At 40.2% G+C, this 72,089-nt stretch overlaps 4 protein-coding genes across 4 annotated transcripts; 3 read left to right on the plus strand and 1 right to left on the minus strand.

Moving 5' to 3' along the window:
• The first annotated feature begins 24,682 nt into the window (after positions 1–24,682).
• LOC110913386 lies at positions 24,683–25,662 on the plus strand. The gene is made up of 2 exons (XM_022158221.1): positions 24,683–25,062; positions 25,194–25,662. The coding sequence occupies exons 1-2, from the start codon at positions 24,683–24,685 to the stop codon at positions 25,660–25,662; spliced, it is 849 nt and encodes a 282-aa protein (XP_022013913.1).
• Positions 25,663–31,418: 5,756 nt separating this feature from the next.
• Positions 31,419–31,988, minus strand: LOC110913385. Its single transcript, XM_022158220.1, has one exon. It carries the CDS (start codon positions 31,986–31,988, stop codon positions 31,419–31,421), a length of 570 nt encoding a protein of 189 aa, XP_022013912.1.
• A 7,588-nt stretch (positions 31,989–39,576) lies between these two features.
• LOC110913384 (probable cyclin-dependent serine/threonine-protein kinase DDB_G0292550) lies at positions 39,577–40,581 on the plus strand. The gene has a single exon (XM_022158219.1). It carries the CDS (start codon positions 39,577–39,579, stop codon positions 40,579–40,581), a length of 1,005 nt encoding a protein of 334 aa, XP_022013911.1.
• Positions 40,582–40,584: 3 nt separating this feature from the next.
• Positions 40,585–45,099, plus strand: LOC110913383. Its single transcript, XM_022158218.1, has 4 exons — positions 40,585–41,860; positions 41,969–42,057; positions 42,106–42,852; positions 44,863–45,099. The coding sequence occupies exons 1-4, from the start codon at positions 40,585–40,587 to the stop codon at positions 45,097–45,099; spliced, it is 2,349 nt and encodes a 782-aa protein (XP_022013910.1).
• The last annotated feature ends 26,990 nt before the right edge of the window (positions 45,100–72,089 follow it).

Consider the following 72,089-nt stretch of genomic DNA (forward strand, 5'->3'; position numbering starts at 1 on the left):
ACGTGTGCAGTATTCCCGTTTAATCAGCTCTTTGAAATCATTCCAAGGGGTGGCGTTAGCAGCTGCCAGCCCTAATATCTGAACTTGTGCATTCCACCAAGTCAGCGCGATTCCTTCCAGTGTGCCAGTGGCGTACTTCACCCTGCGAGCCTCAGGGCATTCACACATCTCAAACACAGACTCGAGCTTTTCAAACCAATGGAGGAGTCCCACTGCTCCCTCCGTGCCACTGAATGTGCTAGGACGACAGTCCATGAAATTCTTGAAAGTGCAAACAGGTGGCTGAGCGTGTTGACCTGTTGTGTTATAAGAACAGGACAAGGTTAAACACAAGAGTTGGTTTAGGAGTGTAGGATCTAGAGATCCTAGTGTGAGTTACGACTGCAGGGTATACCTCCTGCTTGTGCGGCTGCAAGTGCCGCAGCAACTTGTTCGTTAATGAGAGCCGTCAACTGGGCTTGTGTAATGTTAATGCGTCCAGCCATGATCTTCATAGCAAAGGTAACATATGTGAGAGAGCGTTCGCGAATAGTGCGATGACAGAAGAGAGTAAGCACACATGTGTTCTCAAGCAATAACGAATAGTAGGCAATGTAATCTAAGCATACCACGAGCAAAGTTCTATGTAATTCTAGCAAGTAGGCAAAGTAAGCATGAATAGTAGTACCTATGGTGTTGAGCCTTGCACGTGGAGCGAAGCGTCGTTGTGGATCGTTGAGCACTGTACTGGTTATAGTCTGGTTTTAATAAAATCGTTTTCCCATATTAAAACCAAGTTCTCTATAACCAATGGCTCTGATACCAATCTGTCACACCCCCAAAATCCACACGCGGAGTATCACCGCTTGGAAGCGTGACTGACCAGGATCAAGCCACCAATCATATTGAACAATATATATATATAAATGTAATTCAACCAAACCAATATGAAAGGTGTTCAAAACATAAGTATAATCTCAACGTTTAGCGGAAGCATAAAAGTAAACCCAACACAAGTATAAGTATGTAATGTCATAAATGTTTAACAAAGCATTCACGATCCTTGTCCGCAACGACCGCGCCTCCCAGTGCAAGCTCCAAGTGTACCTAACGACCTGCAAGGCATGTAACAGAGGGTCAACAACTAGTTGAGCGAGTTCGCAGTGGGTTGTTTAGTAATAGTGTTCATTTTGTAAAACGTTGTTTGTTTAGTAACCCATGTATCGTTATAATTACATCGCGGCCCTCCAGGCATGTTTGCGAAGATTAGTGGGGGTTTCCCATGTATTGTAGACTAGTTTTATTTGTATCGCGGCCCTCCAGACATGTGTGCGAAGTTTAGTATCAGTATCGCGGCCATTCCAGGCATGTGTGCGAAGATCAGTATCAGTATCGCGGCCATTACAGGCATGTGTGCGAAGTGTAGTGGGGGCTTCCCCATGTATCACTAGTCTAGCAGTATCTATAAGTGACCTTTCCCCAAATGAGGTCAGTAGTACGTAATTCCCATAACCATGTAAGTACAATCAATCAATCAATCCCATTCCCTACCCGGGAATCCCATGCCTTAGTAAGGGTGTGAACTCACCTTGGTTTGCGCGGTATGCTAAGTATGTGCTCACAAACAATCAGTCAAGTCCTAGAGTACGCACGTATACTTAATCAGTTTATATTTACGAAGTTTACGTAGGCATATACAATCACTATGGTATCAATAAGCAATCACGGATAATACAAGGCACTTAATCAAGTTCGTACAAGTCATGTTTAACTTCTAACAGCAGTTAGTTAATCCAGTTAATACTTAACAGAGTTAAATCGAGTTACTGTGCAAAATACCCATTCGGCGAAACACCCCCTGTTTCGCCGTGCACCCTCTCCGACGAAACACTTCTGTTTCGTCAAGGCTTGTTTCGTCGTGATGGTCTCGGCGAAACACTTTGTGTTTCGTCTGATTCGTTTCGTCAAAAATGGTTTCGACGAAGCACTTTGTTTCGCCGTCACCTTTGTTTCGCCAAGAAGCCAGTTACGTCACAAGTCAGTTATGTACAGAAACCCTAATTGCCGCCATACAGAATCATATAGTCATTCAACAAATCATCGATATCATGGATTTCCAATCATAACATATTCATCCGTTAACCTTAAGCAATCTAGCATAGGAATATCATATCACAATTTCATCATTCATTAGCTTGCTCGTATCATTCATGAACATGGCATAGACAGTTGAAGTCATAAACATAAACCCTAATCTATATACTGATTCAACAACAAACAATCTATTCTGTACATACAAATCCGTAATCCAAAATTCCTAGATCATATTATAACCAACACATCATCTAATCATGAACATAAACCCTGTCTAATAATCATTTAAGTCCGATTTCCAACACACAAATAACAACGATTCAATCAACAACGATTTACACTAACCGAGATAGGAGAAATAACGGGTTGATTGCTAAGAATGACTTCGGGGACTTCAAACTGCCGTCACACAGAAGAGAGAGCTCTAGGGTTTCTTGTTTTCTAAAAGTGGTGACAAATGAACCCGTAGAACTAAATAACTATTCGGCGTAACGTACTGGGCCGTTACTGGGCCTCGGCGAATCGTGGGCCGGCGAAACACACTGTTTCGTTGAACAAAGGATGGCGAAACAAATCTGTTTCGTCATGGTGTTCTATGGCGAAACTCATCAGTGTTTCGTCGGGTTGTTTGATGGCGAAACACTCTTGTTTCGTCGGGTTGGTTCAAGGTGTAAAAGTTTAATGTTTTTAGCTTTTGAACGGACTAATAAACAGATCATCAGCTTGAATCACATAACACAATGCTCACAATACATTTAGCATGACACTAACGTGTAAGGTTACAAAGCAAACAAATCATATAAACCATCAACTTTACAATTAACGTGCATTTAATGCGAAAACGGAATCTTGGAAACTCGAGTTGTCACAATAGACCTTGAAAAAACTTGACATTTCTTTGTTAATTTGTGGTATGAATCCTAAATTTTCTTATTTCGCTTAAGACTGAGTAAAACCTATTATATGTCTCCATTAAGGTCTCATATGGCAGGTGCCGAAAAGATTTATATTCATATATGACCTTTGAACACATCTTCTCTTCACCATCAAAGAGATTTGCCAAACTGTCCCATATTTCCTTAGCAGGTTCACATGAATCTACCTGGGAAAATATGTCATTTTGTAATGCCATGATCAGGAGGGATTTAGCTTTCTCATCTTTATCCATCAGGGCTAGATCATGTTCATTCCAGCATGATCTGTCTTTTGAACTCGACTTACTAGGACTTTTGGGGTAGAGTCGGTCGCTACAATACTTGGTACATCTATCCTCAAAATATAAGGGTCATTTTTCATAGACCTGATGGTGTGTGTAAGATGTGATATGTTTTTATTGATATTTTAAGCCCATTTTACACAATTGTCTAAACACACACTTGGGCAAGTGCACCCACCGTGAGCGTAGTATAGCGTTGGTAAGATACCCGAGGTCGTCCAATGACACAAGAGCTTTTAGTACTGGTTTATCCTCAACGTCTAATCAATCTAAATTAAATTTCGTTTGAGAAGAGGTTTAAAACATGAAAAACTAAAATAGCATAAATAAGAAAAAAATAAAAACATATATACAAGATGAATCACTTGGATCCGACTCGCCTTTAATGTACCCTTTGATGATTTTCGCACTTTCGGACTTTTTAAAAGATTATCTTAGTTATTGTAGTAGGCCTCTCTTTTGAAGGTGACGTTACCCTCAACCAAGTGGTTTGAGTCAGCAAGGATACAATCCCAAAGGGTCGGAATATTATAAGATAATTAATTAAGTTATTAATGCGAAAAGTGGTAGGCCCCTCTTTTGAAGGTGACATTACCCTCGGCTAAGTGGTTTGAGTCAGCAGGGATACAATCCCAAGTAGCCGGTTTAACGTATTTATAGTAGTTTACATATGAGGGGATCAAGCTATTCGCACCCCCGCCATCCAATACTAATGGGTATTGAAGGAGGTCCTAGTAAGCTTGACCCAGGTCCTTGCAGGATCTATACACTGAAAAAGGCAAGAACCTTACTAAACCATTCCCTTAACCCCCGACCAGGTAGCCAACATATCTCTATATATATCGTAGAGACATGAATTGTGTAAATCTTTTACTTTATATAGACAGTAAAGTAATGCCAAGACACCACGGACAAATGATAAAGAAAATTCACCTTCAACATAAGAAACTAGTTATTAAAATCATTAATACAAAACCAAATAAAAGTGCCGAAATATTAAAAATCAAAAGTAATACATAAAAGACTTGTCTTCACCAAGTGATGTAAGAGGCTTAGCCAAACATGGCCTTTGATTGGCAAGAACTCTTACGATTAACCTTGGACCCTGAGACTACTACACACTCTAAAGATGGATAATGGATGATGGTGGTGGGTGTTGGTGGTGTAGTGGTGGTGGAGTGGTGGCAAAGTGGGAGAGTAGTGGTTTGCCTAGGGATGCCTTTGAAGTGAGCCAAGCACCTCTATTTATAGCCTGAACAGAACCCTGGCCACGGCCCCGTGTCCAGCGGGCACGCCCCCGTGGCCAGCCTTTTCACTTCCTTCATTAAATGCATGTGTCAGCAGAAGGCTCCACACGGCCCGTGTCCAGCGAGCACGGCCCCGTGGGAAGAAGCGTATCTGTACTATCAAGTATTTGCAAGATTCTGCGCATCATATCGTTGACCACGCCCCGTGCTAAACTGGGCACGCCTCCTTGGTGGGTGTAGAAGCTTCCACAGCTTTTTCTTTTCTGCAGACACCTGACCACGCCCCCGTGTCCAGTGGGCACGACCCCGTGGTCAGTCTTTTGTTTCTTTGTTTTTGCTTTGGGGATGCTGCCGAGGGGTCGGGCATGTCACGTTTATTCCTTTTCTTTGTATTTATGTTGGTTTTGGCTGTATATTTGTTCCTTTTGCTCGTTTAAGCTCATTTGGTCCTGTAAATTCAAAAGGAAGACAAAAACACACTTTTTCCAACATTAGTACTAAAAAAGGGTTAGTTTTATGCATCATTTGATGTAATTTATATGTTACATTTTGCACACATCAAATACCCCCACACTTGAAACCTTTGCTTGTCCTCAAGCAAAACTCTTTAATATATGGCTTACACACCTAAATGGAATAGGTAGAAGAGAAGTTTTGGGCTTGTCTTGAGTGTCGGGAATCCAAGAACTTTATTGGGTTTTATTTTTATTTTATTTACAATCCTATTCGTTATGATTTATTTAGAACATTTCATAAGAAAAATTACTTATATGGGCATAACATGCCTCTTTAAAATTACATTTATATACAAGTTCACATTCCTCACGGGAGATCACTCAACACTCGGCCGAAGATGTATTTTTGTGAAACACTCGAGACCGGCATGGAACTTACTTCTACCATATGCTTGCCAAGCAATCAAACCTCCTCCTTTTTAACTATAAAACTTTGTAAATATCAAGAGGACTTTGGGAAAGGGTTAGGCTTGGGCTAAGGGTAGGTGGTTTTGGTTAGCGGTTAGTAAAAATGGCTAAAAGCGTAAAAAGCATCGGTCGTCGTAAAACTTTTTGTTTTTGGGACTTTTATTCAACTAAGCATATTCAAACAAAGTATCTTTGAGGAACTTGTTTGTTTATTGCTAGTCTTTCATTTTTTTTTCATAAGAGACGTCACAAGATAACCGAGCTTTTTACTAAAACAAAGGGGTTGAAAAGAAAAAGGTTTTGGTGGGTAAAGGGTGTTTTTTTGTGGGTTTTGAAATGAAAAGGTTTAGGCTCAAAGGAGTTAATATAGGGGGATTTTGAGTAGGTGATAAAAAAATTGAAAAATAATGGTGTTGAAAGGAAAACGGGTTAGTCCTAATGCCTCCATCATTTACTTACTTGGGTTTAAGTTGGTAAGGACCGGGAATGTATGGTCGTGGCAAGTTCTAGAGTCATAAGAACCAAGCGGCAATTCACAAAATAAATGAAAAATGAGCACTTAATTTAAAGATATATGTTTGTATGCTCAATAAAGGCTCAAAACTCACTTGTTGTGGGAATGGGTTTATAATGTCATCAGATATATATAATCAAATTTTAATTAGATTTGTCATGCCTTTTCATAATTTTCTTATGTTGGTTTGTTGTATCACGACGCTATCGGTTGTAAATTTGTAAAAATATAACCTTTTTTAAAACTTGTTATTCCCAAATTAAACCAAGACAAGCAAAAAAATGAAATTTTTTGAAAAAAAATTGGGGTGCTTAGCGGTTCCAATAGAGTTTTGTGTAAGGCTTGTTATTAGGACTTGCAAAATTCAAGGTTTTAGCATCCCCCCCCCCACACTTAAATCACACATTGTCCTCAATGTGTCCCAAAACAAGTTTTTAGGTTGATTGAATGTGTAAAAAGGTGTTGAAAAACAAAATTTTGTGTTACTGGGGGTCTGGCCACGGTCCCGTGTTAGTCCGGGCACGGCCCCGTGGTCATATTGTCAGTACCAAAATTTAACAGATGGCTGGGCACGGGGCGTGTTCAGTGAGCACGGCCCCGTGTCCAGTTACCTGAACTAGGCAATATTTCTATAGAGCCTGGGCACGGGGCGTGTTGGGCTGAGCACGGCCCCGTGCTGAACTTGCTGTAATGCTATAAAATTATCAGGAGGCTCTGTTTACGTGCATGGGGTGTGGTTTTAACGTTCCCTTGGTAACCTCCACCTTTTCGAGTGTGTTCAATCATTATAACATCATCCAAACACCATTCAATAATTAAACCATCATTCATTAGAAAGTGCGAAGTACATAGATCCTAAAAACTAAAAATAAGTTGCTAAAAACGAAAAACTACAAAGATCCTAAGATAGATAGGTCATAAAATGCAGGAAATCTAAATTACTAAGGAGTTATACCCTAGATGTTGTCTAATATAAGAATGACAAAACCCCGGGAATGACTTTCCGATGCTTAAGGGCTTTGTACAACTCAAAACCAGAGGATGCCCTTCAAATGTCGTTGAGTCATTCCTCTATCTCACTAGGGAGAAAGAAGGCAGGAGCATTCTCCACAATGTCTTGTGGGGGAGGCGCAACGGCTACTGGAACCCCGTGTAGTATGTCTAGAGGAGGTTCCAGAGGCATAACATTCCACCCTCCTTGTGTGACGATTGGCACCATAGGAGGTGAATCAAGAATATTCAACCTTTGGTGCAAAAGGTTGACTTCTTGGAGGCAACCCTCTAATCCCACCGACAAATGGTTAATACAGTCAATTAAGGCTTCCTCCACTGATGCCATTTCATCAATGACTTCTCGCAAGACGTACACATAATTGACCAAGGAGTCTTCCACTGATGTTCTTCTTCCCCTTCGATCGTTTCTTGAGTGAGCTGAAGATGTTCCGCTGTTCCGGCTTGACATTCTAAGAATACAAATCGAAAAGTTCAAAGTAATGGAACAGTAACTCCGGCCACGGCCCCGTGTTCGCTGAGCACGGCCCCGTGGCCACCATTCTGCAGATTTTTGAAACAAGGAATCTTAGTGTTTTAAATTATTTTTCTGACTTTTGAGACAGTTCTGAGCATAAATAACTTAAAACAGTGTTATAAAACTGATTTTTAATAAGATTCCTTGGTTAAAAACCTAGCAAATATCACAATAAAGCTTGAAGACATGGAAGTTTCAAGCTTTAATGGAGGTTTGAGGAGTTTTTGGAGAAGAAGGCAAGAGACAAGAGTGGTAAAGACAAGACGGTTGTTAAGAACCTTCTTTGGAATATACCTTGTAGGGTATATGTGAAGATCCCAGCAGATCTTGGTCTTTGGAATGGGTCTAAATGTGCAAGAATCATGCTGACTTTATAGAAAATGACAGCACGCTGACCATGGCCCCGTGGTTAGACAAGACTCTAACACATTTTGTCCGTATTCTGAACATGGGGCGTGTTGGCCTGGACACGACCCCGTGGTTAATTTTTAGGTGGGCATGGGGCGTGTTGACCTGGACACGGCCCCGTGGCTAGAGAGTTTTATGAAGTTTTTGTCTTATTTTAAGCAATTTGTCCGGATCGGGCGGTTCCTTATTAGAGGGAACAACACCGAAGTGCCTGAGGTACCTTAATTGCTCTTGATTCAAACAAGAATGCAAGAGGTTATCGGAAAGGGTAAAACCTAAGCTAAATACCGGTGGGCGAAACCGACCTTTATTCCCCTTATTCGGGCTCTCGTTAAAGAAGGTGTATGTCGAATCGCTCAGGTCTATGAACGCATCGGCGGATACCAATGGAGAATCCTTCACAGCATAATCGACACAGGGACGACTATCGCTCAAGTTCTCACAAGAGTTGGAGGTGCTTTCGGTACAGTCGATGTTGTTAGAATCCGAATGCGACCCCAATAACTCTCCTTGATTGTTGTCATGTGATGAATAACTAGTTTTCATCTCAAGCTCTTTTAATATTTGGAGAATTATTTCTTCGAGCTGACATAATTCTTCGAAGGTTATGTCATCTGAAAGAATTGGTTGAGGGCATTCGGGGGAGAGATAGGGATCGTTTTTACTTTTGCCCATCTTAAGGTTACAAGAAAACGATAGGTCTAAATAGTGGAGAGTGTAATTTAGAAAGTAGCATTCTAAATCTTTATGAAATCCACCACATATTTGACACCATTCACCATAAGAGGAGCGAAAGTGAAAATAATCAATATCGCTCATATTTTTGTCAGAAATTACCAACCGACGGGATCTTACGGTTCTGTTTTCAGTAACTGGAGTTTGGACACGGGGGCGTGTTCAGTTGCCACGATCCCGTGCTCAGCTGCTGTCTGACTTAAAACAGGATTGCCAGTAACAAAGATGGACACGGCCCCTTGTCTGGCTGAGCACGGCCCGTGCTGAAGTCTGCAGAAGCTAAAAAATTAAGAAAAATCCTAAGAAAATAGAAAAACAAGTAAAAATAATTAGGCCGTGGATTCCTAAAATTCTTAAAATCCTTGTGTCCCCGGCAACGGCGCCAAAAACTTGGTCTGTGTAAGGTATGATATGTTTTTATTGATATTTTAAGCCCATTTTACACAATTGTCAAGTTTTAAATTTATAAAACACGATATTCTACTAACACTAAACACACACTTGGGCAAGTGCACCCATCGTGAGAGTAGTATAGCGTTGGTAAGATACCCGAGGTCGTCCAAGGACACAATAGCTTTTAGTACTAGATTATCCTCAACGTCTAATCAATCTAAATTAATTTTTTTTTTTTTTTTGAGAAGAGGTTTAAAACATGAAAAATTAAAAACTAAAAATTCATAAATAAAAAATAGACAAGATGAATCACTTGGATCCGACTCGCCTTTAATGTACCCTTTGATGATTTTCGCACTTTCGGGCTTTTTAAGAGATTATCTTAGTTATAGTAGGAGGCCCCACTTTTGAAGGTGACGTTACCCTCAACCCAGTGGTTTGAGTCAGCAAGGATACAATTTCAAAGGGTCGGAATATTGAAAGATAATTAATTAAGTTATTAATGCGAAAAGTGGTAGGGCCCTCTTTTGAATGTGACGTTACCCTCGGCTAAGTAGTTTGAGTCAGCAGGGATACAATCCCAAGTAGCCGGTTTAGTATATTAATGGTAGTTTACATATCAGGGGATGAAGCTATTCGCACCCCCACCATCCAATACCAGTGAGTATTGAAGGAGGTCCTAGTAAGCTTGACCCAGGTCCTTGCAGGATCTATACACTGAACAAGGCAAGAACCTTACTAAACCATTCCCTTAACCCCAACCAGTTAGCCAACATATCTCTATATAGACCGTAGAGACATGAATAGTGTAAATCTTTTACTTTATATAGACAGTAAAGTAAGGCCAAGACACCACGAACAAATGATAAAGAAAATTCACCTTCAAGATAAGAAACTAGTTATTAAAGTCATTAATACAAAACCAAATAAAAAGTACCGAAAGATTAAAAATCAAAAGTAATACATAAAAGACTTGTTTTCACCAAGTGATGTAAGTGGCTTAGCCAACCATGGCCTTTGATTGGCAAGAACTCTTACGATCAATCTTGGATCCCGAGACTACTACACACTCTAAAGATGGATGATGGATGATGGTGGTGGGTGTTGGTGGTGTAGTGGTGGTGGAATGGTGGCAAAGTGGGAGAGTAGTGGTTTGCAAAGGGATGTCTTTGAAGCGAGCCAAACAACCCTATTTATAGCCTAAACAGAACCCTGGCCACGGCCCCGTGTCCAGTGGGCACGCCCCCGTGGCCAGCCTATTCTCTTCCTTCATTAAATGCATGTGTCAGCAGAGGGCTCCACACAGCCCGTGTCCAGCGAGCACGGCCCCGTGGGAAGAAGCGTATCTTTACTATCAAGATTTTGCAAGATTCTGTATATCATAGTGTTGACCACGCCCCGTGCTGAGCTGGGCACGCCCCAGTGGTGGGCGTAGAAGCTTCCACAACTTTGTCTTTTCTGCAGGCACCTGACCACGCCCCCGTGTCCAGTGAGCACGGCCTCGTGGTCAGTCTTTTGTTTCTTTGATTTTGCTTTGGGGATGCTGCCGAGGGGTCAGGCATGTCACGTTTATTCCTTTTCTTTGTATTTATGTTGGTTTTGGCTGTATATTTGTTCCTTTTGCTCGTTTAAGCTCATTTGGTCATGTAAATTCAAAAGGAAGATAAAAACACACTTTTTCCAACATTAGTACTAAAAAGGGGTTAGTTTTATGCCTCATTTGATTTAATTTATATGTTACATTTTGCACACATCATCTGACATAGTCTTTGTCTAGGTTGTTAAGAACATTCGTTATCCTTGTGTTCCACTGAGAGTACTCATCTCTCACAAGGAGAGGCAGTTTTTCAGCCGAACCAACCGTTAGACTACTATTCCAAGGTTGCATGTTTGCCATATTTGATAAAACAATTAAACAATAGATGATTTAATGACTAATTTAAATTTTGAGAAAAATGGAGTATTGTTTCAGTACAAAAAGGTTTTGAAATGATCTTGAATAGCTATTTTATTCAAATGGCTCTGATACTACTTGTTGATCCCAGATTTATCAAACGATGAATAAAGCAATTAATGATTTTAATAAAACGGTATTTTATCTGATTTGTTTTATGCAGAAGTTTAAATTAATACATGTAATCTTGGAGATATAGAAGTTTTATATTATTATTCAATTTATAAATGATTTACAATAGTGTTATGTATGTACGTTTCGTATAGAATGTTTTAGGCATATACGTTCGACCCCCTCGGTTTTATAAAAAAAAAAATTTGCTTATATAGAATTTTTAGATCTGATGACTTCCGACCCCTCCATGTAGATTTTGAAGCTTCGCCAATGTACCTTCGGTTATATTTCTATTCATAGGATAAAGATTCAAGCATGTGAGATAAATAAACTATTAGTTTATTTATCCTAGTTGACAACTTGCTCTTTATCTATTTGGAGTTTGTGCGTAAATTGTCCACCTACGGTAACTTTCTTTGCTTCTAGAAGGTACACTTAGAGTCTTTCATCAGAGAGGCACCAGGTGTCTTTTTTACGATTCATTGTGTTTTTTCTTTATCATTGTGTTATATTTTACGATTTATCATGTCTATGTACCTATTTAAGAGATCGTGTGAGATAACTCTGCCCTACATAATAAACCATCAATAATTGAGATGACACAAATTTTCTACTAAATTGTTTTGATTTTACCCATTCTTTATTTTAAATTGGCCATTTATAAGAGAAAAACATGCAAGTAACAAATATATGAATGTATACAATTGTATTTAAAAGCAATTTATTTCAATGGTCTCACTAAAAATATAAAATTAAAAAGAAACATCAATTTTGGTATTCCCTACATAGGAAGTCATGACCTGTCCAAGCACATGCTAGTCGCTAGTATGTTTGTGTCTCATTTTGTCACTTGTTTTGTTTCCATATGAGGCAATGTCTTTGTCATGCTTGTATGTTTACCCTCTCGGCATTCATATGAGTTGTAGTTTATCTATAAAAGTTGCATATTATTTTGGATTCATTAATTATAGTTTGTCTTCAACTTTAAAAAAAATATAAATGTTGCACATTATTTAATATTCATTAATTATAGTTTGTCTTCAACTTTTAAAGAAATCAATAATTCTTTTATCTTATTTTGAAGAGTCTAAAAATCTTAGCTAACATGTGCGGCCGGTGGTTATTGCATTATCTAAGTTAGTTATTAAGCTATTTTGAACGTTTAGAGTAAACCATCATTTTTAGTTCTGAGATTTGTTTAAATTGTCATTTTAGTTTAAATAGATTTTTTTTCTCCTACGGTTCGTGACTTTTCCATTTTTTTGCCATTTTAATCACCTTGTCTAACTTAGTCTAAAAATCTGGTTATAACCAGGGGTATTTTTTGCATAACTGTTGTGTTGTGATAACCAGGGTTAGTTTACAACATAATTTATAAACCTCATAATAATTTAATGCCAAAAATACCCCTGATTATAACCTGGTTTGTAGACTAAGTTAGACAATGTAATCAAAATGGCAAGAAAAAAGAAAAGTCAGGGACCCAGAGAAGAAAAAAAAATTATTTGGACTAAAATGGTAATTTAGACAAAAATTCAGAGACTAAAATGGCAATTTACTCCGTTTATATTTATCAAGAATTGTAAAATCGCTTATGGGACTATATCATGTTTGAGACTTTAAAAACTTAATCAATCAAGTAAAAAGCAATATTTATCATGAATTTAAAACCACTTAGACTATGTGGTATGTGGCGGGGTTAGGGCGTGGGTTGGCCATAAACGTCCAAGTCACCACCTCGGGTGGGCTTGGGTTTGGGCATGGCCCCTTGGGCGGGAGTTTAAGGCCGGGCGTTGGCGGGGCTATGAAGGTGACATGGCGGGATGTGATTGGCCAACAAAACTAGCCGTTGGGCATTTAAAAAAATAAAAAAAAAACCTTTTTTCCTATATAAATACATTATCATATTTAACATTTTTCTCACACAATATCAAACACATAAAACACAATCTTGCCATGAGTTCATCATCATCTGACGATGGTGCGGAAATATTTCTACAAATGATCGCGACGGTGATGAAAGCTATCGTGGAAGACGATGAGGAAGAGACTTCGCAACCTAAACGGAGGAGGTACATTGCTCGTGAACGGCACACCGCTAACAATTTGTTGGTAAGCGATTATTTCTCAGAATTTAAAAACTTAATCAATCAAGTAATAAGCAAGAGATTTCAAACTTTAAAAACTTGAATAATGAGGAAGAGACTATATCATGTTTCAAAATTTAAAAACTTAATCAATCAAGTAATACGCTTTAGATTTCAAACTTTAAAAACTTGATCAATGAAGGGAATAGTTTAAGAGACTAAACCTTATTATCGGTGAAACTATTAAAGGCTATATGATTTGGTGCCAGTCAGTTTTTGCATAAAATAGAAACCGAACTGAATACTTTGTTTTTCGATGATCCGTTTAAAATAACTCTCTCTAGATTTATGGTTCAGTGTATTTTAAATTATCTCGGTTATAAAATGATTTTTCATTCATACTTGCCAAGTTACATCAAAACAAAAGGTAGACGGGCAACAAGCTGCGCCGCCACCCCTTTCTGAATTGCAAACCCTAATCTGCCAAAGACAAAATCCCGTCCCCCTGGTGCCGAGCAATTGTTGCGGATGACCTGTTGGACCCTGGTCAGGAATTGGATAGCTTCTGGCGCTAGGGAGCCAAATGTGTCAAAGGCAAAAGGGACAAAAACATGCTGGTTCTCTGCACAAGCTTTAGCGTGCTTGTCAACTTTCTTCGATTCTGCCTTTCTTGCTGCTTGTCCAGCTACAAACCCGTTTTCCCTTAAACCAACCAGAGGGGAAACCCCCGTGAGGTCAACACAAGCATGTTTCCCCCTAGCCCACCCAAAGACGAGCAGATCTGCTGGTCGCAGAGTAGATCTCCCTTCCATAGGGTCCGTAAGGAAATTCACAGGAGCCTCTTTCTTAGATGAAATCCCAGCTCTTCTCAGGATGTCCCACAAAACATCTCGCACCCAGTCATGCCGATATTTGAACCCAGGGAGCTCTTTACAATGCACTGCGTGCTCTCCGTATTTATCCATACAAGCTTTACGACATATTGGGCACGTTTCATCTTCTGGATACATAGGGATCATCAGCCGGTATTTAAGGATTGCTCTGTATTCTACTGCTGACATACATTGTCCCAGCCCCTCAATTGGGATAACAGTCAGAAAATCCTGAGCATGGGGACCCTTCAGACACTCCCACACCGCCCTCTGGCGAGATGACAAATCAAAATTTTCTCCCAGTCTTTGAGCGATTTTGCTAAATAGAGCATTCGCCAAAGTTGTTTGTGGTTTCGAGGGAGCGGTGTCCTTTTTAGAGAAACCGCCGATATCAAAGTCTGGGAGATGGACATTTAATCGTTCAAGCGCCTGCAGATAGTCCCCGTCGAGCCCGACAACCCCACTGTTCCGAAGGATATGATCCTGTAGTTCCCAAGACTGAGCTCTGGACGCCACAAAAGCATAAACCCCAACATCTCGAGCTGAGAGCAGGCCCAAACCACCTAGACGCATTGGCAGTGATGCCAAACGCCATTGGAGGTCCCCAAAGAATGGGCCACCACCCACGACTATGTCTTCTATAGCCTCTCGGAGGCCATCATCGAACCGGAATGATGCATCCTCCATCAAATAAGGTTGACAAGTTCGCAGCCCGAAAAGTAACTTAGCAACCCCCATGCAAGATCTTAGCAGAAGGAGTTCACATTGAGGGTCCCTAAGGCATGGCAAGAGTTTCATGAGTTCAACCGCCCCCGTCGCCCGCCGCCCTGCCAACTCGCCAACAAAGCTAGGGTCACGGCTAACAGCTCCACCCAGTAGCTTAACCCCCCTCTCTGGTCTGCCAATCCCTTTCGGGAAAAGCCCGTCCCGAAGTTTCTGCCCATCACATGTCGGCCAATAAACCTCTGTTTTCTTAATGTTGAGGTAAAGTCCTAGAGATGACCCTTCCTCGTTAATAATATCTAATGCCCTAGCAACCTCTGTCGCATTGCCGATAATCGTCCCATCATCCAAGTACCAAGCATGAAACGGAAGGTTACATCGGTCCTGCACCCTGAGAATGAGTGGGTGTAAGGCAAGGGAAAAGAGAAGGGGCCCCAAGGGATCCCCTTGTTGCACTCCAGTAGTAGCCCCAATACACTCATTACCAACATACAACCGAGCAGTTTAGGAATTACGAGTTTTGGTTCTCACTACTTGCTGATCTATAACACGTTTAGTCATTTTCACTAATCAGTTTTTTTTCTTTCTAAATCAATTAAACTAAATATTCAATAACCATTTTACCATTTTATTTAAAAACAAAATTTATAAAATCATTAAAGGTTGAAAAAACCTTAAGAAAAGCCTCTTCCCAATTGCATCACCACTAGCCACCTATTTCTTTAATCATACAATCAAGTGCGGTAGGGGAGGTGAACGAACTAGGTTCGAGACGAAGCAGTAGCTTTGAAAAACTTAGTGCAATGGTAGAGAGGGGGTGCAGACGAGGCCATGGGGTGTTGATCTTAGGTTTTCTTCATAATTTAGAGATAGTTGGTATCACTAGATTATGCACAGTAATGCTATGACCCCGAGATCTATGAATTTAGTTTTTAAAATAATTAGTTTTGTTATTTAAAAAGGGGTAGCAGCGCAGCTTGTTTCTCGTTTACCTTCTATCTCGATGTAATTTCATTGGTTAGTAATATTCGTTCTATAAAAAAAATATATATATGATGCTAAGGCTAGGGGGTGTGGTTTAAAGCCCTTAGGGGCTTTATTACGACACGTCAGATCCACATCAGCGTCATGTCACATAGGGGGCTTTAAAGCCACTTCATTTAACTTGCATGCAATGATTTAAATCCCCTATTAAACAAAATAAAAAAAAATAAAGAAAAAAAGATTTGATTGGTTGAAAAGAATGGGCCCCACCGCTCGTTACTACAATGACGAGGCTTCAATGTCCCCCCCCCCTCCCCCCTTGGCGTGCAGGGGATGGGGTGGGGGCGCTAACGAGACTGAGATGGCCAAACGCGGTATACCACACCCCTGGCCTATGTGAAAAAAAAATGGTGAATGAAGGGAACAGTTTCCATGGTTTTTATAACAATTTTGTATACTATGGGGCATGTTTGGCTAAGCTTTTTGAAACAACTTATTAACTTATTGGCTTTTTGAAAAAGTTAGTATGGAGTGACTTTTTGGAAAAGTCATTTTTCTTCTCACATACAAACTCATTGCCAAACATCATCCGAAGCTTATAACTTTTAAAAAAATCAATGAGTCAATAAATTGTTTCAAAAAGCTTAGCCAAAGATGCCCTATGCTTCATGTTTCCTTATTACAACTTTGCTAGAAAAGCATATCTAGCAATGTGCATTGTACATGATCCACAATACCGTAATCACAATTTGTCTTAACACATCAAAAAGCGTACTCTTTCAAATTGTCCCCTATATGTTTTTTATCATCATGTTCACCACACCTTCATGAAAGTTGTAAATAATTGTTGATGAAATTTTGACTTTTAGCATTATGGCTAGAGAGGGGTAGGGGGTACCCTACATTCTTTTGGACCAATGATTTCCTTTGCAAAGAGATCTTGGTTATCATTGCCGTAGGCTAAGGTCCATAGAATTTCTCTGACCACCACACTATCATAGTGCATGTTTATGAGTGGACTCACTTAAGAGTGTAATGAATGAAAAATCGGCAGAAAAATATGTAAAAACATATTGTCAGGTGCGGACCTATTTTAGCCCGTGGTGGACGACCGTACCCCTTAAAAAAAATTTAGTGTTATTTTTCGCGAAAAATCCCAATCGTACCCCTTAGAAAATTTCGACCGCACCCCTTAGAAAAAAATGTTAGGAATTTATATAAAAAAATAGTGAACACGGATTTAAACCCGACCCAATTATGTAAACAATTTAGCTCACTAATCTCTTTAAATAAAACTTGTATTCCTATAACCCAACATCAAGCCCAATTGAATAAGTTTATGGTAAAACCCAACCCAAATAACTAAATCAATTAAAGAAAACATAACTCAAATAAACCCAATCGACTTTTCATCTCTCCCGCCCTCCACTCTCTGTTGCAGCGACCAAGAATTACCAAGAAACAGACAGATTAACATGCAGACAGAGTGCAGACCAGGCTTCGATCGATCAGCCACAATCACAAATCTCGCCGTAGACAGAGTGCAGACTAGGTACCAGTCCTTTATTTCATTCTTCAAGAGTTTTGATAAGGTCCTCTTTTGAGTTTTGATAAGGTTGTTGTTGTGTATGTTACGGCAGTCGACAAATGGCAATTATAGGAATTGTTGATTTCATTAAAAAAAGTGATTGTGTTTTTTATTTCATTATTAAATGATAAAGCTGTGTTGCACTATTTATTGTTGATTCTATTATTTGTTATTTATTTTTTATTTCATTAAATATTAAAGTTATGTATGTGATTAAGGAATATTATTTATTTTGTATGTGATTGGCACAATGAGTAAGGATGTTATGGCGTGATTTCTCAACAAGAGGAAAGCGGTTGAAATTGGATCATCTTCCGATTTTGTTGATGTGAATGATCTTCCCTCGGATCCTCATGATCGCAAGGCGATAGCATCATACAACGTGAATCAACGAGATGACATGTATGAACTTGAGGTGAAAAAATTAGATGATGAATATATTAACCCAAGATGGCCAAGAAGAAAGACGAACATCTCAAATCAGCACTATTACGAGTGTGATTACTTCAATGCGGTTCTAGATTTGCAAATTCAAGAATTTGGGAACCGTTTTAACGAGGTAACATCGGAACTACTTCTTTGTATGAGTTGTTTGAGTCCGTGTGATAATTTTAGTGCTTTTGACATTCCAAATATACTAAAGTTAGCCGGAAAGTATCCATATGATTTCGATGGAGCCGAAAAACGAAGGCTTTCGGTTCAACTCGGAAACTACATTGATTTTGTGAAAAAGATAAACAATTCGCCAACTTGGATGGTTTGTCAAGTCTTGTAAGGTTAATGGTTTCAACAAATATTCACGTAACTTTTACATTGGTATATCGTTTATTGAAGCTTGTTCTCGTATTACCCGTCGCAACCGCAACCGTTGAAAGATGTTTTTCGGCAATGAAGAATGTGAAGACCGACTTGCGTAATCGAATTGGCGATGAGAATTTAAGTGATAGTTGTATATGTTATATAGAGAAAGACTTGCTTAAGAAAGTACATCTAGATGATCTTTTGGATAGATTTCAAAAAATAAAAAACTCGTAGGGCGACTTTTTAAATATGTTTGTAACAATGTTTGACGTGTTTTTGATGATTATATAAATTTAAGTTTGATGTTCTTTTTTTACATGACCCGACCCGGCCAGAACCGGTTTTTTTATGTATATATCTAGACGCCAAAAATTTAAAAAAAAAATCCGCACCCCCATGAAAAAATTCCTGGGTCCGCCACTGCATATTGTCTCAACTACCCTTTGGCTGCAAGATATGGGATGGAGCCGCAAGGGGCTCAATTGTAGGGCTGGCAATTCTGACACAGAAACGATAATACGACACGAACCTACACGAAGTTATCATGTTTCTTATTTGACCTTAACAGGTTTCGGGTCTAAAACAGGTCGACATGATAAGACCTTAATAGGTTTCGTTTCTAAACATGTTAAAACCCGTTAACCTGTTAACAACTGTTATGTACATGTTATAATTAAAAATTAAAAAAAAAAATATTATATGTGGGGTGTAGGAGAGGGGGGTGCCAGCTGGTCTTTCGTCAGCTGTCTGACCAGGAGAAATATTCACTTTGTCTCCTCTGACACGACCAGACCGTGTCCTGTACCAAGGGTGACGTGGCCTATGAGCATTCGTTCCACCTCAGCGTCCTTTGGTGCTTGCTGTCGGCTTGTCCTTGGCTGTCCTTTGAGGATCTTGTGACAGGTATTGATGTATCGTGATTGGTGCCACGTGACGTCCTTCCCTGTCTGTTAGGAGCATCATTTCTATCACCAGGTGTATCCTTCTAGATCAATCTAGATGCCGAAGTCGTGTCTTTGGGATGGTGTGGTCTCGTTAATGCACGTGATGCGGGTGAACCCGTTCTGGAATGGGATCCCGGTTGAAGATTACCTGAAGATTTAGATAATATTTTATTCCTTAATTATCGAGTATTTTATTAGTTATCGTATCTTTTATTTATTTTGTTTATTCATGTTTATCTCTAAGATTTTTAGTTTCTAATATAAATAGGGGTCTAGGTTTTATTATTTAGTTAGTTTTTGATTGATTTTGAATTGAAAGAACAATGTTCTTGGAACCGTTCGGTTCGTTTTTATCGTCATTGATTACTATTGTTCTTGAACAATGTTCTTTCAATTCAAAATCAATCAAAAACTAACTAAATAATAAAACCTAGACCCCTATTTATACTAGAAACTAAAAATCTTAGAGATAAACATGAATAAACAAAATAAATAAAAGATACGATAACTAATAAAAGACTCGATAATTAAGGAATAAAATACTATCCAAATCTTCGGGTAATCTTCAACCGGGATCCCATTCCAGAACGGGTTCACCCGCATCATTCTCCCCGTCTTAAAAAAAAACTCGTCCTCGAGTTTTGCTTTCGAACCAAGCATCCCACAAGCCGATCACCCAGTTTTGACTTAACCATAATTGTATTTATACTCGTAGGCCCCATGATATTAAGCAGCAGTGGGATTAAACTCTTTTCAAGATTCGTTACGCCTGGCTCTTGACATGAACCACCTAGGTCGAATTGGGTATTGTTCGACCCAATCTCTTTTGCCCCTTTGTTTGGTAAATAACTAGGGAAATTAAATTGTCCAACCTTTTGGACTTTCATGTGAACAACAGGAACATGCGGCCCATCTAATTCCATTCCACTTTCACCTACTTCTTTGCTAATATTTCTTTCTATTTGAACTTCCGATAAAAGAGGTTTACTAGTCAAACCGATCACAATAATCCTAGAATTCTGATTGGACCATCTCATTTGCATTTTTGAAAATAATAGCTTTTCACGTGTATAGCCATCAAAATAATCGGAAAGTTTATTATCAACAACTGATTTTTTTTCCATTAAAATAATAACCATCTCCAATTTGAATTCCCACCTTCACTAGAGATAATTTTATGCAATTAACAATATCCAAATTGATCAAACTAACCAGTAATATTTCTCGGTCCACCAAAGGACCTCCCCTGACCAAGGTATCACAACCAGTAACCACCATGGCCTGCGCAGGACCACCGTGAACAACCGCATCATCATCGTTTTCTACCGCTGTAACACCAACCGTACGACTTTTGAAACCCGATTCATCTCCCAATATGTTTCGATCACCACCGGTAACCCAAGAATACCATTCCTCGTCCTCGTATTCATCATACACGGGAGAAGAATCATAGATAAGGCCAGGATCCTCGTTGCCTCGGGCGGCGAATCTACGGGGATGATAACCATCACATGATTCACGAAAGTTTTCATGGTCCACAATCTCGTTGCCTCGGGCGGCGAATCTACGAGAATGATCACCATATCCTCGCGGATTAAAAGGAACTCCGTCGTTGCCTCCGGCGGCGAATCTACGAACGAAAGTTTCTTCTTTTCCACGTAGAGCCATTTGAAAACCAAAAGCTCTGATACCAACTGATGCAGTTACGGAAGCATTTAAATGGCTCAAGAACAATTAATAATCAATGACGATAAAAACGAACCGAACGGTTTCAAGAACAATGTTCTTTCAATTCAAAATCAATCAAAAACTAACTAAATAATAAAACCTAGACCCCTATTTATACTAGAAACTAAAAATCTTAGAAATAAACATGAATAAACAAAATAAATAAAAGATACGATAACTAACAAAAGACTCGATAATTAAGGAATAAAATATTATCCAAATCTTCGGGTAATCTTCAACCGGGATCCCATTCCAGAACGGATTCACCCGCATCAGCGCGCCTACGCATGTCGTTTGGGACCATACCTCTTCAGTAGTGAATTTGACCATTTCAAAATCATGAAATGTATATACACACATTGGGTTGAGATCCTGTACAAACAGTGCTAATTATAAGAACCGTAAGAACAGATCTGAACCATTGTTAATTTAAATCAAGGGTTGATATTGATTATAAATAAAACTCTTATAATTAAAAATTACTACTAACAAATTAGGGGTAATTTTGTAAAATTGCTAGTCATTTGACCATTTTCTATTAAATACAAATTCCACCAAGGTTTTTTAAACTAAAATAACTTTTATATACTTCATTATTTTTTTTAAAAATATATACCATAAAATCAAGTATTTTTTTTATCTTTAATATGAGTACCATATTGCTATACCTTTTTGTATTTATAAAAGTGTTTTTTAAAAAAAGTTAACAAAAGGTGTTTTATATTTGTGCTAATAAGGTGCTGATTATGTGTTAATTACAAAATAATACAAACAAACACCAAAAGTAGATATAATCAGCACATCTGGTGTGCTGATAATGGAGAACGATTGAAGATGTTGTGCTAATGTCGTTTATGTTGATAATGGAGAACGATTCGAGGACGATGTGCTGATAATGAAGAACGATTAATGATGTTGTGCTAATTATATAGTGTTGTGCTGATTATATTTTTTGTAATTATTTTTAATTAGTTATAAATAAATATGGTCAAAAAGTCTAAATTACCCCTAAACTAATTTTTTATTGATGGACACTTGTCAATTATGTATTGGTTCTTATGGTTCTTACAAACTTAAGTGTTTGTATTTGATCCCATTCCTACACACATTTGCCCAAATGATATCAACACTGATCGTACGATGATCGGTTACTTTAGCTTTTTTTCAATATTAGCATTGTAGAATTATATTTAATATTTTATTAATTTAGCTTGTCTATATTTACATCCATACATTTGCAAATGACATCAATGGTAACTTGTGATAATTGGTTGCTTTTTTTATATTAAAACAACCAGGTTATGATCCGTGTAGTATACCGGTTGAAAAACAAATGCAATGTCAAATCCATGTAGAATAACATGCATTTAAATATATAAAATCAAAATATTCTCACTCACCTTACCCTGACCCTCACCATGCCAAATCTCATTGACTGTCCACTATGTCAAATCATACGAAGAAAGGAAAGTGATGTTAAACAAAGTTTATGTACATAAAATCTAGACTGTGTTATGTGTACATAAAATCTACAAAGAAAAAACTAAAGAAAATACGCATAACTCATACAACCCAACTCCCTACCAGCTTTTGGGGGCCCAACACATAGTTGAAGGGAATGGTACAAAAGTTAACAAACAAAAAAAAAAACCTTACTGTCATAAAATCTGTCCATCTATCCTTGCTTTTCAAAAATAAATTTTGCTGTGTAATAGTTAGTTTAGAACTAAGTGACGCTAGGTTGGCTCGACGTCGGAGATTATCAGTTGTTTAGAGGGATAAGTTTAATCGTTTGACATCTCGGCTGATAATCTGGATAGAACCTTACTTTCTAACTGATCCATAATCTTCTTCCATTCGCCGCCCGGGAGCTTCTGGTTTCTTGCCGTGTGTTCCGCGTAGTTCTTGATTGCTTAGTCGGTCTGTTATGGATCGCGCCTATCCGGTATAGCTTAGCTTGATTGATACGAATCCGGTTAACCTCTTATAGAACTGCGGCGGTGTTTTGGTCCTTTTCGGTTTTCAGTATGGGAGGAGGCTTGCATGGTATCTCTAAATTCTTCGTTACGAACCTCCCGGAGAGGTGTAGCTCTAAGGAGATAGGGGAGGTTTTCAGTGGGTTTGGAGAGGTGGTGGGGGTGTACGTGGCTAGAAAGAGAGACAAGAAAGGTAACAGGTTTGGTTTCGTTTCTTTCACTGGGATTAAGGATGTTAAAGATCTGGAACGGAGGTTGAAGGATCTTAAAATGGGGGGTAACAAGTTATTGGTGAACGTAGCTAGATTCGCGACAGAAAATTCGGTGGACAGTGGAAGGTTTGGACCGTTGGTAGAGCAGGGTCAAAGTTCGGCAGGTTGTGTTGGTGGAATTGATAAGGTGCAAGGTAGGTTTCCGCCTCTTCATAAACCTTCGGGAGTGTCATATAGGGATACTCTGGTGGGGAGTTCTGAGGCTAGTAAAAAGGAGGATAAGATCATTGAAGTTTCGAGTTTTGTTAAACCTATCGGAGACTGGATTGAGAGAGGCTTGATAGCGAGAACAGTAGATTTATCAACACTGATTTTGTTAGACAAGCTGATTTCAAGTGAGGAAGGTCCCAAGGTCTCCCTGAAGTATGTTAGGGGGCTTTACATTTTGCTGGTGTTTGAGAACAAGAACGAGATGTCTTGGTTCAAAGATTTTAATCCAAATTGTAAGGCTTGGTTCTCGTGGGTGGAAGTTTGGAAAGGGAAATCGTTGCCTTTTGAACGTATCGCTTAGCTTAAGATCACGGGAGTCCCTCTGCATTTAGCGAATAATGAAGTTTTTGATACGATTGGCAGGGCTTTTGGGAAGGTGGTGCATGCTTCCACACTTTCGAAGGACAGCAAGGATTTCACATTCGATATGGTCGGTGTCTTAGTTGGAAATGGGGAACGGATCTGCGACTCTATTTCGTTGAAATGGGATTACATGAAATTTAGGGTGTGGATCTCGGAGGAGATGGGAGACTGGGTTCCAGACTGTATTTTGGATGAAGAAGAGTGGACAGAGAAGAGTGTGGATGACCGGTCTATGAATTTGGAAGAAGACACTCCTACAACATCGGTTGAAGGGGGTGGCACCTCGGGGATGCCTCCAGTTGTTCAGGTAGCCGAGAGTTCAGACATACCAGAAGTCGGTAGAAGACCAGGGGACGTGGAAGGTGATGGGTCAGGACAAGCGTGGAAAACGAAGTTACGGAGGTGTTGGTCCCTGTGATGAAGGTGGAGAGTCCCGAGATTTTGGAAGATGGTGAAGTCCAGCCGGCTTCTGTCTCTGGTGGGGTCAAGGGTTTTAAAAGTCAAGGTTTGGGTATTAATAAAATTAAGAGGGCCCAAAAGCATAAAGGGGGCAAAAAGTCTAAGGCCCACAATATGAGTGGGGGAAATTCTGGGGAGCCCACTAAGAAAAAAAGAAGAAGATCGGATGAAGTGTTTGATTACGTATTCCTTATGGGTCCTTTTGAGACCGATACAGTAACTGAGGTATGCAACTTTCAGAGAGACAACCCGATTAATTTGGATCTAAACATTAGGGCTTCGGAGGAATCTTTTCCTAATCTGGGGGTTGAAGGAAATGGGGGTTAACAACAATTCGGCAAATGGAGCAGGTTTCAATTCAGCAATTAAATACAAGGGAGGAGTTATCTTGCAAGATGATAACGATATGGAGTCTGGCAGTCGCTCGGTGCTAGTGCCAAAGGAGATAACGAGTAAGTTAGAGGTGGAAGTTACATTCGATGTGGCCGCTGATATTGGAGTTAATTTGCAAGGGCACCAGAGTCTGATTAAGGACCTGATCTTGGAAGAAGGTATTCAAAAGGTGGTACCATGAATTATCTGTCTCTTAATGTCTGGGGTATGGGTTCGGTTTCGAAATCTGGGTGGGTCAGTGGCTTAAGGAAGGAGTACAAGATCAATTTCATTGCCATTCAGGAGTCCCAGGTCGAGGAAGTACGTTTTGATTTTGCTGCTAATTTTTGGGGAGATTCTAACTTTTCCTTGGAGTCGGTGGGTGCTACGGGTAGGTCTAGGGGCTTGGTTTGCATGTGGGATCCTAAAGTTTTTCGGGTTCAAGGGGTTACTAAAAACAGGAATTTTTTGCTGCTCAACGGGATTATACTGGGGAATAATCAGCCTGTTAATGTTATAAATATTTACGCCCCTCACAGGGCTGGGGATAAAAAACGCTTTGGTATAGTTTGGCGGAGGTTATTCTCTCGGGTATCGGGAAATGGATTCTTTTGGGAGATTTTAATACGGTCAGGTCCCCAGTTGAAAGATTGAATTCGAATTTCAACATATCATGTGCTAATGATTTCAATGACTTTATCTATGAAAGTGGTCTTGTTGAGTATAGCATGAAAGGACGGCGTTTCACTTTTCTCGCTCCGAATTCTAATAAACTTAGCAAAATCGACAGGGTTTTGGTGTGCAAAGATTTTTTTGGTGCTTCGCCGGAGGCGTGTCTTAGGGCGTTGCCAAGATTACATTCTGATCACTGTCCAGTTATCCTTGAAACTTCTCGTATTAATTTTGGGGCTAAACCTTTTAGGTTTTTCAACTCTTGGCTCCAAAAGGAAGATTTTGATAATTTGGTGGAAAAAGCGATGGATTCTTATGTCAAGGTGGGGGGAAGGCCTGATGTGGTTCTGGCTAACAAATTTAAACATTTAAGGAATATTATTAAAGATTGGAGGAATGAGAGGTGTGCCAAAGATAAAGAAGATGATATAAGGGATAAAGAAGAGCTGGAGCAATTAGATAAACTGTGCGAAGAAAGGGAGTTATCTGAAGAAGAGGTTTTGTGACACCTGGGTCACTGAGACCATCAAACAAATACCAAGTCAATGAAATATTGTATTTCAGACTTGGGATCTGTATAAAAATGTGTATCTTTCTGATGACTGTCGTAAGGGTCAATCAAAAACCTAAATAAGCTACGTAGATAGCGTAAGTAGGGTATTGTATCCACGGGGAATTTGTGGTCAGTGTCACGTTTTTAACTAAGAACTAAATTAACTAGATTGGGGGTTTTGTGAATTTGATTGTAAAAACTAGAAAGCTAATGAATAAAGTTGTAATCAATACGAGAAAGAATAACCTCTACCCGGAATCCCAATTACCCGTTTAACATCAAAACCTGTTTACCGATTCAAAACACCACATAGACATGGCCTCGGAATTAATGAATCTAATTAGTTATCAAGGATAGTTTTTAAGATTCACTATGCCACCTAATAACCCGTTCAATTGTATCAACTACCCGCCAATTTACCAACCCGCTAACAACGCAAGAAAGTTGCCAATACGCTTAATAAACGACAAATAATTCAAACACAATAAACCTTAACCAAGAATCCAACACGAGTGGTCAAGCTGTACCAGTTATACGAATCCGCAAACAAGAATTAATGCAAAACAATGTAAAAGTTCATCCGAGTAGAAGTTACAAGAGAATTAGCCGCGCATCATAGTCATCGTTTCTTCAGGATTTGCTAGAAATTGATTAAACATGAACCAGTTGCTTGGAAGATTGAAGATGATAGAAAGTAATTGCCCAAAAGTGCTCCCAATCGTCCTCTGGCGGCTGCGTAATGAATCACCCCACGTTTTCTTCGAACTAGGTTAAAAATTACAATTTTCCACGCTGTACTACTTTCGCGCCACGTTACAGAACCTCCTCACTCCCTCGCGTGGCGCGAGGGAGCATATTCTGACCAATCGTTGACTTCTACCTGTCGCGCCACGTTACAGCTCACATACCTCCCTCGCGTGGCGCGAGGGAGCATGGTTTCCAGCATTTCTGCTTTCTCACTCCGTATTGCCTTGTAACACCCGTTTTCCAGCTTGTATGATCATTGTACTGCATTCACGCGCTGTTAAGCCTGAAAAACCCGACAACCAATAAATACACAAATTACTATGAATAAACACACTCTAATGCTTAAAACCGACACAAACTATACATAATATGACGTGTTTACACCCGCACATCACATCCCCACACTTATCTTTTTTCGTCCCCGAAAAATTATTCGCAATGGAATCACAACTAAAACAAATGGCTTTCGATATATTCAACTATTTTATTAAAATGAATCTAATCACACGTTAACCACGATTGTGAATATACTGTCCACTTAAACCCAACCGCCGATTTCCAAGCCCTTATTTTCGATCCATTAGGTTCAAGTAGTGTATAGTCATCTATGGATCCCACACTCAAAAGACTACAACACCACCTATTCCCATCTCAAGCTTATGAGATTAAAAGATATTAAATCTACCGTCTTATATAAAAAACTCTTATGTTAGTCCGATTAAACTTTATGATGGAAGAATGGATGATATTGCGAGCTTACATGCTTTTGTATACGATCAGTTTAGCGGACAGACGCCATACGAGTCACCATCCCCATGGTTAATGCCATAAACTTCACATATTTATTTATTTATTTATTTATTTTTTTTTTACATGTGCTCAAGTGAATGGATGGATGGAATGATTTTTTTTCTTTTCGGGCGCCACACTGTTTCGGATTTGTTTTCACAAAAAGAAACAGGTGTGCCAGTTTAATCGGAGAAACTTATAAGTTTCTTACTTATGACGTACCTCTTATACCTTCCACAGTTTCAGTTTCACCATAGCTCCTAAGGCGGGAACCCACAAGACTCCTATTTTAAGTTATTTTATATCAAGCCTAAGGAACCTTTCAACCGGCTGGGCCTACCCACATATCCTAAATTAGACGTGTGACCGACTATTTATTATCTCATATGTATAGTAATCGAAAAGCCACTGATTTAATTACACCTATCATCTTCCATTTTATGCGAAAACCTTTATGGGACATTTTCTATTTTCTCTCTTTTTTTTATAATAACTGAACTACAATGACACGACACCTAAACTAAACTCCAGTTTCCCCCTCCCCACACTTATTTCCTTCATTGTCCTCAATGAGGCAGGAAACTACGACTCAAACAACTGAAAATAAAAATAGAAATAAAAATACAACAACAACAAATGGAACAGACTCCCCTGATTTCCGTGCCGCTCTGCATCTGTCTAGTTCCATGCCTTCCAAAATGCACTAGTACTCCAACCACAATTCCCAGCCAAATACGACCCATTACTAGTTCTAGCAACATCACCAAACATAATCATAGCATAATATATATATATATATATATATATATATATATATATATATATATATATATATATCAGCCCAACCGGTTAACCTTTACAATTTTCCCCAGATGTGTCAAATATCAAGTTAAGTACAGACCATCATCAGCTAAAAACAAAATAAGAGGGAAAATACAAAAGATAACCAAAATCACCGGCGCTGATACTGCTAGAACCATCTACTCGTCATCCCCTCCAGACTCCTCATCACCTCCAGCAGCCTGCTGTGGTGGTAGAAACCAATCCGGCACCTCTATGTGCTGACGCTCCATAATCTATCTCAAGACGTCATTTTGAACCAGCAACATATCCCTTAACGACTCCAGTGTCACTGGTGCTGATGCAGGCACACGTACCTGACGTTGCGCATGAGGATGTGCAGACGGAGGACGCTCGGACTGCAGACGCACTCTCTGTCTGTGAGGAGGGCCCTGCTTTACCGCCTCCCAACGAAGCGGCTCGTCCAAACAAATCATCTGCGCTCGACGCAGTTCTTCAATCCCAAACTCGGCTGTAACTGGACCAGGAGTCAACAAACGCTCCTCATATATATCAGTAACTCCCAAATGCCTTGCCAACCTAGTCACATAAGTACCCAATGGCAACCTGGCTTGACCACCCTTTCGACGACCCCGTGCGAATGATGCCAACATCACTGTCGCCAAATTCACTTCTTTCCTATTCATAATGCAATACAAACAGAACAGATCATTCTGACTCACCTTATCTTCTCCACCCTTCCTACCCATGACTGTGCATGCGATGATCCTATGAATATATCTGACAAACGGGTCCCGAATCGAAGATGCCACCGCACGCGTCGACCATTCTGAGTCCGCTATCGTCAACCAAAACTAAGCTAACTCTGCTTCCGTCACATTGTAATCCTCTCGATTAACTGTAACTCCCCGTAACGACCTCCTAAAATCCACTACGCTTGACTCCTCCCTGGTGTACAACCCAATCGCCTCCGCGAACTGGGGAACACTCATTCTAAACGGTTGACGCCCCAACATAAACTTAACTGTATATGGTTGCATGAACCACTCAGGCGAGTACTTAAAAGTAGAATGAAACTCAACAGTGAGTTCTGCATACTATGGCTCTGCGCACCGTATCGCCTCTAACCATCTACGTCCTAACAACCCTTCCAATCTCTCCCGCTGATTCATAGCATCAATCATTCCCCAATTCACGGTCCTGTGCTGAAATAACTCCATTTCCAAAAACTTTTCACATCTCTCATATTCTTCGGTGCCCAACATAATCTGTAACAGTGTGTGATTGCGCAACTCCCTCTGATCAAGAGGCACTGCCACTGCATTAGGTTCCGGACGCTCCTCAGGCATCCTATTGGACCGGTTGACTCTTTTTCGTTGCTTTGCGCTTGCGTTTTCCTCCTGCACTTGATGCACCTTCGTCCGACATCCTGAAAGCATGCAAAGATTTAAGTTAGTTTAATTCCGGTGACATTCGTAACCGTATAGCATTTCATTCGCGGTTACGAAGTCAATAACAAACAATAATGATGACATCATGATGCGAGTCGGAATAACATGTGGTTCGGTCCATTCATTCGTATGGAGATTGAGGACAAATGAATCGACCGACACTTATAACAAGCACGTCAATATTCAACTCGAATTACAATTCACGAAGGATGTTTTGAACAGTGTCGAACACCTTTTATAACTATTCAGTTTTTTTTATATTAATATACATGCATACACGCTATGCCCCGACGAAACCACCTAGCTTGACTCCGCCCTCAACTTACTTGTCTCGACACTACTCATCGCCCTAACTACTCGCACCTCTTAACACCACAAACATTCACCAAATGTAATGTCAACTTCATCTTCAACCCTTTTATATCCTTTACCTTTTCAAACTAGCACACACGCTTTGACCATCCGCACATAGGCCCTTCCCCACCTTAATTTTTCGCATAATAGCTAATCACAACGTACTCACTACCTAACCTTTGCTTCATTAACTCGTACACGACCTTGCGACCTATGTTTGACTCAACTTCAACCAGTATCTCCTACTTTCTTTCTTAATTATTCATCAAATACCTCACTAACCACACCTCAAACAGATTTGCAACTATATGTTGATCTTTCAACTAATTGCCAAACAACTTCCATCTAACAACCTATACTTGCACCCTCAATGCTTCTATATTCCACTCGCATCAGTCAAAAATATTCAGCGTCGCTTTTCACACTATTTCAGCCAAACAACTACCCAAATACCAATTTTTAAAAGCATCTATCACTGAGAACAGAACCCTTACCACTACCTTCATTACCCTTGCTCTACAAAACCAACTCAATCCACCAAAAAGAAACAGGTGTGGACCTAGATTCATCCTACTCGACATGTCTATTGCATCTTCTTACTCAACAACGTCTCTTCCACATTCAATTTTTACCCCAATAATGAAACCCACTAACAATTTTCAGATTTCAAGATTAAAACATAATCATCTTCAATGAATAAGTAAAAGCTCAAACTTTTATACCTGGATCTCGAATTAAACTCGAAATTAGAAGAAGATTATAAGTAGTCGCTGTTCAATCGGCTCTAGGCAGCGCTCGGCAGTGACCGGTCGCCGGCGGTGATGTAAGTGATGATGGTGATCGCCGGTTGGTTGATGATGACGGTGGTGGTGAATGACAGAGACTATCGCCGGCGGTTAGGGGGGAAGTGAGAGGGAACAATTATGGAGAAAGGGGATGAATGATGTTGTGAAAAGATGACTGCCCTTAAGGTTAAACAAATTGGGGCCAGAAACATGGAACCTCGCGTGGCGCGCCAGGAAGTGTCACGCTCTCGCGTGGCGCGAAGAAATATGGTTTCCAGCGAGTTTACTCTTTTTTATGGCTTCCATGCCTTAGAAAATTTTTTTGATTTTTTCTTGTTTTCCTTTCCTTCACCCCCCAAAACGAATTTTTTATGATAATTTAGCAGTGGAAACGTACCTGGGGTTCCTCTTCTGATAGTTTTCTTTCTCCGAATCCTCTCATATCCTGAAATACTCCGAAAACATACCGAAAACAACCGAAAATTGTGCAAACATGCTCCAAAAACTGATTTTTCGGCCGTAATTTTTATGTGATCATAAACTCTCTCTGATAATCACCTTGTCCTACCCCCCAGACGAGTGTGCGTTGCCCTCAACTGCACTAAAGCTTAACCAGCCCACCCGAACTTCCCCACACTTGATTAACGGCACGGTTATACTCGAAAACTCACTAAAAACAGTCTAACTAACTACGAAAGCAAGAAAAATACTTACAATTGAGCCTTAGGTTGCCTCCTAAGAGCGCTAAGTTTTAGATCTTCAGCCAGATCATACCTGTGCGATTACGCAACATCCTCGCAGACTGTGCTCACGTATAGCACCTCCACGTTCTTCCCAGGACCGTTAATTTCTCGAGCATTGAAGTACGGCTTCAGTCTGTGGTCGTTCACCATCTGGCGGATATGATCATCAAAGTCCTCAATCTCAAAATCACCGTGTTTTCCGACCCTCGTCACACGATAAGGCCCTGTCCACTTACTCTTCAGCTTTCCAGGGAACAGTTTCAACCTGGAATTGTATAACCACACAAGCTGGCCAACTTCAAACACTTTCGGCTTAATCTTCGCGTCGTGCACTTTTTTCATCTTATCTTTGTATGCAGCAGCACAATCGTAAGCCTCATTTCTTATCTCTTCTAGTTCACCCAATGTCAATTGTCTCTCCTTACCTGCAGTATCATAATCAATGTTAATCTGTTTAACTGCCCAAAATGCACGATGTGCAATTACTACCGGTAAGTGACATCCTTTTCCATAGACCAATCGATACGGTGTTTTCCATAGACCAATCAAAATGGCGCCGCTGCCGGGGATTGGTAACTGAAACTGTGGAAGGTATAAGAGGTACGTCATAAGTAAGAAACTTATAAGTTTCTCCGATTAAACTGGCACACCTGTTTCTTTTTGTGAAAACAAATCCGAAACAGTGTGGCACCCGAAAAGAAAAAAAAATCATTCCATCCATCCATTCACTTGAGCACATGTAAAAAAAAAATAAATAAATAAATATGTGAAGTTTATGGCATTAACCATGGGGATGGTGACTCGTATGGCGTCTGTCCGCTAAACTGATCGTATACAAAAGCATGTAAGCTCGCAATATCATCCATTCTTCCATCATAAAGTTTAATCGGACTAACATAAGAGTTTTTTATATAAGACGGTAGATTTAATATCTTTTAATCTCATAAGCCTGAGATGGGAATAGGTGGAGTCGTAGTCTTTTGAGTGTGGGATCCATAGATGACTATACACTACTTGAACCTAATGGATCGAAAATAAGGGCTTGGAAATCGGCGGTTGGGTTTAAGTGGACAATATATTCACAATCATGGTTAACGTGTGATTAGATTCATTTTAATAAAATAGTTGAATATATCGAAAGCCATTTGTTTTAGTTGTGATTCCATTACGAATAATTTTTCGGGGACGAAAAAAGATAAGTGTGGGGATGTGATGTGCGGGTGTAAACACGTCATAATATGTATAGTTTGTGTCGGTTTTAAGCATTAGGGTGTGTTTATTCATAGTAATTTGTGTATTTATTGGTTGTCGGGTTTTTCAGGCTTAACAGCGCGTGAATGCAGTACAATGATCATACAAGCTGGAAAACGGGTGTTACAAGGCAATACGGAGTGAGAAAGCAGAAATGCTGGAAACCATGCTCCCTCGCGCCACGCGAGGGAGGTATGTGAGCTGTAACGTGGCGTGACAGGTAGAAGTCAACGATTGGTCAGAATATGCTCCCTCGCGCCACGCGAGGGAGTGAGGAGGTTCTGTAACGTGGCGCGAAAGTAGTACAGCGTGGAAAATTGTAATTTTTAACCTAGTTCGACGAAAACGTGGGGGGATTCATTACGCAGCCGCCAGAGGACGATTGGGAGCACTTTTGGGCAATTACTTTCCATCATCTTCAATCTTCCAAGTAACTGGTTCATGTTTAATCAATTTCTAGCAAATCCTGAAGAAATGATGACTATGATGCGCGGCTAATTCTCTTGTAACTTCTACTCGGATGAACTTTTACATTGTTTTGCATTAATTCTTGTTTGCGGATTCGTATAACTGGTACAGCTTGACAACACGAGTGGTCAAGCTGTACCAGTTATAATTTGGCAAGAATCCAATAATTCAAACAATTCAAACACAATAAACATTTACCAAGAATCCAACACGAATGGTCAAGCTGTACCAGTTATACGAATCCGCAAACAAGAATTAATGCAAAACAATGTAAAAGTTCATCCGAGTAGAAGTTACAAGAGAATTAGCCGCGCATCATAGTCATCGTTTCTTCAGGATTTGCTAGAAATTGATTAAACATGAACCAGTTGCTTGGAAGATTGAAGATGATGGAAAGTAATTGCCCAAAAGTGCTCCCAATCGTCCTCTGGCGGCTGCGTAATGAATCCCCCCACGTTTTCTTCGAACTAGGTTAAAAATTACAATTTTCCACGCTGTACTACTTTCGCGCCACGTTACAGAACCTCCTCACTCCCTCGCGTGGCGCGAGGGAGCATATTCTGACCAATCGTTGACTTCTACCTGTCGCGCCACGTTACAGCTCACATACCTCCCTCGCGTGGCGCGAGGGAGCATGGTTTCCAGCATTTCTGCTTTCTCACTCCGTATTGCCTTGTAACACCCGTTTTCCAGCTTGTATGATCATTGTACTGCATTCACGCGCTGTTAAGCCTGAAAAACCCGACAACCAATAAATACACAAATTACTATGAATAAACACACTCTAATGCTTAAAACCGACACAAACTATACATAATATAACGTGTTTACACCCGCACATCACTTTTGCACATATCAACTCTTGTTTGATTTTAAGCTCTAAATCGCTTTCTAGAAGGTTATACGCGCGCTGATGCGTAAATATAACCAGTTTAATGCAACAAACACTCCGGAATAGTGAAATAGGCTTAACATACCTTAAATAACCTTTACATAACTTAGAAATAAGTTTTGAAGGCTTTGGTATGGCAAAATCAAGTTAATTCGCTTACAGGGACTAAATTTGACAAACTGCGAAAGTATGCCAATTTGAACTGTAACAGACATTCCGGAACATGACCTTAAGTTAAACACACCATAAAAATCCTTTACATAACTTAGAAATAGGCTTTGAGGTGTTCGGTGTGCTAAAATAAACTTTTGGATCATTCAGGGACTAAAAGTGTCAAAAAGTGCATAAGTTTGCACTTTCGCGCATAACTTACGTTCTGAATACATCCGGACATCCAAAAGTTTATGTAAGCATTATAATTTTATGCCTTAGTGTTTGGCATGAGAAAAATCCATTCGTCGCGCAATTTGGATCGTTTTTCGCGCTTATGCGCATTCCGTTGTAATTAAGCGAACATCGCGATCGTACGGCCAAATGAACCAACATCCGGCATATTTTTGAGCATGTTTCATGTCGTCAATGTTTAAGCATCATTTTAGGGTCTTAAAGATGGCTTAACGGGCCTTAAACATGTCGAAAATGGCCCTAAACCACAACAGGGACCTAAACTGTCATTTCTGAAACTTGTTTTCTGAACTGGACATCCAGGCGGCCCGCGTAAGCCCAGTATGAACTCTTACACGGGCCGCGTCAGCCTCCCAGACCAGGTTCAATGTTTTAATCCACTTGCAGCAACCTTTCAAACCTCCAAAGGGCAACGCCACGTGTCAAATCCCTATGGTGGGGGCAAAAATAAGCCACCACAACATTGCGACAAGTGTACGGGTTAGATCGAGGCACGATATTCAAGAAACGATCCTAACGGTCTTGCATATCCTATAAATACCCCCCCCCCATTTGGTGTAAAACCCACAAATCTGATCAAAGAGCTCTAAGTTGATGCCATTGCTTCATACCTGAGCTCCTGGATCAAGTTTAGCTTTCGGGGACCCTTCGTAAGTGTTCTTTCGTTCTTTTATTCGCTTTTCGAGTCCGAAAGTCAAGCTTTGTTTGACTTTGCGCGTTGACCAGGTTATGGTCAACACGAAGTTCGTTCGAACTTCATAACGTGAGCGTGATCACGATGGTTATAGTCCCTAGTGACTACACCTACTGATTTCCACGTTATCTAGGCTCAGTGACGAGTCGTAGTTTCGGCCAAAATGCGCATTCTTGCGTATTTTGTAACCAATACTCATAGGTATCAAAACCGTTTGTTTTGATACCAAACCTGTTTTCTAAACTTAGTTAAGCATGTTCTAACATGCTTAGCTCGTCACTTTTAGTATAGTGCTTATATAAGGTCGTAAGGTAAGCGATCTAAACAATCGCTTATACTTTCGAACCCAAACCATTTGCTCGATCTTTAGGATCCGACCAAACACATTAGGTGACCATAGTTGTATAGGGAATAACCTTCCGAGGTTATAGCTTATGGTCACGACGTTAGGCGTTCCAAGCGCGTTTTACGCGAACGACGCGTTAAGGTAGCATAAGCTACCAAAACGAGTCGTAATGGTGCCGTAAGCACTTAGGTTAAGTTTCACTTTAGTATGTGGGCTTTGTTAAACCATATTACATGAGTCTCCATACTCGTTTGGTTTACGAACCCGCATCCTATCCAATCCTCCAATTTAGGTCCGGTATATTAACATAGTTACCTATATTAGGTGCCGTTTGATATCCGTGATCTCTAGCATTGTTTGGTTGTTATACAAGGAGTTCAAAGCAATCTCAGGTGAGTACATTGAACCCCATCTTTTAAATGCTTTCAAGGTGTGTATGTGAGTACATAGACCCCTCTTTTATTGTTTTCCAAACTGTTTTGGGGTGAAACACATGTGCCTACTTGTTACTTTCATGCTTTCCTGTTTTCACATCATATACTTACTATGTTCATTAGTACATTTATAGTACATGATTTCATTACATTTTACGCTATGTACGCCCATTGTGTGCATACTTAGTACATTGTTTTACATTACACTCATGCTATGTACGCCCATTGTGTGCATACTTAGTACATTGTTTTACATTGCATTTCTGTTGCATATGCTCATCCAGCATATGAACACATTATACTACATTTTGAACCGTTGTAACCATTTGACTATGTGAACCGTCTTAACCCTTTAATTATATGAACCGTTTGTAACTATTAAACCGTGTGAACCAGTTGTATCTGTTGACATGATTTACATTTGACTATACATAAACATTTCTACAATTGTTAAACATTTCATCTTGATGGTTTGGTTTGAGTAAGTGATCTAAGTAACGAGGCGTGTGTAATATGATACAAGCATGGTGGATACGCCACTGGTACTTCCTATATATAAGTGTTTGTATGGTATTACATATCGTAGCATTACTTGAACCATTCCAATTTGAGACATATAACATTTTATACAAATAACACACTTTTCACAAGACATTGATTTACAAACAACTTATCTTATACAAACTCATTTCACATAGTTATTCATTTAACCATACATTATTCTCTTATATATACATATCATCTGATCTTATCGTTTTTCAAATGATTTACAAGACAAAGCAAATTACAAGGTTCATGACTAAACATTTTCTCAAACATAAGTCATGAATTCTGTTTTCACAAAACCTATGTATCTCACAGGCATTTTTATGCTGACGTACCTATTTTCACATGTGTTTTCAGGAGATGATGCATAGGACTTATCAAGACAAACTTAGGCGGACCTGTGCCTTAGTGACTTAAAACGAGACAAGAACTAGTTAATTTATGTTATGTACTCTTTGGTTCTTGTTTAAAACAATGTAAACTTTCATGTCTGATTAATAAAACGAAACTTCAATTGCCATGGATTTGAAACAATAAATTCTGTTACAACACTCCCCGACGTTTCCGCCACGTTTTGTATGTTCTTCATGGTCGGGGTGTGACAGGTTTGGATTAACGAAGAATACTTTAAGAATATATGTGAGAGGGATCGGTTGAAGGCTATGGATCTGAAATAGAAGTCGCGGTGTAGGTGGGCCATTGATGGTGACGAGAAGTCCGCCTTTTTCCATAGACTCATTAATAACAGGAAAAGTTTAAATGGTATTCCAGGGTTGCTCATTGATGGTGTTTGGGTGGATAAGCCGAAAATTATAAAGAAAGAAGTCCTTGGGTTCTTTAGAAAACACTTTGAGGAGAAAGTCCAGTCTAGACCTTTGTTGCTTTGTCCGGGAGTGAAGAGAATTTCGGAAGTAGAGGTGGGTTCCCTAGCGGAGAAATTCACGGCTAAGGAAATCAAGGAGGTAGTTTTTGAATGTGGGGCAGATAAGGCCCCAGGCCCGGATGGTTTTAACTTTAAATTCGTGAAAGATTTTTGGAGTTTTTTTGAGGAGGACTTCAAAGAAGTGTTATCCCACTTTTATGATACGGGCTCCATTAACAAGAGTTGCAATACGTCTTTTATAACTCTAATCCCGAAGGTTAAGGACCCGATTGGGTTGAAGGACTATTGACCCATAAATCTTATAGGGATTATCAGCAAAGTTATCCCGAAGATTTTGGCGAATAGTTTGAAGAAGGTTATTCGTAATATTATTTTGGTGTCTCAATCGACGTTTGTTAAAGATAGGTATATCCTTGATAGCCCTTTGGTTCTAAGGGAGATTTGGTCGCGGCTCAAAAAAATCGGGTAAACAAGCTTTGGTCTTCAAAATCGACTTTGAAAAAGCTTACGATAATGTTAACTGGGTTTCATCTTGGATTTGATGGATCAAATGGGGTTCCTCGTATGTGGTGTAATTGGGTTAAAGGCATGTTGGTTTCTGCGAGGTCCTCGGTTTTGGTTAATGGGTCCCCTAAATTTGAATTCCAATGTCAGAAAGGCCTTCGTCAAGGTGACCCCCTTTCACCCTTCCTTTTACTTATTGCAATAGAGGCCTTGTCTTGTTTAGTGTCTAAAGCTTGTGAAGTGGGGAAATGATACGTGGTTGAAAACCGGTGTTCGTAATCGTGTAACTTGATGTTTTTATATGAGTTTTAATTCTGAGTAGCCTACTCTTAATTAAAAATGTGTTTTGCAGGTTTGACGGAGTTTAAGGAGCTTTACGAGTCATCAGCACAAAAATCGGACAACCGGGACGCGTTACGGATCAACCGGGAGTGCAAAATGAAGAAATTGGAGAATTGGAGCTGGAGAGGCCGTCGCCGACGGGCTCTAGGCCGTCCGGGACGGGCTCTAGAAACACCCGTCGGCCAATCTTGCCCGTAACCAGTCAAACAAGCCGTCGCCAGTTTTCAGCTTTTGAGAGGGCGTCGTCGACGGGGTCAAGGCCGTCGGCGACGGGCTCCCGTTTGTTCAAACACGAAACTTTTGTTTTCTTGATCTTTTCACGAGTTTAATTGGTTCTTTGGCCATTAACTCGTAAGTTACACTTTGTTTTGAGTTTGAATCTAAATCTTGGAGCCATTACCACCTACCATTCACTACCAATTCATCTCTAATCACCAATTATCATCCGAATCATCAAGAACACAATCATCAATCCATCCATAAACCCTAATCACCCATACATCATTCCTTTTACCATAATCCTCCACCAAAACCTTCAACATCCACCATTTCTCCATTGTTCAAGCTTCAAGATGGTCCAAGTCAAGTACCAATCATCCGGTGATTAAGTTTCTTCAACCATGAGCGGCTAATCATCTTGGTTTCACCCCGGTGTAGGTAGTTGTTTAATTCAGGGTTTTGAATTGTTTCTTGCTTCAACTTTGTGACAAATTGTGTTGATTTTTGAAACCATTGGCAATAGTTTACATTTGTTTCGTATTCGTAAATTGTCGACGATTATAAAGTTATGACTTTATGAAATGGTTATGTGTAGTTATGCGTTGTCATGGTTAGGTTTTACTTGTGTTGATTACAAAGTGCATTATTGTCCGTTTTTCGAAACGTTGATAGTTATTGGCACCTAAGTCACGGTACACTAAATCCGCTAATCATATACAATTGAGTTGAATCTAAAACTTGTAGAAACCCTAGGTTGACAATTACCGAAGCCGGGTGTGAACCCTTTTTATCATTATTGTTTAATAATCAAATTTTCTTGCAATCGTTAATCATTAGTCTTTAATCAATTAAACCAATCCACATCTTTTTCAACTAAATAAAGATACAAAAATATTATAGCAAGCTTCATAATTTGTGACTTTCATTTTAATTCAATCGAATCCATTCACAAACCACATACTCTTTGTGGTTCGACCCCTTGCTACCACTAACACATAGTTAAAGGTAATTTGGGCTTATAAATATTATCTTTGACCGGAGCGCGACACTCCGATCAAATTTTGGCGCCGTTGCCGGGGAGTGCGTGCGCTTTGTGTTTGGATTATTGTTTGAATTTTCGTGATTAACTGTTTAATTTGTCTAGCTTCTTTTTGTACTTTGTCTTTTTCCTTGTTACGCGGGTTGTGTTACTTGTGCATATTACAGGTAGTGCATGCATACAAGGAACTCCGAGAGGACTTCACCGTTGATATTCGAACATGAGATCGAGAGAGTAGTCCGAAGAAATCTAGCCAACCGGTTGGAAGCAACACTTGCTTCTGACCCACCGAACACCCATTCACCACTTACACTATCCGTTGAACCTAGTTCAATGGATCCCCAAAACTCAAACCACCCAAACAACCAATACCAATTTCAGTATCAAGGCAACCTTAGAGCCGTTCAAAATATTCCACAAGACCAACCGGGCGGTGGTAACAATTCGAGACCACCAACACCACGATTCCAAAACCGCGGCCATAACAACAATCAAAGAACACCCACACCACCACATCCAAATTCTAACCGACAAAACCCTTTACCTACCAACATCAATGACCGAAATGTAAATTCCGATCATAGGGGTAATCGTGATCGCGGAAATCCCGCGAATGAAGACCCATTCTTCAACGTTGATGACTTGAGGAATGAAATCCCCGATGACGAACCGTATAGTGTTCCCGGTTATCAATCACCGGAACACGTGAGTATTCACTCGGAATACTCGGATGACGGGGGAAATTACGATGAGAGAGAAGACGATGGTTGGGGGTATGTGAACCGGGGCAATGTTTACAACGCAAGAGGTTTTGAAGACGATGAGTTTGGCTATCAAAATGCCAATTATGTGGGGAATGATAATTATGGTTACGGGGACGGGAACGGGAACGTGAGGAACGATAAATACGAAAACAACCGAAACCTACGAAACAATAACCAAAGGAATCGGGATGACGGTTACTATAACAATAACAATAATCCCAACTGTAACTGGATTCCTCGTTTTGTGGGCGGAGGTAATCAAGGTGGATATCAAGGGGGTAATCGAAGAGATAATCGAAGACCAAGAGAGCAAGAAGTTGATGGTCCGCGTCGTAATCAACAACCTCCAAGGGGAGTCAATGACCGTTTTAGGCCGGTGGTCACCGACAATGACTCACCGACTGTGTGCGAATGAAGAATGTTTGATTGCAAGCCCCATTACATCAACATCCTCCCCCACTTCAACGGGAGGTCCAATGATGAACCGTATACTCATTTGGCGGAGTTTTCGGCCATATGTAGTACTATTGGAGGGCATGATTTCTCCTTGGAGGAGGTCAAACTTCGATTGTTTCAATTTTCTTTGAAGGATAAGGCAAAGCAATGGTTTCTCACACTTCTGGCGGGTAGTATTCGCACATGGTCTGAAATGCAACAAGTTTTTCTTGACGAATACTACTCAATAGCGAAGACCGACGATGCTAGAGATGAAATTCGGTCTTTTCGCCAACTTTCGAGTGAACCGCTACATGAAAAGGAATTGATTCGGAAATGCCCTCATCATCAAATTGAAAAATGGGAGTTGGTCAAATGCTTCGTAAGGGGTTTGGATGATGAGACACGGAACCACCTTGAGTCGACTAGTAATGGAACCTTGTTAAGCAATCACGAGGACGACGATTGGGAGTTCCTTGAAAGGATGAGTAAAAGGTCAAAAGCGAAAGAGTCGGCTGATCGAGCCAAAAAGCACCCCACCTCAAGGTCTTGGCCCGACCGTGATGCGAGTTCTAAGGATCGAATTGAAACATTAGAGCGGGAGTTGCCTCACATGAAGAAAAGGGAAGTGAATGCGGAGCAATACGCCGTATGTGAAGAATGCGGAGACATCGGTCACCGGACCGAGAATTGTCAAGCCACCGTGGAGGTGAATCAAGTGTATGGGGACCGAAGGCAATATGATATGAACTCCAACACTTACCACCCCGGGTTGAGGAACCATCCTAACTTTAGGTATGGTAATGCCTCCAACCAAATGAACCCGAATTTCCCATCGGGAAATCAAGGTGGGTATTCGCACCAAACTCGCCAAAGAGGTTACAATCAAGATGCTCACGGGTCGACGAATAATCAAGGATGTAGTGGTGATTTGAGTGCCAAAATGGATGCAATGCTTTCAATGATGCAAGAGTCCAAGAAAGAGAATGAGATTCAGGACAAATCACATGAAGCATTGGCAAAGCAAGTGGGCCAACTTGCAGAGGAAATGGCACAAATGAGGGGGAGCATGGGAAAGCTCCTAAGTGACACCACGGTGAACCCTAAGCATCAAAGTTCAAGCACGGGCAATGTGAGGAATGCGCACATTAACGTGGTAAGTCCTTTTACAAATGATGAGGTTTGTAGTAGTGTTGAAAGCATTCCACCACCACAATGCATTGATGGTGCAGTGGGAAATGCAAGAGATGAGTCGGAAAGTAAAAATGAACAAGAAACGATTTCACAAATTAAAATTAAAAAAATGAATAAAAATTCTTTTTGTGAAAATTGTTTAAATCAAATTAAACCGATTAATGCATCAAAAGTTGAGGAATGGTACCCACCGAAGGACGAGAGGTGGGAAGATTTTAAACAAGCAAAAATTAATTTACCATTACTCGATGACATTAAAAAGGTTCCGGCTCATGTGGAATGCTTAAAGGAGTTAAGCATCGAAAAATAGCACAACAAATTACCTGAACCGGTTGATTTGATATCTCATGTTAGTACCGTTTTATGGGGTGCCCTTCCCCAAAAAGCTCAAGATCCAGGAGATCCTCTTATTCCAATTCAAATTGGAACATTTAAAATTGAGAGGGCGCTCCTCGATCTTGGAGCTTGTGTGAGCATTTTACTCGGGAGTTTGTATGACCAATACAATTTTGGTCCATTAAAAAAATTTGATACTCCCGTGGTATTGGCCGATCAGACTCCTACGCATCCAAGGGGGATGGTGGAGGATGTGATTGTTAAAGTGGATGATTGCTACTACCCAGTTGACTTTTTGGTAGTAGACTATGTTGGATGTGTTGAGGACACCCAACCGATAGTCATACTTGGTAGACCATTCCTGGCAACTGCTAATGTCATTATAAATTGTGCAACGGGAACGGTAAGCATGAAGTTTGGGGACCGAGAATTAAATTTAAATGTTTTTCCAAATTTTACTAACCCACTCGGTGAGGATAAGTGTCCTAAAAAGGACATGAATCCAAACAAAAAGGTATGTGCTATGGTTGGTAGGTTTGGAGAAACAAAGAAGAAGACGGTCAAGAGAAAGAAGGCGAAGAAGTCACCTCTAGAAAAGAAGAAGGAAGAGGAGGTGAGGAAGTTTGGACCGTTTGGAAACAAATGGTATGGTATGAATCGCCGGTGGTTGATTTCGAGGAGTTCGTTGGCGGCAAGCACGCCATTCGAGCACCATGAGGTGGTAAGTTAATTGTTGTTGTATATTTTCTGTTACAATTAGTTTTAGTCTTTCTCCGTAGTTTTGTTGTTATTGTTGTTGTATAATTTGTTATTTTGTTTTACTAGTTAAATGAACGTTGTGGGTGTGTTCCCTATATAACCCTCACGAGACCTCTCGTCCTCCCAAGCTATTAGGGGGGGGGGGTTTAAAAGGGCTTGTTGCATAAGCTAAATGCAACCGTGATTCCTATGAAAGTGAGTTAGGATTATTATTGTTGTAAATTATTTTTCCACATAAATCAAGGTAAATTAACGCATGACTTGGTAACACTTTCATAAAAATGGTAGAACTAAGTAGCTAACAAATTTCAATGGTTGTGAGAAGCATGCTTCTACACAAGGGTTAGAATTTGTAGGTACATTATGTTCGAGGGACGACCGTTTTGTGAAGAGAAGAAGAAGATATGGGCATCTATCGACAAAAATCAGGTGCATGCGTTTCCTTTTTACCTTGATTCTTAGATTAGTAATAAGTGGATTGTAATTGTATGTTATTTTTTTCCGGGGTGGAATTTTTGGGAAGATAGCCGTGTCGCATCCCTTGTGCTTTTTAAAACTCTAGTTCTTATACATTGAGGACAATGTTTACCTCAAGTGTGGGGATGGGGGAGTAGTAAAAGTTTTCGATTTTCACCCGTTCATTTAAACACCACACATTGAGGACAATGTTTACCTCAAGTGTGGGGATGGGGGAAAATTTCAAAATTTTTTAAAAAATTTCTTGTTTCAAAAGCGATCTTAAAAGCACATGTAACAAAGGCAACGAGGGATGGCACAACCCATTTGGTCTTTTGTCATGGTCAAGTTCAAATTAATAGCATGACGGGTATTTAGCGGGTGGTTATTTGGGAATAATCCGCTTAAGAAACTATCATTTTATGCATATCACATATTATACCCTTTACATATGTGAGGTTTTGAGCCACTTTTACATTATAGAGCACATGCTTATGTTTCTTTGTTTGAGTGGACCATTAGTCATGTATTGTAGAACTTGCAACTTTTGATACGTTTGAGACCATAGACCGAATACAAGCACGAGAATGATTAAGGCACTAGGTAAGCCTTTTCCTTTTACACCATTTTTATATCCTTACCCAAAAATTTATCACTTAGTAGCCAATTTTGAGCCTAATCCTTTCGTTTGACCACCCTATAGCCCATAACCTTTAACCTTTTTCTTTTAAACCCATGTGATGGAAATTCGATTATGGGATTCGAGTTTGTATATTCGTGAATTGTTTGTTTGCATATATATATTAAAAAAACGAGAAAATTGTTGAGAAAAGAACAAAAATATATGTTCTTAGTTTAATAAATAAAAGGCGAAAGCTTGTTGCTTTCTAGTTTGATATTGGTAGTTAGTTGTGCATAAATTAGTTGTTTTGTAATAAAAATCGAATTTTCAGCACCTTAGCCACTTTAAAATATCCTATTTCCTACCCTTAGCCTAGCCCGGTTACAACCCTTTCAAAGACCTTATGACTTCTGCTTGGTATTCGTGTTCGGTGGTGGAAAATGATTGAGTTGCAAGCCTATGCGGGTACGTGTTCTAATCGGTTTTGAGCAATTATTCTTTGAAGTGCTAATCCATTATGAAAATTAGCCAATATATAAACCGAGTGGAGAGGACATTGTGAGGGATGTGCATGAATTGTTGGTTTCACGGGCGGGTTAATCTTGGATAACCATTGTATTTGTGAATGCACTTTACCGTTAAATATATTGAAAATTGTAAAGAGTTTGAACTTTAGTATGACAATTGACCTTAACCTTTGTCTCAGGAATGGGGAGCGTATTCTTTGTTTGACCCACGTGAAAGTGAAAAACAGATTTGCTTGAGGGCAAGCAAAGACAAGTGTGGGGATGTGATACGTGGTTGAAAACCGGTTTTCGTAATCGTATAACTTGATGTTTTTATATGAGTTTTAATTCCGAATAGCCTACTCTTAATTAAAAAAGTGTTTTGCAGGTTTGTCGGAGTTTAAGGAGCTTTTTGGGAGCTTTACGAGTCACCGGGACGAAAACCGGACAACCAGGACGCGTTACGGATCAACCGGGAGTGCAAAATGAAGAAATTGGAGAATTCGAGCTGGAGAGGCCGTCACCGACGGGCTCTAGGCCGTCCAGGACGGGCTCTAGAAACACCCGTCGGCCAATCTTGCCCGTAACCAGTCAAAAAAGCCGTCGCCAGTTTTTCAGCTTTTGAGAGGGCGTCGCCGACGGGGTCAAGGCCGTCGGCGACGGGCTCCCGTTTGTTCAAACGCGAAACTTTTGTTTTCTTGATCTTTTGACGAGTTTAATTGGTTCTTTGGCCATTAACTCGTAAGTTACACTTTGTTTTGAGTTTGAATCTCAATCTTGGAGCCATTACCACCTACCATTCACTACCAATTCATCTCTAATCACTAATTATCATCCGAATCATCAAGAACACAATCATCATTCACAATCATCAATCCATCCATAAACCCTAATCACCCATACTGTTGGACTCTGCATGCCCAAGACACATATTAAATTGATGTGGCTAGTACGTTATGATCCAAGTCGAGTCATACCCAATAACAAGCTAGACAAACACTTATATTATTTATTTGTGATATGATCAAACAAATAAATATTAACACTTACAATATTTAGAAATTGGTTTTCTAAATAATTACACTTGAGAAACTAATAAATTATATGGATAATTTATTTTGAGAGAATATTTTGTTTTGTTATTTAATGGGTTAAATAACATTTTAAAAGGTTGTATAAATCTTGCATTTATGTAGTGTTGTATTTATAAAAGTTATAAATATATATGTACCAAGACTTAAATTTTATAAATAAAGCTAGCCCCCCCCCCATGGGAACTCACAAAATGGTTTTGTCCAATGGGATGACATGCAATTGTCATAAGCTAGAGAAGATTTGATTGGGTGGCCTAACCAAGACAACTTTGGTCCAATGAACTCTCATGCACTTGCATGTGTTAGAGAGGATCTGATTGGGTGGAAAAGAGGTGCACATCTCTCATGACTATATAAACATTTTATGACAAAAATTGAGTAGAAGACTTGGATGAACTCTCTCAAATTTTCGGTCATAAGGGGTGTTTTTCAAGTGTTCGGTTTTTGATTTTGGTGTTAAAAATCCTAGCTAATCACGCAGTGTTTGTTGCAAGCTTGGGGTATACAAGCTTGGGCCTTCTACGCTTGAAGGCAACCATTCTTGAAGCATCATCTGTTTCTTTCTCATTACTCCAAGAAGGTAGTTTTCTAAACACCCTATGGTTGTGTATGATAGTATGCATCTTCATATATGGATCCCAGTTTTGGGATTTTTCAAATAAATGGAATTTATATCTTAAAGTAATATGTTTTAAACTTTATTTCCGCTGCGTTTTTATTTCATACGGATGAAATTACTTTGATAAACATGTTAAAATCCCATCACATACATTATTCCTTTTACCATAATCCTCCACCAAAACCTTCAACATCCACCATGTCTCCATTGTTCAAGCTTCAAGATGGTACAAGTCAAGTTCCAATCATCCGGTGATCAAGTTTCTTCAACCATGAGCGGCTAATCATCTTGGTTTCACCCCGGTGTAGGTAGTTGTTTAATTTAGGGTTTTGAATTGTTTCTTGCTTCAACTTTGTGACAAATTGTGTTGATTTTTGAAACCAGTGACAATAGTTTACATTTGTTTCGTATTCGTAAATTGTCGACGATTATATAGTTATGACTTTACGAAATGGTTATGTGTAGTTATGCGTTGTCATGGTTAGGTTTTACTTGTGTTGATTACAAAGTGCATTCTTGTCCATTTTTCGAAACGTTGATAGTTATTGGCACCTAAGTCACGGTACACTAAATCCGCTAATCGTATACAATTGAGTTGAATCTAAAACTTGTAGAAACCCTAGGTTGACAATTACCGAAGCCGGGTGTGAACCCTTTTTATCATTATTGTTTAGTAATCAAATTTTCTTGCAATCGTTAATCATTAGTCTTTAATCAATTAAACCAATCCACATCTTTTTCAACTAAATAAAAATACAAAAATATTATAACAAGTTTCATAATTTGTGACTTTCATTTTAATTCAATCGAATCCATTCACAAACCACATACTCTTCGTGGTTCGACCCCTTACTACCACTAACACATAGTTAAGGGTAATTTGGGCTTATAAATATTCTCTTTGACCTGAGCGCGACACTCCGATCAGGAGACTTAAGGGCGTTAAACTCCCGAATGGGGACCAGTGGTCTCACATCTTTTTTACGCCGACGACGCTCTAGTTTTGGGGGAGTGGGATACGGAGAATTTTCTTATGGTGGCGAGGATTCTGAGGGTGTTTCACGCTTGTTCTGGTCTGAAAATAAACATGCACAAGTCTAATCTCTTTGGTGTTGGAGTTAGAGAGGAAGATGTTGTTAGTTTGGTGTCGGCTTTTGGGTGCAAGGTTGGGGCGGCCCCGTTTTCCTACTTGGGAATTCCTTTAGGGGCAAATATGAATCGGATTTGTAGTTGGGAACCAATTGTCAACATTTTCAAAAACCGTCTTTCTTCATGGAAAGCGAACTCGCTCTCTATGGGTGGTCGGGGGGTTCTGATTAAAGTGGTTCTTGAGAGTCTTCCTATCTACTATTTTTCTATTTTCAAGGCGCCGGTGAATGTTATTAACAAATTAAAATCCCTTATGAGGAATTTTTATGGGGTGGATCGGTAGAGGTTAGAAAAACACATTGGGTGGCTTGGGACAAAATCGCTCTTCCGAAGAAATTCGGTGGTTTAGGCTTTTGTAAGCTTAAATTGGTGAATGAAGCGCTTCTCTCTAAATGGGCGTGGAGATTTAAGGTTGAAGAAGATAGCCTATGGAGGAAAGTCGTATTGGCATGCCACGGTAAGTCCAGGAAATGGTCTCTTTTAACCTCCAACCCCGCATTGCCCGGGGTGTGGAAAAATATTGTTAGCCTGATCTCGAAAGTTCGTTTGAAAGGAAAGGGGTTAAATTGTTATTTTAAAGGTACTGTGGGGGATGGATGTAACATTCGGTTTTAGAATGATCATTGGGTGGGAAACGAGCCTTTAATGCTTCTGTGGCCGGCTCTTTTTGCGCTTGAAAAGAATAAGTGTTGCTGGGTTAGCGACAGGATCTCAACTAGGGGAGCGGCGACGTTGTTCTCTTGGGATTGGTCTAGATCTCCGGGCTCTACGGTGGAAGTGGTGGAACTGGATGGTTGTACGGCTTTGTTGGCTGACATTATCCTAACGGCTGATAAAGATAAATGGAAATGGTCGCCTGCCGATTCAGGTTTGTTCTCGACAGCCTCGTTCAAGGAGCTGGCTTCGGATACGGATTTGCCGGTTTGCTGTTTCTCGGCTAAAGGTTCGAGGTGGGTGCCATCAAAATGTAATTTATTTTTGTGGAGGGCGGTTATGAATGGGATCCCGACTAAAGATGCTTTGGTTAGACGGAACATCTCGGTTGATTCGGATATGTGTGTGTTTTGTAATGAGGATATAGAATCCGTTGACCATCTTTTCACCGCTTGCATTACGGCTCATCGGGTGTGGTGTCGGTTCAGCTAATGGGTTAAAATCCCACCGATTTTTGCCTTTTCCTTGACTGATATTACTGATTTATATAAAGGTATAAACGGGGATAAAAAAGCTAAGGAGATTGTCCGAGGTCTTATCACAGTTACATGTTGGTGCCTTTGGAAAGCGAGGAATGCGAAGATTTTTTCGGATGGGAGCGCTAAATCCGGTAATGGGGATGAGATCTTTGGGGAGGTTAAATCTCTTAGTTTTCTTTGGCTAAAAAGTAGGTCCGCTCATTGTAATCTAAGTTGGAGAGAGTGGTATAATTTTCCTTTGTACATGTTGTAATCGGGTTGTGGTGCGGTTCTGTGTTTTTGTACAGGACGTCTTTTGTTAATAAAATTCACCTTTAAAAAAAAATCTATCCTTGCTTTTCTTAGTGTACTGCATATTATGTATAGTTATAAGTATTATGAGATGTAGGTATTAAAGAATAAAGATGACAATAATCTTAAAGTCTTACTAATAATGTTCCTTTTTCTTTTGTAGTTGATAATGTTTTTCCTCTAGAGTATATCCTTCTCCTACTCATGCAGCAAAATATAAACCCCAATTTAATGTTGATGTACAATCTTATTGGCACAACCGAAAATCAGCTACATTCCAATGACTTTTTGCGCAACAAAAGAATAGTAAATATTAAAAAATAATCCCCATTTGGCACAACCCTTGTTCTTAATAAAAAGAACAATTAGAAAGATGATCAAAGTTTCAAACTTTTCACAAAGAAAAATAAAAAAATGGATATTACTGTTTTGAATTCTAACTTGGCATGTGAAAGTTGCATGAATTGGAATTGAGCAGCATAATTGGCTTACGGCGTATTAGTTGAGCAATTAGTCTAATTTGTGTTGGTTGCCTACTTGCCTTTGTAGGAATATCAAAGAAGCTATAACACCACACAAAAATTTGAGAATATAAAAAAACTTGCCTATTTTTAGACTTAGAGCATGTTTGGCTAAGCTTTTCCAACCAACTTATTAACTTATTGGCTTAATCAAAAAGCCAATAAGAAGTTTTAGTGTTTAGCAAATGCAAAAGTCCTTTTCAAAATGACTTTTTGAAAAGGAGAAAAAGTCATCAAAAAGTCATTTTTGAAAAGTTAGAATGTTGTGACATTTTGAATTAACTTATTGACTTATTAGCTTTTAGTCATTTTACATCAATAAGTTAAGCCAAACACTTTTTAAAAAAACAACTTATTGACTTATTAGTTTTTCCCACCCCATAAGATAATCCAAACACTTTTTTTTTTAAAAAACTTCTTTTCAAAAAGTCATAAGTCATTTTTACCAAAAGTCCTTTTTAACTTAAATAAGCTTAGCCAAACATGCCCTTAAATGCAATTTTAGTCCATGTGGTTTGGGCTATTTTGCCAGTTTAGTTCAAAGGTTTCATTTTTCGTCTGTGGGTCCAAAAAGGTTTTACCGTTTGCTATTTTAGTCTACTGTGTTAACTTCATCTATTTTTCTGTTAACGAGTAGAGCAATTCGGTCATTTTATATGGCCGAATTGCCCTTCTAGTTAACAGAATTACATATAAAACGACCGAATTACCCTTCTCGTTAACAGAAAAAATGGGTGAAGTAAACCCAATGGACTAAAATGGCAACGGTGAAATCTTTTTGGAGCCACAAGCGAAAAATAAAACTTTTGTACTAAACTGATAAAATGCCCCAAAATAGGGACTAAAATGGCATTTAACTCCTATTTTTGATAGCTTCAAAACCTTTTATTCTTGATTGTCAGTTTCATTCTGATCAGAACTTACTTCAATTGCTTCTGTTATAAATGAACTTGTGTTCATTATCAATTTTCCATGAGGACTTGTGTTCATTATCAATTTTCCCTTTGGGCTTGTGTTCATACACATTACAATTTCGCTCAAATTTGTGTGCTTCTAATCTCTCCCAAGTCCCAGCTATTAAAAAAACTGAAATAACCAAACACTTTTGTTCAAACCTAACCTGATTAATAAGCTCTTCATAATCGCCAGGAAATAGAGCATTAAACTAGAGGGGGCAATCTTGACCCAAAGCCTTCCAAGTGGGTCAATTTGGGTTGCTTTTAAAATTATATGGATTGGTTGGGGTAAAATATTTTAACTAAATGGGTCACAATGGGTCACTTGAAATTCCATCTTGTTATTTTCGGGTCAAAGCGGGTCGACAACATTAAAGAAATGGGTCAATGTGGGTTAGTGTCTTAAAGAAACGGGGCAGGTTTCGGATCGGAATGGGTTTTGACCCGGCACAAGTATCTGCACGAGACGGGTTACGGCACGAAACGGGTTTTGGATCGGAATGGTTCAGTTCAAATTGAGTTTCGGGCCAAGACGGGTTTCGGCACGACGCAGGTTTTGGATCGGAACGGGATCGGGTCAGGTCGGGTTTCGGGCCGACATGGGTTTCTGCACTGGACGGGTTTCGGATCGCAACGGGGTTTGGGCCGACACGAGTTTCCGCACGAGACGAGTTTCGGGTCGGGACGAATTTCGTACCGTTTCGACGCGCACCGTTTCGACGCGCACCGTTTCGACGCCCACCGTTTCGACGCGCACCATTTCGACGCGCACCGTTTCAACCCGTACCGTTTCGAATCGAACCGTTTCGACCCGTACCGTTTCGACAGGAACCGTTCCGACGCGTACCATTTCGACAGGAACCGTTTCGACCAGTACCGTTTCGAATCAAACCGTTAAATTATTCATTCAATATGGAAACAAAAACACCACCTAATGTAAGTTAAACAATCACATATGCAGCAGAATACGAAATTGGCCATCAGTTAGGAAAAGTTGGTTATTGAATTCGGATCTGTAAGCTAATTTAATTAAATTATTTTTGGAAAAGTTGATGTACAATCACTTAAAAAATTTTTTTTTTACCCAACCCGACCCTACCCGAAACCCGTTCTGACCCAAACCCGTTCCAACCCGAACCCATTTTGACCCGAACCCGTTTCGACCCGAATCAAAACAACCCTTTTTTAATTGACCCAATTTGTCCCGAACCCGTTTCGACCCGAACCCATTTTGACCATGACCCGACCCGACCCAACTCGTTTGCCAGGTCTACATTAAACTGAACCGAATAACCGCCAGCATCACCGGAAGAAACTGACCTAACAGCAAATTCAACATTTCCACAGGTCTTCTTCACCACTACAGTTTGCGTGCTTCCAAAATTTAAATTCAATTTAAACTTATCTGCAAGCTAGCGTTCTAAGGCTAAGTTTTATCAATCAACAGTTATGAACAATTTAGAACATCGAAAGACGGAGATCAAAAAGCCCTAGAATGAGTGAGGTAATTGGCCAAAACTGCAGAATCAGTTATTTTGAGTTGCGGACTTGTTTAAATATGTTTTGAACTTTTATAACTAACTCATTTCATATTTTTATGAAATGTAGGTATAATGTAAAGTACCGGAGGACGATCAAACTCAACGAATAACCGAACACAAACAAGGTTCAAGTTTCCGCTTTTCGTTTCGTCGTCACGTTTTAAACGACGAATATATTTATAATATGTTGAAATGTTTTGAATTCTTAAAATGATTTAAGAAATCTGTATTTTCAAGTGTATGTGTAATCATAAATACACAATATATGAAAATCGTACAAATGAACTAAGGGTCTTACAGGAGGAGAAAGTGTGTTCGAATTTGAGCTCTTGCATCCATTTGTGGAGATCTTCCGAAGCGAAGTTCGTGCCATTGTCAATCATGATCTTGAGTGGCAAGCCAAAGCGGCAGATGATGTGCACCAAGATGAATTTGTGCACGATCATTGCTGAAGTTGAAGCTAAAGCCTTTGCTTCCACCCACTTTGTGAAATAATTAACAACTACGATGATAAATTTCACTGCGCCAGGCGCTTCTGAGAAGGGTCCCACCATGTCGATGCCCAATTGTTGGAAGGCCTATCGTAATGCTACAAGTGATTATTTAGTTGAACCGACATGAAATTTTAAAACTTATGAAATTATGACCGAACAATCAATAATGCTATTAACTATAACTATAAAAAAATTGTGTCATAAAGTATATAAAAAACTAAGATTGATATTAAAAAAAACCTAAAATGAGATTAATATTAGATATTTGTAACTTAAAACATGTGTCACGCTTTCCTTCTTGTATTTTACTTGGCTACATCTACAACCGACCTTCATGGTTCCATCTTCGTTTAGAAATTAGAATTCAAATTAATAATAAACATGATTAAATGGAACATTTTTAGAATATAAATAAGCAACATTTTCTTGCATTATTAGTTGTACCACATGTATAGGATGACTTTCAAAAAATTTCATTTTTCATATAAAGTTTTTATCTTTTCATTTTAATTTTTTTATTCATTTACTTTTAACCCAAAGACTTTTATGTTTTACAATTAAAGCAAATTAAAATTAACTTTGGAAACAATAAATCAATTAACAAATGTCAATTAATGATAAAAGAAATCTATCACTGATGCTTTATAATTGTCGGTGTTGGTCCAAAGATTCCGTCTTTTGCTGTTAGACTAGAGGGTATGGGGGGCGGCTGAGGCCCGGCTTGGCCCGGCGTCGGTGCCCATCCCCTTGGAGATGAGGCTCTCCATACCCTCCAATCTTAGCATGTCACCCTGCTTAGAATATGGATTATCTTTGATAACCTTAATCACATACACCCCGAATTCGAACAAGCCGCAGCAGTTTATTATGTTTACATTTATCAAGTTAATTAATGGGTCTAACAAAATTAGTTTATGTTTATTATATGTTTACATCAAGTCCCCATTACATTCCCTATTTTGCATTCAATCACTGACAATGGTTCAAACACCTGGAGAGTGGTTAAGAATTTAAAAAAAAATTGTGATTGGTTGAAAGGGGTTGGAACCCACCATTAAACCCCCCTCTCTCCTCCTTCCCTCCTCTTCCCGCAGCGGTGAGAAGTCACCGATTTAACCATTCCCCACTCACCGATTGAAGGCCGGCACCCCTTTCCCGCTCGGCAACCCCTCTCCCCGATCAAACTCACCGCATCGATACCCTCCACCCTAAAGGAACCGGTGTGATGAAGAGATATAACCACATAAGCGGTTTTTGTTACGTATCTTAATTATTTTATATTTTAGTTCTATTACTATTGTTAAGTCAAGGGATTAGGATGTTATTTTGGTTTAGTTTGGGGGTGTCTTGTGTAAGTGTCTTGTTTATTTAATTGGTTTACGTATGGAATGGAAATCAGCCAGAATTTGAGTCAAATTTCCTTCTATCTCTTAGCTTTCTTCTTCCCCAAGGTTTAAACCCTATCAAGGGTATCAGAGCATTCCAGTCGATCCTTATCGGAAAAATTCCAATCACCATGACGAACACCAGGAACCAAGAGGTCGACAAAGCAATCAAGGATCATGGCAAGGCCATATCCGAACTTCAAGCAACATTAGCGACAATGATGAGCCAGCAAGAACAGATTCTAAAGGCGCTGAACGAGAACAAGACCATAACAATCGACCCTTCTGGTTCCGGAAAGAAGATTGAAGGGGATGAACGTTTTGGCAACCGGCCGATGCGGATCGGGAAAGTCGAGTTCCCTCAGTTCAACGGTGAGAATGTTGAAGGGTGGATCTACCGTTGTGAGCACTTCTTCAACATCGACGAGACCCCCGACAATCTGAAACTCAGGCACGCGGCCATACATCTTGAGGGAGATGCGATCGAGTGGCATCAATCGTTTATGAAAACAAGGGGTGTTACTGTGGCTGAATTTCCATGGGAAGATTATGTTCAGGCCATTACTTCCCGTTTTTCCAATGCCATGTTTGAAGACGCAATGGAAGAAATCGCATCGCTTACCCAGATAGGTTCATTGAAAGAGTATAATAGTTCCTTCGATAGTTTACTGAATAAGGTGAGTATTTGCGAAGCTTATGCTGTTAGCTTGTATCTAAAAGGGCTGAAACCTGAAATCAAAGGACCCGTAAAGATGTTCAAGCCACAAACTTTGCATAAGGCGTATGGCTTAGCAAGAATCCAAGATATTAACAATAAGAACTTCATGAATCAACTCACTGGTTTGGAGGATGGGTCGCGAATTGTCAAGAATGGGAATGAATCTGAGAAGATTACACCTCCGGTGAATGCTGCCAAACTTTCGTTGCTTCCAGATCCAACAGGAGTCCCTGGGCCACCAGCTTATAAACCAACAACTATTAACGCGAAGCGCTTGTCAGGTGAGGAACTCGAGTTAAAAAGGTCAAAAGGAGAATGCTTTTGGTGCACTGAAAAGTTCGTTCCAGGACACAAGTGCAAAAAGAAACAACTTTTTGTGATTAATGTGGAAGGCGATGAGGAAACTGAACAAGACGACAATGGTTAAGGATTGAATTGAAGAGCTTACTTTTTGAGGGCAAAAAGTAGGTTAAAGGGGGGAGTATTGTTACGTATCTTAATTATTTTATATTTTAGTTCTATTACTATTGTTAAGTCAAGGGATTAGGATGTTATTTTGGTTTAGTTTGGGGGTGTCTTGTGTAAGTGTCTTGTTTATTTAATTGGTTTACGTATGGAATGGAAATCAGCCAGAATTTGAGTCAGATTTCCTTCTATCTCTTAGCTTTCTTCTTCCCCAAGGTTTAAACCCTATCAGTTTTCCGGGATCGAACACATCTCTTCACATAAGCGACGTATCTCTTCAAATATCAACAGAAAAAAAAACAAACAAACAAACTTAAATATAAGAAAGAATGAACAATAAAACAGCAATGCGATTGTCCATCCAGGAAAGAAATTTAACAATGTATTTTTTTTTAAATGTATAATAATAACAACAACAACAACAATAAAAATGCATGAGCTCATGTGTCACAAATAGGATTCACTCAACACTCACTGTATAGGCGAACGCAGATCCTTCCACTAACATGAATAACATAGGCTTGCATAGATATCAAGTCTCCAACAACTAACATAAAATAATTGCAAATATCAAGATGCCTTTAGAATGGTGGTAATACAATTAGTTGAGTTGTTTGTAGATCGTAGACATACCAACCATGCTGTCAATGATACGACGCAACCGAGCCCAACTGCACCAGACCTGGTAACACAACAGGCCCAAGCAGCAGCTGATCCAGTAGCTAAAGGCCGGCCCAACAGGAATGTAGTCAAGCCCATTCGTTACAGGGTCTGAGGATTAGAGAGCAAGTCAACAACCACCGTCCCACTATTTTTGCATTCACGTTTTAATTGTTTTGCTTAATTGTTTGCATCCATGATTTCCATTATCATCTCCCACCAGTAGGTAGTTACATGCACGTTTCTCTTTCACGTTCTTTTAATTCATGTATTTAGTTTTCAATTGAGTAATGAAAAATCAGTAGAAAATTGTCCCATGTTATTGTCTCTTCGATTACTTTCTTCTTGTAGTTTAACCCACTTACGGGTCACATTATTTGGTGCTTTCATTCCCCTTCTCAATGCCTCCTCGCAAAGATTCCGGTCCCGGTGACGAATCCATGGCTTCCATGTCAACAACCACCAACTCTGTGACAACCCTCACTAAACCAGGTATCCGTACGATTTAATTAATAATTAATTGCTGCTTAATTACTGTGCTTAACTGAAATTGCTGACAAACTGCTACTTGATTTCTAGTACTTGTATATTCCTGCATCATACTTTGATTTCCATCACTACATTATTTACAAGTTGAACCTTAGTGACAAACATGATGCACTAAAGCACAGTAGCATTAGAACGGATAACCTATTGAACATGCTGATAAAGCCAGCATCAGGCAGACACTGCCTCTAAGGGCCTGTATGAGCCAGAAATATTTTACTACACCCATAGTGAGTGTAGGGATACAAGGGTTGTAGAACTGCGTCTCTAGGAATAAGATATAATGACTGGATGTGCCAAAAACGTACTCTAAGCACGAAACACAGCACTTTTATTAACATACTAGCTTCTGGCTAACTAATAAAGTGCCAAAACATGAGGAAAATATTCCTGACACTTTGTAGAATAAGTTGTGTCACTAAAAATATTATTAACGACGCTTAAAAGCTTACTTAAGCTCTTTAACGGATTTCTATCCAAACAAACAACCGGACTATACCCGGAACATAAAAATATTGACAATAATATTATTGGTCTTTTTATGAGCCAGTTAGGGTCTCTGAATACCCTAACACCCGCATTATAACACATCACACCACTAACCGAGTTAACCCCTAAACCTAACTTGGTTTAACTAAACTAAATTCTAACTATATACTTAAGATTGAACCAAGACCCCCCCCCCTCATGTAATCGGCCAAACTAGGGGGAACACAAGCGTACAAAAGTTTGATTATTTTATTTTTGTTGCCTAATATCAAGGGGACATGTAATCCATTGGTCGATGAACTTGAATTTTGTCTATAAAACCTAGCTTAAACACAAGAGATCCACACTTCACATTTCACCAAAACTCTCTCTCCCTTGCCCTCTCTAGCTCACGGCCGAACACCCCTCTTGCCATCCATCCATTTTCGACCTCCACTCTCCACATTCCAAGCACATACAAGTCTTTCGGGTCACTTATTAGGAGTCTTGGAGCAAACGGAAGTGGAAGGACCTCGTTATCTTGCTTTTATCCACCACATTTTCGCATAGATTCTTCCCTAGCCACGAGCTAGAGGTATAACACTTAAAACTCATACTCGGATCATTCTAAAGTGGTTAATAAGATTTGTAACGGTTAAAACTCGGAAACTTGCATTTTGAATCTTTAAAGTCTACTAAAACATGAATATTGTTGGATAAAAGCTTAATACTTGTGTAAAAGTTGTAGTATTTGAAAGTGGTGATTATTTAGGCCCGATCTACGTAGTGGTAGCTCGGATCATCGTTTAACCCGACTTTGTTAAGATCATAGATCTTGACATAAGCTTGTTCTATCGGTACAAGGGTTAAAAGGTGAAACTCTACCACACGAGAAACATGAACTTGTGTAAAAGTATTTTCACTTGTAAAATAGTGTTTAAAACTAGCGGATCTACGTATCTGCAAGTGGTATTTTCAAAGGACCAAGTGTCGAGAAAATCATGTTTTCTAAAAGACGGATAACACACTAACAAGTGCGATTTTTACAAATCACAAGCGTATAAACACTTGTGAAATGAAAGATCCGACAAAATAATAATTTTGCAAAAGATGTCGGGAAGTTGTAAAAATAGATTTATTCTAGAAACGAGGTTTTTACGATAATAAGTTATTTTACACATAGATCCACAAACTATAACGGGATCTACACTATAGTTTTCGGAAAAACTACAAGTTCATGTGATTATGCGATTTACATACTTGTCGACTAGTTTGATGTGTCGGAAATTGATTGGTTGATTTAAAGAAGTGTTGGAATGATTTTGTAAAAGAAAATGATACCCTTGAAAGCGTGGCCACCTCCAGTTACAGGGGAAACTCTGGCGAAATTTTTCTAAAATTAAAACACTTAGAATTATTTACAAGTGTTAGAATTATTTTTGATATGTTTTCAAAATATATTTCGCCACGACTTTATTTACAAATGTTCGGAGGTGGGATTTTCACAAAACTAAACGCGATAAATATATATTTGGTAAATATATTTTCACAACACTGTTTATGATTATTTTGTGAAAAATACACAAATATTATTTTTAGAGTAAAAATAATATTTACAAACGTTGACGAATCCAAAATAATACGAACGCTTCCACGATAAACATATAAGTTACAACGGTAATTATTATTACCACTCGAACGATAAAAACGTAACTTACGCATTATGCGGAAATAATTACGAACACGTATTCTATCAACGTATTATTTTTGGGAGTGTTATGTGAAGTGAAAATATAATATTTTTGAGAAAAATACTTATATTTTGGAATTGGAAATCAATATATTAAGTGAGACTTAATGGTGTAATTCGAACGCACATGTATTAAATCCCCCATCCTTGGGAAGGAGATTAACTACCAAGTATATACGAGAAGTAAACACGAAATAGTTGTCTAACTAATTCCCAAAAACTTAAACTATAAAGCTAAGGCACGACCGTCCGTCTAATAGAATTAGCACATGTAGGTCGTTGCACAGCTGCCCGATTTGGAGTACTTGGTAGAGACGCACCGACTGTGAGTTCATGTCCCCCTTTTCTCTTAACTGTTTTCAGTTTTCTAAACTGCGGGGGTGAAATACATGTTACTATGATTACGAATATTTCTTACATGGTATGGTCAGCTAAGGAAGGAACTGTTAGGTTATGTGATTTGGGTAGGTGAAACCTTAAGAACATTAGTCCTCGTAGTACGATCGAGGGATACAAGTGATAGGCCTATTTGAGCATAACAAACACCACCCATGCGCCCGCAGGTTGGACCATGTGGTGACCTTGTCGTAACACCACCCATGCGCCCGCAGGTTGGACCATGTGGTGACCTTGTCTTAACACCACCCATGCGCCCGCAGGTTGGACCATGTGGTGACCTTGTCTTAACACCACCCATGCACCCGCAGGTTGGACCATGTGGTGACCTTGTCCTATCCCCTCCCATGCGCCCGCAGGTTGGACCATGTGGTTACACATTAACTGATATGATTCCTTATTTGCTTTCATACCAGAGTTTACAAAATATTCACACTTACAATGATTATAAAGGTTTATTCGCGCGCACATACTAAACACATGAACTCGCTCAACATTATTGTTGATTTTTCAACTTACATGTATTTCAGGGAATTAAAGGATCTGGCACGGTACGGCACGTTTTTCCGCTGCACTAGTTTCCGAGGTCATCCGGGGTTTAGGGAATGTGACTCTTTCCTGGACAAGTCACAGTCCTTAAACTGTGTTTATGTTTTGTTTATTGGTTGAACAAGATTATGGTTGTTAGGGTGTATTCCCGTTAAAACAATGGTATTGTATTTGGTTTTCAAAACTTAATGGATGATCTTGCATGTTTTTAATTCATATAGCTTTGTTATGATTAAGCTATGGTATTAAGAAGTCACACCAAGTTAACCACGCATCCGCAAAGCCAGGGTGTGACAGCTTGGTATCAGAGCTCTGATCATAGCGAACTAGGATTCTTTCTCGAGTCTAGACTATGATCACTAGGGCTCTCACGAAAACATTTTTACTGCATACCACTTAAGTCCAGATCCAAAACCTTTTTATAAACACATGTTGAGCACATTTTATTTATTTATTATTAGGCTCAGTCTTGGAGGCTGAGGCTCGGTCTTGGAGGCCGAGGCTCGATCTTAGAGATCGAGGTAGATGGCTAGTGAGACTAGGAAGAGTAGGCTCAGTCATAAAGGCTGAGGCACGGTCATGGAGGCCGAGGCTCGATCTAGGAGGTCGAGGTGGATGATAGAGCAGTCTTAGAGACTGGGAGGAATTTAGCTAGTGGGACTAGGAATATCAGTCTGGGAGGCTGGGAGGCTAGTGGGACTAGGAGAATTATTTGATTGCTTATTGCTGACTAACATGTTTATATGTTGATGTGATTGATTGTTATACGTATATGTGTTTATGTTACAAATGCCATGCTTTCATCATGTACAAGAAAGATGGACACTACGAATCCCATGGCTATAGCATCAGACGACATAGTACATCGAAGCACGAGGTGCACATTTCCGATACTACCGGCACAGACAATGACGACATTCAGCCCTTTGCGCTGCCTAAAGTCGTAGCAGAGCCTACTGATGGCCATCTTGTTGGGAATTTGCCACTCGCGGTGATCCCTGCTCCTGTGCCCCTTGCCGCCTATCCTGTTGTTGATATGCCCCCCCCCCCCCCCGACGTGGCCTCTGACAACGATAACGATCTACTAGAGGAGGACCCATTCGAGGGCGAGGCCCTATTGCTGCTGGTATTAGCCTACTGCTTGCGGACGCTCCTGCAGGGGAAACTCATGCCCATTCCCCTGTCCCAGACTCATTTGAGTTGCTGACATCCGCATTTTCGCATATACAGGGAGTGCAGCACCATTCACACAACGCCGACCCTGATATGGCATCATCGGCTGCACCGGTTCCCGCACATAGCTTTGAGTTTGATCACAGTATTGAGGGTGATCCTGTTCTTCCATCTGGTTTTGATCCAGACCATGACCTTGAGTTCATACGCTTAGGCCAGCCTTTGGAGGATCCTGTAACCCCCTGTGATGGTTGATCCAGCTGATTTTGAGATGGAGTTTGTTGATCCGGAGCCAGCCGTGGCCCCTGAGCCAGGCGTTGCTCCTAACACCGCATTAGAGCATGACCCTGTTCATGCCGATGCACCTGCTGTTGCTCCTTGATTGATTATCTGCTTGGACGAGAGAAAATTTGGGGTAACTGTGCAAGACAATTTATTATTACGGGGGCCCACGTAATAACGACTTGTAGTGCACAGAAATCCTGGTGGACTCTGCGGGTCAAGCTAATGAAAACCAATGTGGCAGGAAATAACTCGAACACGAATGACCAAGGCGATGAAGCCTCGAGTTCATCCTATTTCAAGCAACAAGCCAAATTGGCAAGCCTATGTGAAGGCTCAGTAATTTATTTCCCCACCCATACATTGAGTATATTTACGTATAAAATTAGGTGAGTACATGATGGCTTATGGTGCTATGTATCTCATAGACAATTGGGAAGTTGTCTAACTCACTTCATGCCATTTCGGCAGAAGAGAATGCCACCCAGGCATGACACAAACACCAGTATGTTGCCAAGGATAGAAGCCGAGCTGCAAAAACGCATCTCACAGGCAAATGCATGACATGAAGCACTCCGCACTAAGCGTAGCGATGGCACTACTGGGAATAACCCCCCCCCCCAAACTGACCGCACCTATAAGCAGTTCCTGAACTGCAAAGCCTTTGAACATCGTCGAAACAGGAAGCGCCATTGCAATTGTTCGTTGGTCCGAAAAGATTGACTCCATTCTAAGAATGACTAACTGTTCACCCCAATAGAGTGTTACCTTTACCTCGGGGTCATTTCTAGATGGCACACTTTCATGATAGGATCTTCAGATTCAAACCCTTGGTACAGATGCTGCTTATGCACTGAGCTGGGACGAGCTCAAGGAAATGATTAAGGAGAAATATGGTTCTAAGATTGGAATAACGGAAGTTTGAGATGGAGTTCTGGAATTTGAAAATGGACGAACCAGAGATTCCTGAACCTGTCCAGCGATCGCACGACTTGCCTAGGGTCGTCACCTACTAAGTCATTGATGTTGTATGATACAGTTGGGTACCTGTAAACCTTACATTCTGGTCTCGATTCATGGCAATGCAATCGCAGTAATCTATTGTTTATGTTCTATAACATGAGATGTTATGTGATTGATTTGTTTATAACATGGGATGTTATGTGTTGATATTGTTGTATACTTACGTACACTTTACTTACTAGGACCTGACCCATACGATCATCATTTAGAAGATGCCTCCAAGACGGGATGTACGCATACCCACCAACGAGGCGGAACTTCAGGGAATCATTGCTGCAGTCATCGCACAATACGAGGCCCATCACTCCGAGCGCAACGGAGGTACCTCAGGAAATAACCCACCCAACGGCTGCACCTACAAGCAGTTCTTAGGCTGCCAGCCCCTATATTTCGACGGCACTGGGGGTGCCGTAGCCTTCATACGCTGGATTGAGGAGATGGACACTGTTTTGCGTGCAAGCAAATGTGCCCCAAAAGATCAGGTCACGTACATTTCCGGGCTGTTCCGAGATGGGGCTCTGTCATGGTGGAAACTTCAGGTTCAGACAATGGGCGAGGCTGCTGCATATGCTCTATCATGGGACGAGCTGAAAGAGCTAATGCATAAAAAGTACTGTTCGAGAACAGAAAGCCAGAAGGTAGAAACTGAGTTCTGGAACTTGAAGATGGAAGGTCCAAAAATAGCTGAGTATGTGGAGAAGTTCCAAGTTCTATCGCGTATCGTTCCTTACATGGTAGATCCAGAGTTTAAAAGGATTGAGCGTTTCATTTGGGGATTGGCACCCCAAATCATGAGCATGGTAACGGCATCAAAGCCTGCCACAATCTCTGAGGCCATCAATCTAAGTGTAGCCCTGACGGAAGAGGCAATCAGGATGAACAAATTTTCAGCCTCTGAGGAGAAGAAGGAGACTCATGAAGAGTCATCTGGGGACAACAAGAGGAAGTTGGCGAATTTCAAACAGGGTACCCAGTCGAGTAGCAACGACAAGGCCAAAAAGAGAAAAGAGTACACGGGTATTCTACCAAAGTGCGACAACTGTCGACGTCCCCATAACGGGCGTTGTAGATATGGAAAATGTGGTAACTGTGGTAAGGTGGGACATGTCAAGGAAACATGTCGGCAAGGTACTGAACATGTAAATAGAGGTCAAGATGGTAACGGAAATCGCGGAGGAAATAACAACGACAACAACTATCAAGGCAGGGATGGTGACAATCAAGGCTGTGGCCAAGCATGTTTTAATTGCGGTGAGGTGGGGCATTTCAGGAAGTATTGCCCTAAGAACACTCAGGCACGTGGATGAAAGCTCAACAGCGGGATAAAATCCAAGCGTGGATATCGGTACGTCTCATAATAGTCAATGTTACGCTCTATTTGACAATATTGTCAAATTTTAGCCTCAGAAAATATAGTTGTTTTAGTAGTAAGTAACCTAGATACCCAGTTCTCGATAGAACAAGCCTAAAGGAAGCTTCGATGTGATAATTGGGATGGATTGGTTGTCGAACAACCCAGCGGAGATTGTCATCCGCACCCCGACGACGAACGGAGAAATGATTGTGATTCATGGAGCAGGATACGCCCCTACGGATTATCAGGCAAAGTAGACACAAAAATATTCGCACAAAGGATGTGTTGCATTCTTGGCTCATGTCGTGGAAAAAGAAGCCGAAGAACCAAAACCCGAAGATATCCCTGTGATTGGAGAATACCCCGAAGTCTTCCTCGAAGACTTGCCGGAATCGTCTCCTCAACGATTAGTCGAATCCCGCGTCAATTTAATTCCAGGCACTGCACCCGTAGTCAATGCATCGTAGCGACTTACATTTTCGGAGATGCAAGGATTGACAAAGAAGTTTTAGCAATGGATAGAGAAGGAAGATAACAGACCAAAATTCCCTTTTGGGGTAACCCCATTACTACTCGTCAAAAAGAAGGATGATGATTTTCAAATAAACATCACCTACCGGGAGCTGAACAAGCTGACGATCAAGAATAAATACCCTCTGCCAAGAATTGATGATCTGTTTGATCAACTGCAAGGTTCAAGCTTTTACTCAAAGATCGACTTGCGATCTGGATACCATCAGTTAAGGATACAAGAGGAGAGTATCCCAAAGACAGCTTTCAGAACTCGTTATGGGCACTACGAGTTTCTGGTTGTGCCGTTTGGGTTGACAAACGCACCTGCAGTATTCATGGATTTGACGAATCGAGTTTGTAAGCCGTACTTGGATAAGTTCGTGATTGTATTCATCGATGATATTTTGATTTATTCAGAGACGAAGGCTGAGCACGAGCAGCATTTAAGAGCCATTCTGGAGCTGCTAAAGAAGGAACAGTTGTATGCCAAGTTCTCTAAGCACGAGCTTTGGCTACGGGAAATGCAATTCCTTGGGCACGTGGTAAATGGAGATGGAATCCGCGTGGAACCAACCAAGATCGAGGCGATCAAGGATTGGGAAACGCCAAAGACACCGACCGAGATTCGGCAATTCTTGGGTTTGGCTGGCTATTACCGAAGATTCATTGAGGATTTTTCAAAGATCGCTCAACCATTGACGCTCCTCCCGCAGAAGGACAAGAAGTTTGATTGGGGAAATCAAACAGGAAGGAGCATCCCAGATATTGAAAGGATAAGCTCTGCAATGCGTCAAACTTAGCACTACCGGAGAGTACAGATGATTTCGTGGTATACTGTGACGCTTCGCGTCAAGGATTGGGCTGTATGTTGATGCAACGCCAAAAGGTTACTGCCTACGCATCACGCCAATTGAAAGTACACGAAGAGAACTATACCACACATGATTTGGTGCTAGGCGCAGTGATATTTGCACTGAAGATCTAGAGACACTACCTTTATGGTACGAAGTGTACAATCTTCACAGATCATAAGAGCCTGCAGCATATATTCAACCAGAAGGAGTTGAATATGAGGCAAAGACGATGCGTTGAGTTGTTGAAAGACTACGACTGCGAGAAAAAGCATCATCCAGGGAAGGCGAATGTGGTCCCCGATGCCCTAAGTCGAAAAGAGAGGATCAAGCCCATAAGGGTTAGGGCTTTGGAGATGGTTATACGAACCGATTTTCCTCTGCACATTCGTGCCGCGCAGAAAGAAGCTCTCAAGGAAAGAAACCTTGAAGAAGAGTATCTCCGTGGGATGGAGAAGTTATTGGTACCAAACAAGAAAGGAACGTTGTGTTTTGAGAAAAGGATTTGGGTTCCTTTGTTTGGAGGTTTAAGGAAGGTTATTTTCGATGAAGCTCACAAGTCGCGGTACTCTATCCACCCTGGAGCGGATAAGATGTACCAAGATCTTAAAGATTATTATTGGTGGCCTAGGATGAAAGGTGATGTTGCTGTTTATGTGAGCAAGTGTTTAACATGCGCCAAGGTTAAGGCGGAATACCAGAAGCCTTCAGGACTTCTGCAACAGCCAGAGCTTCCCCAAGTGGAAGTGGGAACAAATCTCCATGGATTTTGTTACGAAGTTGCCAAGAACGCCAAGAGGCCATGACACTATCTGGGTGGTAGTGGACCGATTAACGAAGTCAGCACACTACTTCCCTATCCGAGAAAAGGATAATACAAGAAATTGGCTGAAATTTACATGAGAGAGATTGTTACACGCCATGGAGTACCTCTCTCGATTATCTCCGATAGAGATGGGAGATTCGTATCAAGGATATGGCAATCCTTCCAAGAAGCCTTTGGCTCGAAGTTGAATATGAGCACCGCGTTTCACCCGCAGACCGACGGTCAGAGCGAGCGGATGATTCAGACGTTGGAGGACATGCTGAGAGCACGTGTTATGGATTTAGGCGGTAGTTGGGATAAGCATTTGCCTCTGGTTGAGTTTTCATACAACAACAGCTACCACACCAGTATTGGTGCCGTGCCATTCAAAGCTTTAAATGGGCGCAAATGCAGATCACCGCTCCATTGGTCTGACGCCGGTGATAGACAGTTGGTTGGTCCTGATGTAGTCCCGAAAACCACAGATAAGATTTCACAGATACGAGATCGTATCAGTGCGGCTCGTGATCGGCAGAAAGCCTACGCTGAACGAAGCAGGAAACCTCTAGAGTTTGAGGTTGGAGATATGGTTTTGTTGAAGGTATCACCCTGGAAGGGTGTGGCACGCTTTGGGAAGCGTGGAAAGTTGAATCCGAGGTATATTGGACCGTTCAAGATCTTGGAAAGAATTGGGTTAGTAGCATACAAGTTGGACCTACCTGCTGAACTCCATTTAGTTCACGATACATTCCATGTATCCAATCTGAAGAGGAGTCCAACTCAAGTTACCGTTGCCATTCCCACCGAAGAAATTCATGTTGACGACACGCTCCATTTCGTTGAAGAACCTGTTGAGGTCACGGATTGGAAAGTTAACAAGACCCGCCGGAGCAGTATCAAGCTCGTCAAAGTTCGTTGGAATGCTAGACATGGTCCTGAATTCACCTGGGAGCGTGAGGACCGAATGAAAGAGAAATACCCCCACCTATTTCCTGAGAACCCTGCTTCTACAAGCAGAACTTAAAATTTCGGGACGAAATTCTTCTAACGGGGGGAGAATGTGACAACCCTCAATAAACCAGGTATCCGTACGATTTAATTAATAATTAATTGCTGCTTAATTACTGTGCTTAACTGAAATTGCTGACAAACTGCTACTTGATTTCTAGTACTTGTATATTCCTGCATCATACTTTGATTTCCGTCACTACATTATTTACAAGTTGAACCTTAGTGACAAACATGATGCACTAAAGCACAGTAGCATTAGAACGGATAACCTATTGAACATGCTGATAAAGCCAGCATCAGGCAGACACTGCCTCTAAGGGCCTGTATGAGCCAGAAATATTTTACTACACCCATAGTGAGTGTAGGGATACAAGGGTTGTAGAACTGCGTCTCTAGGAATAAGATATAATGACTGGATGTGCCAAAAACGTACTCTAAGCACGAAACACAGCACTTTTATTAACATACTAGCTTCTGGCTAACTAATAAAGTGCCAAAACATGAGGAAAATATTCCTGACACTTTGTAGAATAAGTTGTGTCACTAAAAATATTATTAACGACGCTTAAAAGCTTACTTAAGCTCTTTAACAGATTTCTATCCAAACAAACAACCGGACTATACCTGGAACATAAAAATATTGACAATAATATTATTGGTCTTTTTCTGAGCCAGTTAGGGTCTCTGAATACCCTAACACCCGCATTATAACACATCACACCACTAACCGAGTTAACCCCTAAACCTAACTTGGTTTAACTAAACTAAACTCTAACTATATACTTAAGATTGAACCAAGACCCCCCCCCCCTCATGTAATCGGCCAAACTAGGGGGAACACAAGGGTACAAAAGTTTGATTATTTTATTTTTGTTGCCTAATATCAAGGGGACATGTAATCCATTGGTCGATGAACTTGAATTTTGTCTATAAAACCTAGCTTAAACACAAGAGATCCACACTTCACATTTCACCAAAACTCTCTCTCCCTTGCCCTCTCTAGCTCACGGCCGAACACCCCTCTTGCCATCCATCCAATTTTCGACCTCCACTCTCCACATTCCAAGCAGATACAAGTCTTTCGGGTCACGCATTAGGAGTCTTGGAGCAAACGGAAGTGGAAGGACCTCGTTATCTTGCTTTTATCCACCACATTTTCGCATAGATTCTTCCCTAGCCCCGAGCTAGAGGTATAACACTTAAAACTCATACTCGGATCATTCTAAAGTGGTTAATAAGATGTGTAACGGTTAAAACTCGGAAACTTGCATTTTGAATCTTTAAAGTCTACTAAAACATGAATATTGTTGGATAAAAGCTTAATACTTGTGTAAAAGTTGTAGTATTTGAAAGTGGTGATTATTTAGGCCCGATCTACGTAGTGGTAGCTCGGATCATCGTTTAACCCGACTTTGTTAAGATCATAGATCTTGACATAAGCTTGTTTCTATCGGTACAAGGGTTAAAAGGTGAAACTCTACCACACGAGAAACATGAACTTGTGTAAAAGTATTTTCACTTGTAAAATAGTGTTTAAAACTAGCGGATCTACGTATCTGCAAGTGGTATTTTCAAAGGACCAAGTGTGATTTTTACAAATCACAAGCGTATAAACACTTGTGAAATGAAAGATCCGACAAAATAATAATTTTGCAAAAGATGTCGGGAAGTTGTAAAAATAGATTTATTCTAAAAACGAGGTTTTTACGATAATAAGTTATTTACACATAGATCCACAAACTATAACGGGATCTACACTATAGTTTTCGGAAAAACTACAAGTTCATGTGATTATGCGATTTACATACTTGTCGACTAGTTTGATGTGTCGGAAATTGATTGGTTGATTTAAAGAAGTGTTGGAATGATTTTGTAAAATAAAATGATACGCTTGAAAGCGTGGCCACCTCCAGTTACAGGGGAAACTCTGGCGAAATTTTTCTAAAATTATAACACTTAGAATTATTTACAAGTGTTAGAATTATTTTTGATATGTTTTCAAAATATATTTCGCCACGACTTTATTTACAAATGTTCGGAGGTGGGATTTTCACAAAACTAAACGCGATAAATATATATTTGGTAAATATATTTTCACAACACTGTTTATGATTATTTTGTGAAAAATACACAAATATTATTTTTAGAGTAAAAATAATATTTACAAACGTTGACGAATCCAAAATAATACGAACGCTTCCACGATAAACATATAAGTTACAACGGTAATTATTATTACCACTCGAACGATAAAAACGTAACTTACGCATTATGCGGAAATAATTACGAACACGTATTCTATCAACGTATTATTTTTGGGAGTGTTATGTGAAGTGAAAATATAATATTTTTGAGAAAAATACTTATATTTTGGAATTGGAAATGAATATATTAAGTGAGACTTAATGGTGTAATTCGAACGCACATGTATTAAATCCCCCATCCTTGGGAAGGAGATTAACCACCAAGTATACACGAGAAGTAAACACGAAATAGTTGTCTAACTAATTCCCAAAAACTTAAACTATAAAGCTAAGGCACGGCCGTCCGTCTAATAGAATTAGCACATGTAGGTCGTTGCACAACTGCCCGATTTGGAGTACTTGGTAGAGACGCACCGACTGTGAGTTCATGTCCCCCTTTTCTCTTAACTGTTTTCAGTTTTCTAAACTGCGGGGGTGAAATACATGTTACTATGATTACGAATATTTCTTACATGGTATGGTCAGCTAAGGAAGGAACTGTTAGGTTATGTGATTTGGGTAGGTGAAACCTTAAGAAGATTAGTCCTCGTAGTACGATCGAGGGATACAAGTGATAGGCCTATTTGAGCATAACAAACACCACCCATGCGCCCGCAGGTTGGACCATGTGGTGACCTTGTCGTAACACCACCCATGCGCCCGCAGGTTGGACCATGTGGTGACCTTGTCTTAACACCACCCATGCGCCCGCAGGTTGGACCATGTGGTGACCTTGTCTTAACACCACCCATGCGCCCGCAGGTTGGACCATGTGGTGACCTTGTCCTATCCCCTCCCATGCGCCCGCAGGTTGGACCATGTGGTTACACATTAACTGATATGATTCCTTATTTGCTTTCATACCAGAGTTTACAAAATATTCACACTTACAATGATTATAAAGGTTTATTCGCGCGCACATACTAAACACATGAACTCGCTCAACGTTATTGTTGATTTTTCAACTTACATGTATTTCAGGGAATTAAAGGATCTGGCACGGTATGGCACGTTTTTCCGCTGCACTAGTTTCCGAGGTCATCCGGGGTTTAGGGAATGTGACTCTTTCCTGGACAAGTCACAGTCCTTAAACTGTGTTTATGTTTTGTTTATTGGTTGAACAAGATTATGGTTGTTAGGGTGTATTCCCGTTAAAACAATGGTAATGTATTTGGTTTTCAAAACTTAATGGATGATCTTGCATGTTTTTAATTCATATAGCTTTGTTATGATTAAGCTATGGTATTAAGAAGTCACACCAAGTTAACCACGCTTCCGCAAAGCCAGGGTGTGACAAACTCCACCCCGGCCTCTACCGCTGACACGGTTATCCCCGGAGGGACTTCAAAAATGGCGCGCTGAAGGTTTGTGTTTTCATTGTCCGGAACGTTACTTTCCGGGCCACAAATGCAATCCTCCACAGTTTCTAATCATTCTGGACAATGAGGAACACCCCGACCACACCACAACTGACCAAATAGATCAACTTGTATCGGAACAATCGCCGGAGTTGTTGACCTTGTCTACGGCAACATATTTCAGGTTGCATTCACCAAAAACACTTCGTGTTACGGGGCGAATTAATGGCCATAATGTGAATGTCTTGGTGGACTCGGGAAGCACACAAAACATATTGCACCCACGTCTTGCTGCCCTTCCACAGTTAACTACCACGGAAGTCCTACCCTTCTCCGTCATGGTGGGTAATGGTGAACACCTTCATTGCAAAGGATACATTCCAAACGTGTTGTTAACACTAAACAAGTAGGTATTCCAAGTTCCACTTTATGTTCTTCCGATTGAAGGTGTCGACGTTGTTTTGGGTATGGAATGGCTCGGCTCTTTAAGACCCGTTACTGCTGATTTTTCGATCCCCACCATCACCTTTTTAAAAGATGATCACCAATTTATTCTCACAGGAGAATCCCTAAACACCATAGTTTCACCTAGTTCACTAAATACCTTACTGAAACATGCATCCATAGCTTCCATGCACACTTTGGTATTCCACCATCAACCTACGGCTCCACCTACACCACCCCCACTTTATCATCCCAACCCAACCATTCATTCCCTCCTCCATTGCAATCCTGTTCCACACACCCCACGACCTTCCACCACAACACAAACACGATCACTATATTCCTACCCTACCCGACGCCAAACCCGTCAATGTGAAACCATACCGATATCCTCATTACCAAAAGCAAGTTATGACCAACTTAATCAAAGAAATGTTACGTGATGGCATTATCCAACCGATTCATAGCCTGTACTCTTCGTCGGTTCTCTTGGTTCAAAAAAAGGATGGTTCGTGGCGCTTTTGTGTCGACTATAGAGCCTTGAATGCAATCACCATCCGTGATCGCTTTCCTATCCCCACAGTCGGCGAGCTGCTAGATGAACTCCACGGTGCAACGGTTTTCTCTAAAATTGATTTACGCGCCGGTTACCATCAGATTCGAGTGGCTTCATGCGACATTGGAAAAACGGCATTTCATACCATTGACGACCATTACGAGTTTTTAGTGATGCCATTTGGCCTTACAAATGCTCAGTCAACTTTTCAATCCGCTATGAATGATCTTTTTTGTCCCGTGTTACGACAGTTCGTCTTGGTCTTTTTCGATGATATTCTCATATACTGCACTTCTATGGATGCACATTATGACCATCTCACGTTTGTTATGGAAACACTTATAGCTAACCACTTTCATGTAAAAGAATCGAAGTGTATTTTTGGAGCTAAGGTGCTACCTTTTTGGGTCATTTGATATCAGCTAATGGCGAGCAAGCCGATCCTGAAAAGTTGGAGGCCATTCAATCGTGGCCCAATCCCAATTCTATGACCACCTTCGGGCCTTTTTAGGTCTCACGGGTTATTATAGAAGGTTTGTTCGCGATTATGCACGTATTGCTGCTCCGTTAACCAATATTCTCAAAATGCCAAAATTTACATGGTCTACTCAAGCAGAAGCGTCCATGCAAGCTCTTAAAACATGCCATGATGAACCTTATTACTCTAGCCATGCCAAACTTTTCACAATCTTTTGACATCACCACTGATGCTTCCGGGTCCGCCATTGGCGCGGTTTTAGCTCAAAATGATCGGCCAATTGCATTCTTTAGCAAGAAACTATGCTCTAGAATGCAAAACCAATCGACATATACACGGGAACTCTATGCAATAACCGAGGCTGTCAAGAAATGGCGACAATATCTGTTAGGGCGTAAATTTCGAATATTCACCGATCATCACAGCTTGAGACATCTACTCACTCAAACAATCCAAACCCCAGAACAACAAAAGTGGATCTCGAAGCTAATGGGCTATGAGTTTGAAATAAATTTGAAACCGGGAAAGGACAACCGAGTCACTGACGCTTTAAGCAGAATTGAGCAGCCAGTTTTATTCGCTTTATCGACTCCAACTGCAACTTGGTTGAACACGATTCGTCGTTATTATGTTGAACATGAAGATGGAAAAAGGCTGCTACAAACGATTAAAAATGATCCTTCGTCTTTTCCCCATCATTCAATCAGAGATGGTTTGGTTCTTTTACAT

This window comes from Helianthus annuus, chromosome 15, assembly GCF_002127325.2.
Source record: "Helianthus annuus cultivar XRQ/B chromosome 15, HanXRQr2.0-SUNRISE, whole genome shotgun sequence".
NCBI classification, from domain to species: Eukaryota; Viridiplantae; Streptophyta; class Magnoliopsida; order Asterales; family Asteraceae; genus Helianthus; species Helianthus annuus.

What these genes read in the sequence shown, in the direction of transcription:
- LOC110913386 (XM_022158221.1), top strand. Translation starts at nt 24,683, where the DNA reads ATGAATTATCTGTCTCTTAATGTCTGGGGTATGGGTTCGGTTTCGAAA. An exon ending in TTTGGTATAGTTTGGCGGAG is followed by an intron (nt 25,063 to 25,193) that starts GTTATTCTCTCG and finishes TATCTATGAAAG; the next exon opens with TGGTCTTGTTGAGTATAGCA.
- LOC110913385 (XM_022158220.1), bottom strand. Translation starts at nt 31,988, where the DNA reads ATGACGTACCTCTTATACCTTCCACAGTTTCAGTTACCAATCCCCGGC.
- LOC110913384 (XM_022158219.1), top strand. Translation starts at nt 39,577, where the DNA reads ATGCATACAAGGAACTCCGAGAGGACTTCACCGTTGATATTCGAACAT.
- LOC110913383 (XM_022158218.1), top strand. Translation starts at nt 40,585, where the DNA reads ATGTTTGATTGCAAGCCCCATTACATCAACATCCTCCCCCACTTCAAC. An exon ending in TGCAAGAGATGAGTCGGAAA is followed by an intron (nt 41,861 to 41,968) that starts GTAAAAATGAAC and finishes ATGCATCAAAAG; the next exon opens with TTGAGGAATGGTACCCACCG. An exon ending in TACTCGATGACATTAAAAAG is followed by an intron (nt 42,058 to 42,105) that starts GTTCCGGCTCAT and finishes ATCGAAAAATAG; the next exon opens with CACAACAAATTACCTGAACC.